Genomic DNA, 64,789 nt, shown 5'->3' with positions numbered 1-64,789 from the left:
AAAGAGGTTCAAAAGCCCATGTTGTAATAGAAGTGGGAAAATCAGTATATACTCATCTTTGATTTAATATAGATACAGATGAATGAATATATAAAATTTACATATATGTGTGTTTATATACCAATACATTATATGCACACATATATTTCTTGTATATTTCTGTCAGCAAAAACCAATACATTATATGCACACATATATTTCTTATATAATTCTGACAGCAAAGAAGGCCTAGAAGAAAGCATGCCCTGGTCTCACCAAAAACATTTAATACCCAGATCTTAGCTTCTGAAACCATTCTCCAATAAAAGGAACAAAGTTTCCTCAGAGGAATGGCTGATTCTAAGTCTAGGGCAGTAAATATACAAGATGAGCCTGGGACATCTTGTCGTGCCAGAAAGGAAGAATGCTCTCAAACAAAACTGCCATGATGGGGCGTGTCAAAGGGCAAGGGCACGGGATCCAACTGAAAGGCCTCCTAGTGGCCAAAGCTGGAATCATTTGAACAACAAAATAAAGAAGTAATGGGTTATAACCCAAAATCTGAAATAAACATCCATGAATTCATGTTGATGTAAGGAAATGGTTGAAGAAATAAATAAATAAGGGAGAAGAGATAAATCCTCTGAGCAAAAGCATTCCAGATGATGCACGTAGATACTAGACCTTCAAGGAAGTGGGGGAAACTCCCACTCCTTAAGTATGAGCTGTACATAGAGATTTTTTTTTTCCAGACTGTAGTATACAAGGGGGAAATGAGTAATTTTATACCACAGAAACACAACCAATCTTACCTTGACCATGTGATCAAGGTCAGTATCAACAATGGCAAGTCTTATTGATGAAATGACGAACATGGCACTTGTTTCTACAGTCCTCCTCCCCAAAACCCTTAACCACAGTCTGGTTATGAGAAAAACATCAGACAATTCCCAAAAGAGGACCAGCCTACAATGTAGCTGACCAGTACTTCTCAACATTGTTATAATCACCAAAAACAAAAAACATCCTGAGACACTGTCACAGGCACGAGAAATCTAAGACAACATAAAAATTAAATGTAATAGAGTGTCCTGGAACAAAAAAAGGGACAATAGGTAAAACTAATAAAATATGACATGAGGGCTGGCTCAATAGTCTAGCGATTAGGGGACCTGGATCCCACATGACTGACCACAGTTCCACCACATCTTGAAAAGCATGCTGGGTATGTGTGCATGTAAGCCCAAAAATCTCAACAGGATGAAGAACTGGAGGAGAAGGAATTGCAGTGTGACCACGCCCCATTGGTGGGTGCTTTCTCATTCTCTCTCTCCATCTCTATCTCTCCTCTCTCTCTCTCTCTCGCTCTCTCAAGCACACATACCCTCTAACAAGTAAAAAAAGAAAATATGATATGCATAAAGTATGAACTTTAGGTAACAACAATAAGTCAATATTATTTCAGTAATGGTAGCAAACACCATATTAATGTAGGATGTTAATAATGGAGGACACTGAGAACTCCCTGTACTCTCTTTATAATATTTTTGTAAATCTAAAACTGTACTAATCTAAAATTTATGGAAGAAATTAATAAGCAGATGTGCAGTAAGCCCTGTTCTCCCCGAGAGACCCAGCTCTTGTGCCTGTTTTTCTGCTGACAGTCACTTGACCTGATGCCTCATGGACACTCACACTTCGGAGCCCCCAGCAGAATTTAGCCTCTCTCTTCCAGCCTGCTCCTTCTGCGGACTAGCAAACAACGTTGGAACTATCTCCAGTCCCCAGCCTCACACCTAGAAGGACAGTCTTCTTTTTTTCATCTTTCATTTTTCTCCTCCTTCCATCTTTTCACAAATCTATGCTAGCCCAGGCCTCACTGCTCTGGACTGCCTACCCTCCTCTGTGTCATCTCATGTAATCTGCCTTCATCTGCATCCTCAAGATTCCTCCCTCTTGGCCTCATTTTCCATTGTTTCTTTTGCTCACCTGCCCTCCTCCCTATTTTCTGCTCTCTTTCTCTTACTCTGTGCACACACATACTTCTGTCTAAAATTCCACGAGACCACATTTACTCATTTTCCAAGACCTTTCCTGAAATCTCCCTTTTCCACTTAACTTCCCCTAACTCCTTATGTTGAAAATAGATGATCACCTTCTGAAGTCCCTAAGAGCTGCATATCTCTTTCCCTCTAGTAGCATGTTTCATTTTCTACCCAGCTGTGCACTGTATTATGCACACATCATATTTAAGCTGCTTTCTGGGCAGGACCATCCCTGAGTCCTGTGTGGTCCTGAAGCCACTCACTTTTCATGGTGGGCACTCAGGAAGAAATGTATGACAGACTGAGTGAGTAAATAAATGAACAGTGTCCTAAAGATACAAGTAATCTCAGAGCTCATCGAGTCCACCCTAAGTGGTTTCACTTATTGCAAAAGTGATGAGGACCCTAAGAAAAAGGAAATACCGGGACCAGTAGTTGGCGTAATGGCTATGTCACTGAACTCCCATGTAGTCAACTGTGGTTTGAGTCTCAGATCCGGTGACTTAAACTCAAGTCAGGCATGTGTGTGTGTGCATGCCCAAGATCCCAAGAGGAGAATGGAGGAGAAGGGATTGCAATGGCCATCCCCCCTGGGGGGTGATTTCTCACTTTCTGTCTCTCTGTCTCTCTGTCTTTCTGGCAAGCACACACGCTCTATAGCAAAAACCTCTCCAAAAAGGAAATGCCTTGCTTAAGGTCACACCCTGTATTTAGGCAATATTAGCATCAGAAGACAGCCGAGTTAATGCCAAAAAATGCTAACCCTGGAAGTGTAGAACCCGCGTGGGATCCCATCTCTGAGTCTTCACGGTTGATGCATAAACAATTGAAAAAAATGGGTAATATTGATTAAATTATCATCATGCACGAGTGCTCTACCAAAAATTCATCAGACCCTAAAAATGGTCCTGCAAGTTAGGGCTATTTTTGCCCCATTTTATATAAATGACTTCTAGTTTTAGAGATACTAGTCAATTTTTCCAAGTCATACATTAGGTCGTCGGGAGAGTCAAGATGCATCTTTGCATAGAAAAACAGAAAAATATGTCATGACTGTCCCGACAACCCAATACTTATTAAGTGTATGAGAAAGCTTAGAACCCAGTCAAACATGAGAAGCCACTTTGAAACCAACAGTTAAGTCACAAACCCTCTCAATCTTAATTTTACCATCTATAAAACAGATGTCATAATGGTATATTATCATGTTGGCGTACACCGTTTATGAAATAGCTATAGATCTGCAAGATTGTCTGCTGTTCAATTAAGACTCCAGAGACCTGAGTATTTGTTTCAGCTCTTGTGTCTAACAGCAGTTTGGCTTAAGGCACAAGCCTTCAACTCTCTGTACCCGTTTTCACACCTGTAAAGTGAGGCGGTTGACCAGTCGGTATCTAAGACTTCTCTCTACTGTGTCTCAGGCATCCTCATGCCAGGGCTTCTGGCCCAGATATGTTAATATCTGGTTCATCTTGCTTTGTCCCTGGTCTCACGCTCATCAACACATCATGCCATTAACATGATGTAAATGTTCACTGATATGCCAGACTTGCTTCAGGCTTTACACATAGGTCAAAGCTTCTCATGAAATTTCCTTTCAGTGTTTATTGTCATTTAGAGAAGGTACCATTCATGGCAAGAAATTTTTCTTTTAGTATTGAAAAATTATTTTACAAAATACTACCCAGCTATTAATATCATTAGAACTAAAAAAATAGATCTTTAAGATCTCTCCAGGAGTATATACATATATATATGTGTGTGTGTGTGTGCTTCTCTATTTTTAATAGCTACATAATACACTTAATATTAATTTGCCTAAAATTCACTTTGTTTCTGTTATTTCCAATTAAATATTGTTTGAAATACTTTTCTTAATTCAACATAGTTTTATAACTTTGGGGTTGCATAAAATTTTATTGCACTGAAGTGCTATAATGTATTAAAATCAGTGTTGGTTATTTAGATTATTTCCAATTTTCCTTGCATTTAAATGAAAATTTGTAAAATGTTGGGTTTCTGGGTTAGAATAGGGTTTCTAAAACTGGTAACAAAATGAATTCTAATTGTTTAGATTCTGAATGAAAAGATGCCTAGCACTCACCTAGCACTGAGTCCCAATATACAACTCTCTGCTGCGTCCAGAAGCTCAAGCCTCATGGGCAGTGTTAGTGAGTAATGATTTTTTAATTTAACTCATCATCCATTTATTTAATTTATCTAAGTATTTATTTCAAAGCAAGTAAAGATCCATGCCTTTAATTTTTAAACTACTTGAAACCCAAGCCAGTCCTAATTCCATTTAGTATATCTCACTCATATTTCTTTATTTTAGTCCAGAAGCATCTGCATTGTCCTGATAGATGCAGGGCAGTGCGACAGAAAAACCACAGCAACAGATTATAGGCGACTTCCGGATGCACTGGGCCAGGTCAGGCGGCACCCGGAAAACCCTCTCCAGTTCTCACAGCTGGCTTCACTGGTTTTCTAATAGACCTATTCTTGTCCATCATGTTAGTCTTTGTGTGAGAGATTTCTTACCAGCCCTTTAGTATTTTTTTTAAGTCATGTATTTGCAAAGTGCCACATTCTTCACATAAATTATCTTTAATCTTTATTTATACTCTGATAAATAAGCATTATTAGTTTTCATTGTAAATGAGAAGCCTGTCTCAGAGAAATCAAGGTACTTGCACAAATACATATAATGATAGAATTAAAGATTAGGACTGGGCAAGCTGACCACGGTAGCCTGTTCTCACAGTGCTGCCATTCTTTAGAGTTTTATTTCAGCCCCATGCAGCTATAGAGCCTGTGGTCATTTGGGTTACTCCCAGAAGTTCTAATTACTTTCCAGATATTTTCTAGAAGCCCTTTCTATTTCCATTGTTGTACACTGAAATGTCACACACACAAAGTACTGAGGCAGAAAATTCAGCATGATCAGTTGGGTCACCTGGTAGCATTGTGGAGAAGGTAGCTGGATCCCATGTGGTCGACTGTGCAGGTGAGTCCCAGACCCAGTTGCTTGAGAAACACACCAGGCACATGTGTGTGTATGTCCAAAATCCCAAAAGGAGGGAGAGATGGCGAAGAAACTGTGATGTGACCTCATGGGATGTGTTTTCTCATTTCCTCTCTCTCTGGTGAGCACACATGCCCTCTGGCAAGATTTAAGCAAACAATAACAAATAAGAATGTCCAGTTAAATTTTCACTTCAGATAAATAATAAATAATTTTTGTTAGTATACTGTGCAATATTTCCATTTCCTGGGATATACTTAAGCTACAAAGCAGTGTATTCTTTGTTTGAAATACAAATTTAACTAGGCACCCAATGACAACAGACTAGAGTGCAAGCAGCTCTCTTTCTCCGTGACAGCTCTGGAGATCTGTGCGGCTTTGAAGATTCTGGTTTCTTCACAAAATCACAGTGTGGATGAGGAGCCCCGATTATGGATGCTTCTAATATTGTTCTTCTACAGTAAAGGACAGAGCCATGTCCAAGGACCCTAGAGTATTTGATAACACTAAGACTAGTGCCTTTAGCTGTTCTTCTTCAAGTAAACTCAAGATAGTTAGATGTTTCCCCCTCAGCTCAGTCAGAGGTGGTTTGGGTATGGAGACTGAGTTCTGCATGGATTATCTCTAGCAAAGCCTTTACCACAAACTCACATTCTTTTGTCACCCATAAACTGTTAAAGGCCCTTACTGCCATCTGGTGTGTAATGACATAGAGTGGAAGCCATGGCTTGGATTACTCTACAACAACTCTAGATAAGGCAAGCAATAGAGAATTCAAGTTGGTTTTTGGACAAAGTTGGCTAAGTCAGATGGACACCAATGCTTCCCACAATGTGCCATGCCTGACCTCTCATCCCTTCCACGTGCCGTGGTAGCTGAAGAAGAGCATGTGTTTCTCCCAGACAGCCCCACAGAAACACAGGACATATACATGTTTCACCGAATATTCCTTAGGGTAAAGCGCAAACATCTAGCTGTGCACTGACTCCATGCCCTTGTGATCATCTCCTGCCTCCTACCACACTGAACTTTCAGATCCCCCAAAGACCCAGAATACATATGTGTGTATATATATACACGTACACATATATGTGTGTGTGTGTGTGTGTGTGTGTGTGTGTATCTTCCCCCCCACCCCCGAATGTGCTTCTCCTTTCTTCTGGAGAACACCTAGTGACATTTCAGGTAGCAGCTGAAATAAGATTTCTTACAGGAGGCTTTTATTAAGTTTTACCTACCTCCCTATCACTACTAGGTCAGCTTTGTCAATCATATTCTTGAATAACCTCTGCCTCAATGGTGACTAATTAGCTCCTAGTTTGATGATGATTTATTTAATCTTATGTATTTAATTCCTATCTTTCCTGGTAGATTTTTAGTTCACCAAGAATAGGTAACATGTCTCTTTATTCACTCCAACACCCCTCGTATCTAGAATATATAAATGTCAATGTGCATGATAGGTGTTACGGTTGCTTCAAAAGAACTCTCATGATTTGACTTTAGACTTTGTTAGCGCGTGGATAAATGGTAAGTGACTGTTCATCCTGTGATTGGAGTGGAGGAGGAAGTGAAATGGGGTTCATGAGTGGGGTGGTGCTCAGATTACTGACCTGGTCTCTGAGGAGGCTAAGGTGCTGACAACTTGGAAGCTCTGGGATGTCAGGACGAGAGGTGTGCACCTTCACTTTGTCTCTCTCTCTGTTTCTGTCTCTCTCCAGAGAACGCAAGCACCCTATGGCAAAAACTGGAAAAGAAAAAATGTGTTCTGTAATATCTTCTCTTCAATTTTACCTTAAGCTCCTTTTAGACAAACAGGAACTATTCTCTGATTATTAGGCATAAATTTGGAGTGGCTGCAACAAACCACTGGACCATGTGTCTAATTTCAATCTAAAAGAATGAGAAGATCAACCTCTCTAAACTCCAAATCAGTCACCTGCCAACATTTAATTGACTTGGATCTAACATTTGTGCTCCTAGGTCAACTCATTTGCTTACCTGAAAGTACATTTTTGCAATTAATTTATCTTGGACATTTCATTAGGAAATGACATTGCTTAAAATTAATCATTTTCTGGATGAATTATTGGAAGGTTTTATGGTCATGGTGCGTGACCGTAAATACTTACTCAAAACGTTTTCAGAATCACTGCAGCTACACTTTATGGTGCATAACTGTGAGGCCTCGGCCCCTATTTGTCCTATGGTTCAAGCATATCAAGACTGTTTTCTTAGTCCTGCTCAAATGTGTTTCTTGGTTAACCAAGGAGTGAAGACTGAGTAGCTTTCTTTTCAGAAACAAGTCTTTTCAGACACTATAATTTCCTCAAGTCAGCACACTATTTTTGTTTTTGCACATTTGCATCTAATCTTCTTTGGGACACACATCAACTTTAGGTCTTTCTATATTTTAACCTCAAACTATTCCTCAAAATTTGTCCAAAATACCATTGTGCAAATTAGACAAAGTAGTCCCTTTGGAAGGACACCGCTCCACTAAAAGCATGGCTTGGAAAAGAGATTGCAAATTTTAAAAAACTGTTGTAAAATATAGATATCATTTACTATATTAACCATTTTATGTGTACAGTATAGTAGTATTAAAAATAAGCACATTGTTGTGCAACAAATCTCCAAAATTTTTTGCCTCGAGAAGTTAAAATTGTACCATTTTTTAAAGAATTATTTTATTTAACTTTATTTATTATTATTATCATTATTATTTTCCAGTTTGATCAGAGAGAGACAGAGAGAGAGGAAGTGAGAAAGCAAGCCACCAGGTCCAAGATTTGAACCGCGGTTGGCCATGTGGGAGTTCCAACGCCCCTAACCACCATGCCACTTGCCGGCCCCAAAATTGTACCATTTTTAAAACTCCTCATTTTCCCCTCATTCAGCCCCTGGCAACTGGCATTCTGCTTTCTATAAATTTAACTACTTATCCATCTTATACTGTGGGATCATACAGTATTTGTCTTTTCGTGATTGGTTTATTTCACATAATGTCTTTATGGTTTACCCATGTTGAAGCATGTGTCAGAATTTTCTTCCTTTTCAAAGCTCAATAATATTCTGCTATATGTATATATCATGTTTCATTTTTCCTTTCATTTGCTGCTTAATTCCATTTCTTGGATATTGTTAATAATGTTGCTGCAGATGTGGGAATACAAGTATCTCTTTGAGACCTTTCTTTCAAATCTTTTGGCTATAAACCCAGAATTGGTATTGCTAAATCATATGGCAATTCTATTTTAATTTTTTGAGGAACTGCCTTAATATTTTGTACTGGGCGGTACCATTTTACATTCTCACCAATAATACACAGAAGTTTCAATTTCTCCAAGTCCTTACCAAAATTTTTTCTTTTCTTTTTTTTATTGTTGCTATTTTGTTTTCTTTTATATCATAACTACACTAATGAGTATGAGGTGATAAATAGTCCATTGTGGTTTTGATTTACATCTTTTCATATGCCTCTACTTCATTTTATATCTTCTTTGGAGAAATATCTATTCAACTTCTTTGCACATTTTTTTCAATTAGGTTATTTGCTTTTTTTGTTATGTAGTTGAAGAAGTTTTTTATATGTTCGGCATATTCACTTCTTATCAGATATGTAATTTGAAAATATTTTCTTCTATTCCATAGGTTGTTTTTTTTTTCATTTTTTGATTGTGTCCTCTGATGCACAGAGGTTTTTAATAAGTAATACAATTTATTTATTTTTATTTTTGTTGCCTATGCTTTTGGTGTCATACCAGGATATCATCCCCAAATTAAATGTCACAATGCTTTTGCTCTGTATTCCTCTAAGAATTTTATCATTTAAACTTACACTGAAGTCTTAATCTATTTTGAGTGAGTTTTCTGTCTGTGATGTAAGAGTTCAACTTCATTGTTTTGCACATGTATATGCATTTTTCCTGTAACATTTGTTGTAAAGACTGTCTTTTCCCCAGTTGAATAGGGTTGGCCCTTTGTCAAAAATCATTTAACTACATATGTAAGAACTTATTTCTAGGTTGTCTATTTTCATCCATTGGTCTATATGTGTGTCTTCATGCCAGCACTACACTGTTTTTATTTCTGTAACTTTGTAATAAGTTCGAAACATGAGGCCTTTGACTGTTCTTTTTCAAGATTGTTTTGGCTCCTTTGGTGAGACTGCACTTTTAGTGGAGGAGAAAAGATGCTCTGTTCTCCCGGGATGCAATCCTGTATCAGAGCAGCAGCATGCTGAGTAGAGCTGGCTCTTCACCTGAGGATCCATGTGAAAGGACCAGCCTGCACATCTAGATAGTGATGCCCTGACTTTCTGCAAATGCTGTCTATGGGCATAGGACTAATTTATTCTTCTACATTTGAACAGTTACTCCCTTTAATTAAATCAGATCCTTAGAGTTTTTGGCTATTCCTCAGCAATCAGAAATTGATATGTACAATGTTGCTCTGATATTATTTGGATGAGCTTGGATTTCCCTTTGCTTTTCTACAGCACCCACAGTTTATGCTGAGGGCACTATGAAAAGCCATTAGCAGCATTTGATTGCTCTTGCTGTCAGGAGTTAGGAAGAATGAGGTTGCCTCACCAAGGCCCTCAGGAGAAACATTTCTTCAACATGAGTTCTCTGAAGCAAATATTGTCCTCAAGCACTATTTGTATGACATAAACACTGTAATCTATCCTCTTTTGCTGTTTTTTCAAATAATGTTCTTCATCTGTTTTGATTGGCTTCTGAGAGATTTCAAGGTAAAAATACAACCCAGTTTCAGCAATTATGCAGGTATTTAACTAAATTGTTACTCAATCCTATGGTTCAAGCATATCAAGACTGTTTTCTTAGTCCTGCTCAAATGTGTTTCTTGGTTAACCAAGGAGTGAAGACTGAGTAGCTTTCTTTTCAGAAACAAGTCTTTTCAGACACTATAATTTCCTCAAGTCAGCACACTATTTTTGTTTTTGCACATTTGCATCTAATCTTCTTTGGGACACACATCAACTTTAGGTCTTTCTATATTTTAACCTCAAACTATTCCTCAAAATTTGTCCAAAATACCATTGTGCAAATTAGACAAAGTAGTCCCTTTGGAAGGACACCGCTCCACTAAAAGCATGGCTTGGAAAAGAGATTGCAAATTTTAAAAAACTGTTGTAAAATATAGATATCATTTACTATATTAACCATTTTATGTGTACAGTATAGTAGTATTAAAAATAAGCACATTGTTGTGCAACAAATCTCCAAAATTTTTTGCCTCGAGAAGTTAAAATTGTACCATTTTTTAAAGAATTATTTTATTTAACTTTATTTATTATTATTATCATTATTATTTTCCAGTTTGATCAGAGAGAGACAGAGAGAGAGGAAGTGAGAAAGCAAGCCACCAGGTCCAAGATTTGAACCGCGGCTGGCCATGTGGGAGTTCCAACGCCCCTAACCACCATGCCACTTGCCGGCCCCAAAATTGTACCATTTTTAAAACTCCTCATTTTCCCCTCATTCAGCCCCTGGCAACTGGCATTCTGCTTTCTATAAATTTAACTACTTATCCATCTTATACTGTGGGATCATACAGTATTTGTCTTTTCGTGATTGGTTTATTTCACATAATGTCTTTATGGTTTACCCATGTTGAAGCATGTGTCAGAATTTTCTTCCTTTTCAAAGCTCAATAATATTCTGCTATATGTATATATCATGTTTCATTTTTCCTTTCATTTGCTGCTTAATTCCATTTCTTGGATATTGTTAATAATGTTGCTGCAGATGTGGGAATACAAGTATCTCTTTGAGACCTTTCTTTCAAATCTTTTGGCTATAAACCCAGAATTGGTATTGCTAAATCATATGGCAATTCTATTTTAATTTTTTGAGGAACTGCCTTAATATTTTGTACTGGGCAGTACCATTTTACATTCTCACCAATAATACACAGAAGTTTCAATTTCTCCAAGTCCTTACCAAAATTTTTTCTTTTCTTTTTTTTATTGTTGCTATTTTGTTTTCTTTTATATCATAACTACACTAATGAGTATGAGGTGATAAATAGTCCATTGTGGTTTTGATTTACATCTTTTCATATGCCTCTACTTCATTTTATATCTTCTTTGGAGAAATATCTATTCAACTTCTTTGCACATTTTTTTCAATTAGGTTATTTGCTTTTTTTGTTATGTAGTTGAAGAAGTTTTTTATATGTTCGGCATATTCACTTCTTATCAGATATGTAATTTGAAAACATTTTCTTCTATTCCATAGGTTGTTTTTTTTTCATTTTTTGATTGTGTCCTCTGATGCACAGAGGTTTTTAATAAGTAATACAATTTATTTATTTTTATTTTTGTTGCCTATGCTTTTGGTGTCATACCAGGATATCATCCCCAAATTAAATGTCACAATGCTTTTGCTCTGTATTCCTCTAAGAATTTTATCATTTAAACTTACACTGAAGTCTTAATCTATTTTGAGTGAGTTTTCTGTCTGTGATGTAAGAGTTCAACTTCATTGTTTTGCACATGTATATGCATTTTTCCTGTAACATTTGTTGTAAAGACTGTCTTTTCCCCAGTTGAATAGGGTTGGCCCTTTGTCAAAAATCACTTAACTACATATGTAAGAACTTATTTCTAGGTTGTCTATTTTCATCCATTGGTCTATATGTGTGTCTTCATGCCAGCACTACACTGTTTTTATTTCTGTAACTTTGTAATAAGTTCGAAACATGAGGCCTTTGACTGTTCTTTTTCAAGATTGTTTTGGCTCCTTTGGTGAGACTGCACTTTTAGTGGAGGAGAAAAGATGCTCTGTTCTCCCAGGATGCAATCCTGTATCAGAGCAGCAGCATGCTGAGTAGAGCTGGCTCTTCACCTGAGGATCCATGTGAAAGGACCAGCCTGCACATCTAGATAGTGATGCCCTGACTTTCTGCAAATGCTGTCTATGGGCATAGGACTAATTTATTCTTCTACATTTGAACAGTTACTCCCTTTAATTAAATCAGATCCTTAGAGTTTTTGGCTATTCCTCAGCAATCAGAAATTGATATGTACAATGTTGCTCTGATATTATTTGGATGAGCTTGGATTTCCCTTTGCTTTTCTACAGCACCCACAGTTTATGCTGAGGGCACTATGAAAAGCCATTAGCAGCATTTGATTGCTCTTGCTGTCAGGAGTTAGGAAGAATGAGGTTGCCTCACCAAGGCCCTCAGGAGAAACATTTCTTCAACATGAGTTCTCTGAAGCAAATATTGTCCTCAAGCACTATTTGTATGACATAAACACTGTAATCTATCCTCTTTTGCTGTTTTTTCAAATAATGTTCTTCATCTGTTTTGATTGGCTTCTGAGAGATTTCAAGGTAAAAATACAACCCAGTTTCAGCAATTATGCAGGTATTTAACTAAATTGTTACTCAAAAAATATATACCAGCATACTTTTCTGGTATATATATTTTGAGTAACAATTTAGCTATTTTTATTTATGGGATGTATCCATACTCATTGGAATAAAAAGTCTACATGTTTATTTCATTTTTTAAAACAGCTGCAAGGAGAACTTCAAGAAGTTGGTGGAAAAAAGTAAAATTCAAACATGAGTTTATTTTTATGTATTTTCCGTGAACTTTTTGAAGGCCCATTGTATATCTACTTGACAACTAAGAGAATATATACATTTTAGGGCTCATTTGGTTCTATTTAACAGAAACCTCATTTAAAACATTTTAAGTAAAAAAAAAAAAAAATGGAGTTTTATTGGCTCATAAAATGGAGGAATGACTGGAGCCAGGCCTCAAAAGATGTTATCAGGGCAGTCCCTCTCATTTCCTGCTTCTGACTATTTTTGTTTCCTCCATGCTGACTTTATTTTCAGTGGGCTTGAGAAGGACCAACTTGCAGGCCACATCCTTAGCAATCTCAGTGGCCTGGAGCATTTCCCTCCCCAGTGGCTCCAGCCTAAACCCCAGGGAGAGATCTCCATAGCCTATTTGTCCATCTGGACCAATTATTGTAGCAGGAGGAGTTAGTGCTCTGTGCAGCAGAGTCTGAGTCAAATGGCTACCCCTCGGGAAGGGTCATAGCACTACCTTTCACAGAATGGATGTGGGGGTTCAAAAACAGGGATGCTATTGACAAAAAGGGTAAAAAGGGATGCCAAGCAGACAAAAGTCACTGATTTGCTCTACAATATATAATACATGAAAAGATTCCTCCAGAATGGCACCTCATTTCACCTAATAAAAGAGTCTCTTCTCTGATGTTTGTGCCAGATATTTCATCTAGTTTCCCTTTGGACACATCCCAAAATGGAGAGCTCACTATTTCCAATTGTCCTCCATCCCAATCTTGGGCAGATATAGTTACCATAAAAATGTTCTTTATTTTAGCCAGTCTGAATTATCCTTTAATTTCCAAAGAACTGTCTTAACCCTTTCCATCAGAACATTATAAAATAAAATTATCATCTCATCTTCCCAAAAGGATGCTTCAAATGTTTGAGTCAAATTTCAACAAGTATTTTATATTTCATGTTCTATCTTCCCTGTGCCTTTTGAAAATTCCTAGTGCAATCTCCAACCAAGACCAAAGGTATTCGTTACAGCTCCAATGGGATCCAGTGATCTTTTGGACTTTGCCAGCCACCAGAACTTTCAATTGTTAAATAATTTAATGACTCATTTGATAACTTTGAAAACTTTCCTAATTAATTTCAAGAGTTATTGCAAGGATTACAGATAAATTATGTAAAGGATATCGCCCTCAATATATGGCAGCTACTACTTAATATGTTAAGCACATTCTTACTATGTTAAGCTGAATATAAATCAAAATTGTAATGTGACTGGTAAAATCTAACTCAGTTTTGGGATCTCTATGGGATCAGATTTTAATCAACAATTGAAACCACTTTCATCACTCAAGTCATTAAATTCTTTTGTCAATAGCATCCCTATTTTCCAATCCCCACAGTATCTCCTCCTGCAATCACCATTTACTCACTACAAATGATAATTAATAATTCATTTAATTATGTGAAAAATTTGAGGGATTGTATCAAAGACAGTATTTACATCTAATAATTTTTAGAGTATGTTCATTGTTTCCACCTAAATAATCATCTCATTTCTTATCTTCTGCATTCTTTTTAGGAATTGGTACATTTTACCTAAGTTTGCAAGAATGTAGGCATAGTTTTGTTCATAAAATTCTTTATTATCCTTTCTATGTCTAATGAATCAGTAGCAGTTGCCCTCTCTCACATCTCATACTAGCATTTTATGGATCGCACAATTTTTTCCTTGGTTATCTTGACTACAACTTATCAAGGTGATTGATTTTTTCCCCCAAAGAATCAGCTTAAGGTTTTATTTTCTCTGACATTCTGTTTCAATTTAATTTACTTCTGCTTTTTTATTTTTCATCTTCTGTTTGTTTTAGGCTTAGAGTGCTCTTGTTTCTTTAATTTCCTATGGTGGAAGCATAGATTACTGATTTTTAGATATTTCTTTCCTCTAACATATGCGTTCAATGCTATAAATTTCCTTCTACGCCCTCTTTTCTCTGTATCTCACAAATTTTGATGAGTTGTATCTTTATATTCACTTAGTGCAAAATATTTTTAATTTCTCTTGAGATTCTTTTTCTAACTCATGTGTTATTTAAACATATGTTCTTTAATCTCTAAATATTTGGGGATTGTCCAGCTATCTTTCTGTTACTGATTTCTAGTTAATTCCACTGTGGTCTAACAGCATACTTTGTCTGAATTCTATTCTTTTAAGTTTGTTCAATGTGTTTTGGGGCTCAGAATGTGGTCTGTCTTGGTGAATGTTCTTCATGAGCTTGGAAAGAATATGTATCTTGCTGCTGTTAGATGAAATATTTTATAAACGTCAGTTAGATCCAGTTGATTGATGGTGCTATTTAGTGAAACTATGTCTTCCTGGTTTTCTGTGTGCTGGATCTGTCAATACTGATAGAGGGTATGGACATCTGCAATTGTAATAGTGGATTCATCAACTTCTCCTTGTACTACTGGCAGTCTTTGCCTCATAAAGTCTGACACTCAGTGCATGCATTGTAAATATTATGTCTTCCTGGAGAATTGACACTTCATCATTATGTAATGTGTCTCTTTATTACTAATGACATTCCTTGTTCTGAAGTCATTCGCCTAAAATTAATAATGTTACTTTAGCTTACTTTTGATTTGTGTTAACATGATATAGCTTTCTCTATCCCTTTATTTTTAAATCTATGTCCATATCAAAAGTGAGTTTATTATAAAAAATACAGTTTGAGAGGTTTTTTTTCATCTATTTAGTCAATTTCTGTCTTCTAATTGATATGTTTAGATTATTCATGTTTAAAAGTGATTGTTGATATAGGTGGAATAAGATCTACCATGTTTGTTATTGTTTTCTATTTGTTGCCATTATTCTTTGTCTCTTTTCTTATTTTCCATGTCTTTTCTGCCTTCTCTGGTTTTAACTGAACATTTTACGTAATTCCCTTAGATCTCTTCAGATGGGATTGTTGCCATTATTCTTTGTCTCTTTTCTTATCCTCCATGTCTTTTCTGCCTTCTCTGGTTTTTACTGAACATTTTGCTTAATTCCCTTAGATCTCTTCAGATAGGGTACCAATTACACCTTTTTTCTAACTTTTCTCAGTGGCCACCCCTGAGCTTGCAGTACGTATTTATATCTAACCCAAGTTCACTTCCCAACTACCCTGTACCACTTTACAGATAGCACAGGCCCCTATAACAGCGTTCTCAATTCCTCCCTCCCCTGCCTTCTAACACTGCTGCCATTCAGTTCACTGTCTACAAGCTATAATCATCTAAATGCATCACTGCTGCTATTGTTTAGGATAAAAAGCTATTAGAATAACTAAGAGCAAGGAGATTTAAATATTTTTAATTTTATCTTTGTTTATTCCTTTCTAACACTCCTCTTTTTAAATGTAGATTCAAATTTCTGACCTGTGTCATTTTTCTGGTCTCTGAACAATTACTTCTTTTTTTTTCTTTCTAAAAATTATTTTATTTTAATTTACATTTAATCATGTTCATCTTTACAGAGTACAACATTGCTTTTTCCAGCATCAATATGATGTATATCAGTCAAGATGAAGACATTACTATATATATATATATATTATCAGCAGCAAACAGCTTTTTATTTTTTGTCAATTCAACATACTTTTTTTCCTTTCCCTGTTCCCCTCCCTCCCTCCCTTCATTACCCTCCTCCCTTAATACCCCTATCTTCACTTTCTCTAATATCTACGAACAATTGCTTTTAATATTTCATGTGAGGGAGTCTACTGGGGACAAGTTCCCTCAGTTTTTGTTTGTCTGAAAAGGTCTTTATTTCTCCTTCCTTTTTGAAGGATAATTTTGCTAAACACAGAATTCTAGGTAGATTGGATTTTCTCCTTTCAACATTTAAAGTATTTCACTCCACTCTTTTCCTGCATGTATTGTTTCAGAGGAAAAGTCCGATGTAATTCTTATTCTTGCTTTTCTATTAATATTAAAAAGGTGTTTATGCTTTGACTTCTTTCAAGATTTTCTTAGGGACAGAAAGTGTTCTGATAGTTGAGGACACTGAACTCCCACATGGCCAGCCATGGTGTGAGTCTTGGACCTGGCGGCTTGCTTTCTCACTTTCCTTCCTTTCTCTCTCTCTCTCTCTCTCTCTCTCGTTCTTGCTCTCACTCTGTCCTTCACTGATCAAATTTAAATAAATAAATAAATAAATCTAAATAAGATCATTTTTAAAAAAGAAAAACATTAAAGGAAAAGACTTTTGTCTTTGGTTTTCTGCAGTTTGAATTTGATGTGTGGATGTGTATTTATTAGTTTATTTTATATTTTATGTTCTCTACTTGATGTTCCCTAAGTTTATTGGATCTATGGTTTGGAGTATGTAATTAATTTTGGAAAATTTTTAGCCATTATTACTTCAAATATTTCTACTGTTCATTTCCCTCTTTCACAAATTCTGGTTCTCATTATGCATGTATTATGCTTTTGTAATTGCTCTACCATTCCTGGATATCCTGTTCCTTTTAAAAAATTAGTCATTTTTCCCTTCATAGTTTAGAAACTTTCAATTGACACATCTTCGAGCTCACTGATTCTCCTGTTATGCCGTTGTACTGGTGAACCCTTGAAAGGAATTCTCCCTGCTACAGTGTTTTTGATTTATAAAACTTCCTGTACAGTCTTTCTTAGGGTTTCCATTCCTCTGCTTACATTACCCATCTACTCTTGCATATTGTTTCCTTTTTCCATTAGAGCCCTTGGTGTAGTAATCATTGCTATTTTAAATTCCTGCTCTGATAGTTCCAAAGTCTGCATCATATTTAAGGCTGGCTCTGTTCCCCACTTTGTCTCTTCATATGGTATTCTTTCTTAACTTTTAGCTTGCCTTTTAATTTTTTCACTGAAAAACATTCATTGTGTATTGCATAACAAAACCTGAGATTAATAGAATGTTAGTATGAGGACTTATTTTTATCTTATTAGGAGTTGCATCAGTGTTTACTCTTTGCTTTAGCGATAGATGTCTGAATCTCTGATTTCTTCTAGTCTGCTTATTTTGTTTCTTCTCTTATCTTTGAGTGTCTCTAGACCCTGTTTCTTAAATAGAGCTTAAGCATTGCAACTTTTAAACTGTAGTGCTTCTGTTATTAAACAAAATCCTCACTCTGGCTCCAGTAGCTTCTGCTCCCAGATGTAATTCTATGTATTCTGCTATTTTTCAACTTTGGGGGGCATGATTTTTCCCTGCAACCTCAATTCTCTGATGCATCTAAAAAAATTTGTTGGTTCTATTTTTCAAGATTTTGATTGTTGTGAGGATGGAAGTGATGCCTTGTTTATATGCCAGAGCAGAAACCAGAACCTGTCGCATTCTTTATCATTCTTCAAGTCATAGTAGGTAAAATTTTGCTCCAAGATTATGCTTCCAGTTTCCCCCTACACTTTCAATACAAATTTTCTTGCACCTTAAGATAGAAATTTATGTAAAATGGCTATACATTCTCTATGTTTTGCCATAGATTGAAAGATCCTCTGTATGCCACCTGCTCTACCAGTTCCAGGTTTTGCTATAGCCTGTAGTTGCTACTCAATGGTAGGAATTTGGAGAACAAATTATATATATATTTTAAAAAGTTATAGGAGGAAAAATATGAATGAAGTGATGGGTTTTGGCAGGTCGTTTATTTAGTGCCTTTTATTATCTACAGAGTTGACCATCAAACTCAAGTCCCCACTCCTAGCTTTAGTAGCTATGCCTTAAACAATCTTTATAAAATTGGAAGCCAATTAAGAAGTATGGACCAGCCAGGTGGTGGAATGGTTAAGGTGGCTGGATCCCATATGGAAAATTGCACCATTAAGTCTGGGACTCAGTGGTTTGAAAAACACACAAGGCAAGTGTGTGTGTATGCCCCAAATCCTGAGCAGTGAGGAAAGGAGAGAAGAGAAGAGAAGGAATTGTTGTGCCCAAGATGGGAGATGATTTCTAACCTTCCCTTTCTCTGTTTCTCTCTCTGGTGAACACATACACCTTATATATATTTTTAAAGAGTCACTAACTTTAGTGAGCAATAATTCTTATTTCATTAGTAAGAATGTAAGTGTATAGAAATTTGTTTCCTATAAAGATGTTTAGATTTGCATTTTGTATGCTGTAATGATGTTCAGTGAATGGATATAAAATGAATATTTTTTTTAAAAAAAAGATGTTTAGATTATCTGATATCTACCAGCAGCCCACAGAGAACCCCTGAAGACAGTGACTTGACTCAACATGATGGAAGCACAGTGATGCCTGGGCATGTTTTATTCATTCTAACTCCTTTCCCAGACTGTGGGAGGCACAAAGGTTGGATGTGAGTTTTAGCAGAGATGGAACCTAAGCCTGTGCTCAATTCATTGAAAGAAGCTGCTGTCTATGGGATAATCAGCTCATAAAGCAATCAATTAGCACATTTGGTTATTAGCTCAAAGTCTGGAGTCCACCCAGAGATGAGAATTTGGCTCTTCCTTCTCTAGTATTTTCATTGGCTTCTTTCTGCCTCTGTCATTTGGCCTGCACTACTTTCTCTGCTTGAAATGCTCAGACCTCATTCCTCCCCCAGGTTTTCGATGTCAGGACTCTGCTCAGCACTCACTTTCCTGTGCGGCTCTTCCTGACCATTCAAGCCTGATTCTCATCTTCTCTTGGGGACGAGTAGCCATCTTTCTCAGTATTATTTCCCCTGTTTAGATAATGCTTGAGCCAGCCGATAGCCTAGTGGATAAGGAAGCTGGGTCCTACACAGTTATCGAAATGGTTTAATTCCTGGACCCACAGGCTTGATAAACATGCCAGGCAGATGTACATGCATGTTCAAATTATTGAAAGGATAGAGAAATGGAGAAAAAGAATAGTGGCATGACCACACTTCATGAGAGGTGCTTTCTTCCTTTCCCTCTCTGTTTCTCTGTCTCTCTGCTTCTCTTTGGTGAGCATACACATCCTCTGGCAAATTAACAAATAAAATAATGCTGGGCCCAGCAAATGGCATGGTGGTTAGGGTGTTAAGCTCCCACATGGCCGACTGAAGTCCAAGTCCTAGACCTGACTGCTTGCTTCCTCACGTTCTCTCTCCTCTCTCTCTCTCTCTCTGTCTCTCTCTGGTGAGCACACATGACCCAGAGCAAATTTTAAAATAGTAATAATAATAATAGGGGCTAGCAGGTGGCATAGTGGTTGTGGTGCTGAACTCCCACATAGCCAACTGTGGTTCAAGTCCCAGACATAACAGCTTGAAATATTCCAGGCACATGTGTCTGTGTGCCCAAAATCCCAAGAGAAAAATGGAGGAGAAGAACTGCAATGTGACTATCCCCTGGGGGGTAATTTCTCACTTTTTCTCTCTCTGTGTCTCCAGTGAGTATACTTGCCCTATAGGAAAAAAAAAATCTCTTACAAATAAAAATAATAATAAAATTAAGTAAATAATTATTTTTTAAAAATGAGATAATAACCTCTCAGAAATACTCAGCCATCTTCTTTTTTTTTTTTTCTGAGAGGTTTTTACTACAGGGCGTGCGTGCTCACCAGACAGACAGAGAGAGACAGAGAGACAGAAAGCGAGAAATCACCTCCCAGGGGGGATGGCCACACCGCAATCCCTTCTCCTCCATTCTCCTCTCGGGATCTTGGGCACACATGCACATGCGCCCGGAGTGAGTTTTAAGCCACTGGGTCCGGGACACGAACCACAGTCAACTACGTGGGAGTCCAGCGGCGACATAGCCATTACGCTAACTGCTGGTCCCCTCAGCCGTCTTCTTTAGATGAGCCAATAGAGTCCACATCTATGAACTCACACTCTGGATAAGAAATGGACTGTATATTTTCCTTCTGCCCCACTAGACCATGAACTCTGTGAGAACAGGGATTGTGTTGTTCATCTTAGCCCTCCCAGAGCCTAGCCCAGAACCTAGCATGAAATGAGACTCGATAAATGTTGGTGGAACAAATACAAAATGAATGAATGAGATGGTTCTGAATGCTTTGAGGGAGAACATCATAGTGTAGACCAGCCCTGCGAGTGTTCCACTGCTGCCCTGTTATGCCTGCTTCTTCATCAAGATCACGAAGCAGGTATCTTCAGCTGCCATATTTGTTTGTCAGTAAAGGACTGATGGCCAAGATCAGATTCCCATTAGTTGAGAACAAGAAGTCATCACAGATGATGTAGCCTCTTAATTAGGCTAGCTCAAAAGGACAGAGGGTTTCTCTGTTTCAACTAAGCACACAGAAGTAAGAGTGGCCAAGCTTCAAGCAGTCTACAAACCACACATAGCATTTCTCTTGATTGGAGGCCATCTCAGCTGCAACTGGTACTATGTGACTACCCTGAGAGAGCACTGTCCCTCAGAATGCTCCCTGAGAAACTTGAATGTGAGAGTCTAAGAGTCTAGACAAGAGCACTATATTCCAGAACCCCAAGTAGACATGCACAAGGGGCTCAGGCCCGAGATCCCTCTTAATGCCTGAGTACTTGTCGACACCACCCATGTTGCTCTCAGTTGGATAATAAGTTACGTGGCCACCTTATACATCTGCCGCACAGTTTTTTACAGTTGACTTCTATGATTTAGGATCCAAGTAAGGTCTACACATTGGATTTGGTCAATATGTCCATGAAGTCCTTCTTTCTCTCCTTTTTTTTTTTTTTTTACTTTATCTTTTTTTTTTTTTTATCTTACTGTTTATTAAAGAAAGATGGTCACTTGTCCTCTAAAATTTCCCACATTCTATATTTGACTTCCTTGTGGTATTGTTTAATACACTATTCTGCCCTCTGATTTTCTATAAATGGTAACTGGATTTAATAGGCTTACCATATACAGGTATAGGTTTTTAGTAAGAGTATCTTAAAATGTCACAGAAGGAGACATTGAATGGCTGATTGCCTTACTTTTTGTGATATTGGGATTGATCAGTAGGCCCAGGTGTTATCTTTATTCCTCTATCATAACATTCTCCACTCAAAATTTCATTTAAAGGTTTTAGCAGTTACAAATGATCATTCTCTAAAACCATGATTTCATTAGGGGTTACAAATTTGTGATCTTCTGTTTCTCTCATTTCTTCCATTCATTTTAGCCAGCATCTTGTTTAAAGAAGCAATTATTTGGTTATAACTGATACAGAAAATGCCAGATAAATATTTGATTTTTATTATTTTCCTTTAATTACACATTTTCAGGATAATGAATTGGTGATTTAGCAATACTGAAAAACAACCCATGATGGTTTTTCTTCTTTCTTCTTTTGAGTTCTAATACAATTAGAACTCAAAAAACTTTAAACTGAAGTATTAGATTCCTACCCATTGCAGTGTTATTACTTTGGGTGCTCAAATTGTCCCATCTTTGGCCAATAGAAGTTCTTAAATTTGACTGTATATAAAATTTATCTTTCACATTTTCTGTTCCAAACTCAGAATTAACCAAATGTTCCAAAATGCCCTTAAATTTTTTAGTGGAAAATTATATTTGAAGTTCCCAAACTATGTCCTAAGGAAACTAATTATGATAGTGTTGTCATTCTTTATAAGAGTTTTCAGTGGACAGAGCTAGAAATGTGTCTTCTTTTTAGAAAAAGCAAAATCCTAAGTCCCAACTGGTATCGCTTACAAATTTTAAATCACAGGGATTTTTATAACTTCTTTTTGGTTTTCATATACACTTCAAAAGTAAAAAATTCAAGACCATAAAATGTATTCTACATAATATTCTAATATACAAATTACCTCTTAACACCAGAATGGTTACCACAAGGAGCCAGCCTACTTTCCTGGACCACAGGCTAACATAAACGAAATCCTTCAAACTTGGTTGCTATATTTTGGTTTAGATACTGTAAAACATTATAGTGAAGTATTTTATAAAATCCCAGTGATATCATTATTAAATAAATAAAAATTAGGGTTAAAGACATGGGCTAAATACTAAATCATGCAATGGACAGTTTAATATCTGACATCCAAATTCCAAATGTAGCTGCACAGTGTGGCCAATGTTCAGGGTTATGCAAAATAATAAAATCTTGGGGTTTTTTCAGACTCGGTTGACATCAGTGACGAATTACAGTCTTAATTAGAGGCAAATCTGGATGAATGAGATCAACATCCACTGATTAAAAAAATCTCTCAACAAACTCATAATAAAAAGGAACTCTTTCAATTAGAAAAAGGATATCTATAATAAACCTATGCCCTAACATCATATTTTATGACAAAAAATTAAACACATTCTCCCTAGTATCAAAAACAAGATGAGTATACTCAATTGTCTCTTTAATTCAGCATTATTTCACTGGAATGCCTAGCCAGGTCACTAAGACAAGAAAAATGAATGAAAGACACAAGAATAAAAGAGAAGAAATAAAGCTGTCACTATTGAGCCAGCCCTTGGCATGGGGGTGAAGGCAACTGGATCCCCCAGAAAACTGACTCTGCAATTCAAGTCCCAGATCCAGCAGCATGAGAAATATGCTGATTACGTGTATGTGGCCAAAATCCCCAAAGGAAGAAGTGGAGAAGGGACTGCATGAAGATTGCTTTCTCACTTTCCCCTCTTGCTCTCTTTGTCTCTCTCTCTTGCAAGTATATGCGCCCTCTGGCAAATTAAAAAAATAATAATAAGCTATCATTACTTATAGATGACAGTTATATATATAGAAAACTCTATGGGATCTATAAAAGAAAAAGAAAACAAATAGAATTCATACCACTAAAAAATGTAGAACTCTTTATTTTATTAACTGTAAATTATAATTTATTAACCATCACCACCACAAAAAAAGGGGGGGCAAAAAAGAGCCACCTATTATATATCTAGTCATTTTGTAATATCATGGCAAGCAAATGTGTCAGGGGTTTGAAAGTTTGATTTTGGAAATGATTTTTTGTAAAATAAATTGAGAAATAAAACATTGTGGAGAAATTGTTTAATGACTTATAATGCAGTTCTTAGTCACTGAGAGGGATAATGTTGATACACAATTTTCATATGAATTCACTCTTAAGTAAGTCAAACTAATGTTATTATTAAATTGAATTCCCTATGGTATAATACTTGTAAATACTAACAAATTTAACTTCTAAGGCAAATAATAATTTAATTCCTGATAACAGTTTTCCAAAGCTGTGTCTGTGTGTGTATGTATGTGTGTGTAAGAGAGAGATGGAAGTGTCGAGAAAAATTCAGAGAGCAAGAGATAGGTGGAGAAGATGAGATGAAGGGAGAGAGGGAGAAAGAGAGGAAGAAAAGGAAGGGAAAAGAGAAACAGAGACATACGAGGTGTCTTGGCAAATTGAAACAACTTTAAAACCTGTCTACTATATCCCCATCCATGTAACCACACACCCATGCTGATTGTGTGTTTTTAAACATATGCAAGTATGTATATGAACATGTGTCAACCTCCCTTGTTAATACAGTGGTTTTTTACTTTTCTAATTGTTTTTATGTAAATACCTTCATTCTGTTTGATAGATAAAAATATTAAAACACGTACCCAGAATCAGATACAGCCTTTCTATCAGAGCTAAAATTTACACCCAGGTCTTCACCCTCGTAGCCTGTTCTCCCTTGAGCCCTCGGTGCCAATGTCAGGAGGAGAAATGACTTGACTTAAGGAAGCCAGAGGCGGCTGCTGCTGCTTTGAGCAGTACCAGATTACAAAACAGATGGTAACTAAAATTCTCACAAGAAGAAAAGGCAGATTAGACTTTTGATTTGTATTATTTGTGAACAAGCTTTAGTCCTTGTTGATGAAAACATAAGGGAATATAGAGAAACATTTAATTACAAAAAATAAAGTGCCAAAGCATTTCCTCGAATCTTTTATTGAAGCCACAAGGGGGGGAAAAAAGTGAAATTCTAATCATCAGGTGAAAATTCCAAATCTAAACTCCAGGAGGTATCTCTCCTCTACATTTGGGATCACTTAAACCAGTAAACATACCCAGAGACATTTGCACTTTGCAGAATATTCTGCCAACAACAGCAGAGAAGGCGAAGAACACCAAGGGATTAATCAGAGACAGACGTAATTAAAACCAGAAGGGATAAATGGCCCAGAGGTCAAAAGGAATTAAAATCTAAGCACAATTCTTGCATAAAGGGGAAAAAACACAATGCACTCAGTTGGGACACTTAACTGCAAATATATTACAATTACCAGACAGGTTTCAGTTAACCTCTTGGGTCCACAAACCTCAGCAAAAAGGTTTGCAAAAGAAGGTGACACAGGGCCATGAGCCCTGCCTGTCAGACTGTCCATTGTCCAGAAGTCTTCACTAAGATTCTTCTTAGTCCACAAAAACAGCAAACTTCCTGGACAAAAAACATGCATTTCTGTCTTTATTTCTGTATGTGTTCTACCTAGCACTTTATGAGCTTGACTGAATGCCTCGTGATATTTCAATTCAGTATGCTTTGCCACATTCCAATGAGATAAGCAGTTCCTGTGCCCACTGAACACATGATAAGGATGAGATTGCAAGAGTCACTTCTCTGGATTGCATGGCGTGAGAACAGCCCGGCTTGGAATGGTGCTTGCAGTCTGGGAATGCAGAGTGTGCCAGCATGCCACCCTGTCTCGCTCCTTGGCTTGTTGTCACTCTCTGAGAATCTTGCTTTTCTCTCCCTCCAGGTCCCTAAGCCGTGCGTACTGTCAAGAACCTGGCAAGCAACCACCCTTTGTAAGTGTCAGAAAGATTTTTGAGAAGACAATAAAACATCTATTTGACGTACACACTTTCCTCATAGGTCCACAGGTCACAGCACCAGAATATAGGCAAGTCTGCCAAGGAGAGCCCAGGCACCTCTTGACTGGTGGGAACCTGGGGCAGACCCCTTGCTTAACAGTTGGCTAGTTTCTCTCTTAATTGCCTTGACGTTCAGTTTTCCCCACCATAATATTTGGGGTAATGCTTCCCCTTCCAATTGCTCTGAGGATTGTGTAAAAAACAACGGTCAAGTGGGAGGGGAATGCAATTGTGAAGTCATGTGAATTTTTGGTTTCCCAGTGCATATAAAAATTATTTTAAAGCTATATTGAAAAAAAAAACTATATTGTAGTCTATTAACTGTGCAATGGAATATGTCTAAAAGGTATTTGTATCTTAATTAAAAAATAATTTATTTCTAAAAATGCTAATGATCATCTGAGGCTTCAGAAGGCATCTGTCATTCCAACCCTGCCACCGCTTTACCAATTCAGTTTGTGTAATACTCTGATCACATTTTGGAAGGTACATCTCAAGAGACTCTGGATCCTTCTCTGATACTTGTGAGATCAGCCAACTTTCTGTTACCAGGAGAGACAACCTCACAGGGCCTCTCTCAGGCCTCACCTCTTCCTAAGAACAGGTCCTCCTCCACCTCTTACCCACCTCCCAACACACATGCACACACATGGCTACCACAGGTTACTAAAAATGCAAGGCAATCTCTACTCTAAACCATTTTTCATTTTTAAAAACTTCAGATATTTTATTTCAGTGACCTAGAAAGGTGACCAATTGCCTCCAACTTCACATCACTCCCATTTCCCACATCTCCTTAGAATCTGTAGCCGATCTGTGGTCAGGCACCTGCTCATCCTGAAGAAAGTGCCCATTATTCTAGAACTCCTGTAGGCCATGTCTTGCTGCATAACTTGCACATAGTGTCCAAGAAGGGACTTTGATGGAGGCTGGATGGGGGCTTCGGTGAGGGGAAATAAAACACAAAGCATCAGGGTTCAGCTTCCCCTCACCCTTGAAGGAGAATTGATCCTTTCCCCCAAGAATGGGGACCTTTCCTTGGGTGCCTATGGATTGACCTCCCATCTGAGCCTTTCACAGGGGAGGGAGGGAGGCTGTCCCTCCAGGAAAGGCTACCCAACAGCCAGAGGGAGCTGCAGGCTGCCTTAGTTCCATTCTGCCAAGGGGATTACCAAGCCCACTGATGAATCAGAAGTCAGCACAGTCAACAGCAGCTGGACAGCCCCGAAAGAGCGCATGCCCCTCTTTCCCCCACCCCCTGACACCTAAGACACGCAGGTTCAAGGATAAAAAGGTGGCCAGTAGGTGGCGTGTTGGTTAAAGGCACTGGACTCCCACATGACTGACCATGGTTCAAGTCCTGGACCTGGCAGCTTGCCTTCTCACTTTCCCTCTCTTTCTCTGTCTCTCTCTCTCTCTTTGTCTCTCACGCCATCCCTCCCTGGTCAAATAAATAAATAAAGTTAAATAAAATAATTCCTAAATAAATAAATAAAACTTTTTAAAAAAAATAAAGAATACAGCCAAAGCCTTTCACTGGGTGAGTGCTAGGCATGGGGCCAGCAAAAAAAAAAAAGAGGATGTAAATTTTACTTGGGTCACAGTATGGGAACTCTCAGTCACCCAAAAATGCTGTATGTCTTCTAGGAGCCCTCATCACATCTAAAGCAGCTGTCAGGAAAGCTGGTTCTATTTGTTCCACTGCTTATCTTGAAGGCTCTGGGAGAAAATTCATGGTGTGTTGACTTTTTTTTTCCATCTGAGACTTTGTGTGATCTTGGTACATGCTCAATGTCTTTAATATGAAGGTTGCTTTTCAAAACATGAAAATTTCCAAGTAGAATCAGACTGAGTTGTCCTCTGTTAAACAGAACTTGTGATCCTCTTATTTGAACCAGAGAAGGCAGCAGTGAGGTGAACAAGTATGCAAGAAAATCAGTGAAAAAGGAGTTTCCTTTGAGTGTGTGAGCAACGCCTGAGGAGTTTCTGGATTGCTCTGCATCTTTCATCGGGGTTTCTGGGATGTAGCCCTGCACCATGAGAGCCACACCAGGACCAGTGAGGCAACCTCACGGCATAATTTGCTGACCTGGGGTGGGCAGGAGCTTGGGCAGAGGACACACATTTGCCAGGGGTGGGAGGGTTACAAGAGTCACATACCAAGACAAAGGGTTCTGTTCTTAGGAAAAGGTGAGGCTCAAAAGAGGTCCTGCAAGGTTGTCTCCCTTGGTAACAGAAAGTGTGCGGATCTCACAAGTATCAGGGAAGGATCCACAGTCTCTTGAGATGTACCTTCCAAAATGTGATTACAGTATGACCAAACTTAATTGATAAAGCAGTGGCAGGGTTTGAAATGACAGGTGCCTTTTTTTTTAATTGTTGGGGGTTGTACTTGCCAGAGAGATAGAGCCATAGAGAGAGAGGGAGGGAGGGTGAAAGCACCCTACAATGGAATTTGGCTATGCAACAATCCTTTCTCCATTTCTTCATCCTGTTAGAGTGTGGGACCACACACACACACACACACACACACACACACACACACACACGTGCCCAGTTGATTCTCAAACACCCAAGGCCAAAATTCAAGCTACAGTCAGCCATGTGGGATCCAGCTTCCTTAACCACTTGGCTATAATACCAGCCCAAGAGGACTGACTCTAATTTTGAAAGAAGTTCTACTTTAAATAGAACGCTATTAAATAGCATTGCATGCCAGAGAGAAACCCTTTGTAAAATAGTCAATCCATGCAGCTAACTTCATTGTTACCTTATTTTAGACGTTGCCACAGTTACTCCACCCTTCAAAACCCACCAGCCCAATCTGTCAGTCATCAATATCAAGGCAAGACCTTACATCAGCAAAAAGAGTCCAACTCACTGAAGGCTCAGATGATCATTAGCATTTCCAGAAATAGTTCTTAATTAAGACGCATATACCATTTAGACATAGTCCATTGTGTAGTTAATAGACTACAATATAGTGCTAAAATAAATTTTATATGCACCGGGAAACCAAAAATTCATATGACTCATTTCATTGTGATATTCACTTTATTGCAAGGGTCTGAAGCCAAACCTGAAATATCTTGGAAGTATGCTTATATAGAAAACTCATGAAATATTTTTCTATGCAAAAATATATCATGACTTTTCTGACAACCCAGTATAAAGAGACTTTTTGCCACAACCAAGTACAGTTTGTTGTAAGGATTCAAGGCTAAATATTGGAAAAGCAATCTGTATAATCCACTATATTAATGCAATAGAAATCAAAAAATCATATCAATGGGTGCAAATAAAGCATTTGACAGAGTCTATGACCCATTTATGATACAATTGTCAGAAAACTAGGGGTAGAGGGGATAAAGTTTAACTTGATAAAGTTTTATCTACAAAAAAAATGCACAGCTATCATTGTACTTAATGGTGAAGACTTAATGTTTTCCCTTGAAATTGTGAATGAGGCAGATTTCACCACTGCTGTTCAACACAATACTGAAAAGTTTTAGCTAACACAGTAAGTCAGAAAAGAAAATAAGGCATGAGATTAGAAGAATAGAAACAAAACTGTCCCTGTTTGTACATGACACAATTGCCAATGCAGAATTCTTTTAAAACTACAAAAAATGTCCTAGAGTAAAAAAATTAGGCAACTTCACAGATACAAGGTAAATACTAAAAGTTCAATTTCATTTCTATATGATACCAATGAATATATGAAAATCAAATTTTTAGATGCAGTATTATTTAGCCTCAAGAAATAAGTACTTAGGTGTAAATCTAACAATACATGTATAAGATTTTACTTGATGAAAGAACAAGGAAGATCTAAATAAATAAAGGTTATACTATGCTCATGGATTGAAAGACTCAACATGGTAAAAATTTAATTCTCTGCTCAATTGACATACAAACTTATTAAAATTTCAACAATATGGCTAGGTAAATATAGGCAATATATATTGATGTTAATATAGATAAGATTGTTCTGAAGTTTATATGGAACTCTGTATAGAATAGCTAAAGCAAATCCAGAAAAGAAAAATAAAGCAGGAAGAATCATCTACCTGATTTCAAGACTTATTATAAAGCTCAGTAATCAAGACTGTATAGTATGTTCATTCTACTCACTGAGGTTTATGCCTAAAGTCAGACTTGTGTTCATGCATATGTATGTATCAGCCACGCTTGCTACTGGAAATATTTACATTAATTAAGTTCATTAGTGAATCAATAAAATGGGAGGAAAAGGCATAGAAAACAACCATGGATACCAGAGACAGGGTGGGAGGAGGGTAGGACACAGCAGAGGGTGAGAAATACGGAGTCAAAGGTGGCAAAAAAAAAGCAAAATATACAGGAAACAAGAAATGTAAAATTATTTGTTGACGATAACGTGCACGTTGATGCACTTGATTGAGCCAATATACAGTGTCTTCTGGATGAGAAATTTCATCTTGTATGCTGTCATGATGCATAGTGAATTCATATAAATAAATAAATTTAAATAAAGAAAAAAAAAAAAGACTGTCCACTACTGGTCAAAGGACATACACACAGATCAGTGGAACAGAAGAGAGCACTGAGAAATAGATCCACACAATTTTGTTCCATTGTTTTGTTTGCTTATTTTCTTTTAAAGTTGTTTTATGTATTTCGTCCATGAGAGAGGGAGGTAGAGTGAGGAGAGACAGAGAGAAGAACTGAGAAAAAGAGCAAAAGAAAGAGAAAGTCACCCTCATCAGGGTCTTTACATACTATTACATACTATTACACTTTACATACTATTACATACTATTCCACTTCCAGCTTCGGCCACCCAGGTCCACAGGCATGTATGTGGGCCCGACATGCACAGAGACATCTCAAGATGTGAGCCCAGGACCTCCTCATGTTGTCTCATCATTAGGGAAAGTTATGTTACCTTTGCACCACCATGGCTGGTCTATTCCCTTGCATTTGATAAAGATACAAAAACAACTCACTGGAGGAAATATAGACTACTCATTGAATGATGCTGGAGAAATTAGAAAGGCAAAAAAAATAAACATTAGCCTATATCTCACACCTTACACAAAAATTACCTCAAAATGCATTATATTTTATATGAAAGCATAAAACTTTTTACTTAGTTTAGAGGGTGCATGTATGCACACGAGAGAGATACAGGGAGGTAGAAGAGGAGAGAGAGAAGGTACCCTCCAATAGAGTCTTGTCACACTATAATCCTTTTTCTTCCAATCCCCCATTCTGTCAGGATCCTGGGCACATGTGCACACACCCAACAGGAAACTGAGGTCTGGGACTTACACTTCGGTTGATCATGTGGAATCCAGCTTCCTCTGCATGGCACCTAACTGCTGCACCAGAGGACCAGCCCTAAAACATAAAAATTTTAGTGAATGACATAGGAAATACTTAGGATTTAGTAAAATATTCTTACACGTGACACCAAAAACATATTCCACAAAACAATATAAATTGGACCTCATCAAAATCTAAAATTTTTGCTCTCAATGTCTCTGTTAAAAGAATAAAAAGACAAGTTACAGACTGAAAAATTATTTACAAATCACATATCTGAAAAAAGACTCATTTCTACAATATGAATCTTAAAATTTAACACTAAAAATAATTCTAATTATGAAATGGGTAAAAGACATTTCACCAAAGGATATATGTAGAAGGCAAATGGGTACATGAATAGCTGAAAACACAAAATAAAATCACAATGATGTATCACTACATATGTATTAGAACAGCTAAAATGGTAATTATAATAAATCCACATGTATGTGGCCCAATGATCTTTGTTAAGGGTCCCAAGAATACAGTATGGGAAAAGAATAGTCTCTTCAACAAAAATTTAATATCTATATGCAAAGACCCTTGTCTTTTTTTTTTTTTTTGGAGAAGTTTTTGTTATAGGGTACATGCACTCACCAAAAAGACACACAGAAAGTGAAAAATTACCCCCTAGGGGGATGGCCATGCTGCAATCTCTTCTCCTCCATTCTCCCCTTGGGATCTTGGGCACACATGCACACGTGCCCAATGTGAGTTTAAACCACCGGGTCCGTGACTCCAACCACGGACCACTACATGGGAGTCCAGTAACGTAGCCATTACGCCATCTGCTGGTCCCAGGCAAGACTCTTGTCTTGTAACATACACAAAAAATCAACACAAAATAGATTAAAGTCTTAAAAATAAAAACTGAAACTCCTAGAAGAAATCATAGAACAAAAACCTTATGACATTGATCTTGGCAGTGAGTTCTTGGATATGGCACCAAAAGTACAGGCAGTAAAAGCAAAACTGGAAGAGTGGGAATACTTCAAACTAAAGCTTTTCTATAGCAACAACAACAACAACAAAATCAGAATGAAGGCAGCCTATGGTATGGGAGATAATACCTTCAAGTCATATATCTGATCAGAAGTTAAAATCTAAAATATATAAGGAAATCTTACAACTCACTCATAAAAAGATAATAACCTGATTTAAAAATGGGCAAGCAGCTTGTATAGATATTTCTCCAAAGAAAACGGAAAAATGATTAACAGGTCTATAAAAATATATTTAGTATCACAAATCATCAGGGAAATTCAAATCGAAACCATAATAAGATATCATCTCATGCCTGTCAGGATGGCTATTGTCAAAATAAGTAAATAAATAAATGGTGAGAAACTGGAACTTTTGTGCATTGATGGTAGAAATGTACAAAGGTGCAGCTGTTATGAAAAACAGTATGGAGATTTCTCAAAAATTAAAAATATAAATATCATATGATCTAGCAAGCATGCTTCCAGGTATTCATTAAAGAAATTTAAATCAGGATATCAAGGAGATATTGTCACTCCCATATTCATTGCGGTATTATTCACAAGAGCCAAACATGTAGAAATAACCTTAATATCCACCCATCAAGAAAGAAAGAAGATGTGGTATACACATACAATAATACACTAAAAAAAAGGGAAGGAAATCTGCTATATTTGACAATGTGGATGAGCATCAAAGACATTATGCTTAGTGATGTTATCCAGTTGCGAAACACTGTGTACTGTTCCACTTATATGAAGTATCTAAAATAGACAAATTCAAAGAAACAGAGAATGTAGTAGTTATAGGCAGGAGCTGGGAACAGGTGGAAAAAGGAGCTGCTGTTCAACACATATAAAGTTTCAGCTATGCAAGATGAATATGTTCTCAAATCCTGCTACACAACTTTGTGCCTATAGTTAACAATACTGTACACATAAGAATTTGTTAAGAGGATAGATCTCATGCTAAATATTCTCACCAGTATAAAAGAAAAACTGACAATACAAAATACAAGCGAGGATATAGATAAATTATGTCTTTCATACATCACTAATGAGAATGCAAAATATTAGTCATTCTGGAAAATATTCAATAGGTTGGCAATTTCTTTAAAAACAAAGCTCTCACTTGCCATGTGGGTCAAGGTTGCAGTCCTGGGCATTTGTCCCAGAGAAATGAAAATGCATACATATGTACAAACCTGTGCATAAATGTTAATGGCAGCTCTTTATAGCAGTAGCCGAAACCTTATCCCCATTGCTCCTCAATGAATGAATGTGGTAAAGAGACTGTGGGACCAGGGCTGTTATTCTGCATTAAAAGCAATTACTGACATATGTGACCTAGATGGACATTATGAGTAGAAAAAATTGAAAAGCACATCTCAAAAAGGTCACGTACTATTGGGTTGTCAGAAAAGCCATGATGTATTTCGCTGTTTTTCTATACAAAAATGCATCATGACTTTTCTGATGACCCAGAATTAATATATGATTCATTTATCCAACGTTCTCAGAATGACAAAATCTTGGGAATGGAAACCAGATTAGTGGTTGCTAGCGGTGGAGTTTGTGGAGAGGGACGGGTTTAAGTGCAAAGGGGTAGCAGGAGGGAGAGCTTCGTGATGGAACAGTCTACATATTAGTGGCAGTGGTGCTTACACAGACTACTCGTGTGGTTAAATGACACAGGACTACACACGCGCTTTGCCCCAATAGCAAAGCCTTCGTTTTGACATCACACTGTATTACACAAGGTATAAGCATTAAGGGAAAAGGGGCAACCGATATGGAGGACCTCTCTGTACAATCTCTGCGAATGTCTGTGAATTTATAATTATTTTGTTAAAGGTAAAATTGTTGTCATTTTTTACATTTAATCACTGTTCATCTATACAGTATACAAAATGAATTTTCCCACCCTAAATACACTGCATATTAGTCTAGTCAGATATTAATATGCACATTATCATCGCTAAAACTATCATCAGATAATTTCCCGTGTTTGTGTCCTTTAAATGTTTAGATTCTCTTTTTCCACCTGATTCCTTCCCTTGCTTTCCCCCCAGCCCGCTATCCCCCCTCCTCCCACATTATCTTTAGTATCCACAGTTGTTCTCCATGCTGTTAAACCTTCCAATCTCTCCATTTCTGCCATAGAGTGCAGACATTCAGTATTTTTTTAAGTATGTAGAAAAGTTTTGAATTTTGTCTGACAATGCTATGAAAAATAATAAAAGGATTAGACTATTTAATTATGAACTTTGGGTGCATCCTATTTGAAGAAAGTTTGAACATATCAAAAAATGAAAGCAAAAATAAATAGGATCTGGTCATGCAGAAGAAAAAGGCAGCTCATCCGCCCAGGACCATCCCTTAAAGCCAGCTTCACAAGGACACCCATAGTGTACACAGTATGCAGGACTGTGATGCGGGTGTGGAGCCCCTGCTCTGAGAGTCAGGAGACTTGGACTGGGGTCTTGTTCTGACCAAACCTCACTGTGCCTGTGTAGACTTCTTACAGGCAATGAGCCTCAGCTCACTCCTCCATATACGAAGGGAATGGAGCTACAATGTCCCACTATGTCTTCATCTGCCTTCTCTCTTCTTGGACTCACCTCAGTAGCACCAGGGAGGTGCCTCTGACATGAGCTGTGCAGAGATGTCCTATCCCGAGGACACCCAACCTATTGAAGACATGACTGTGGTTGGTATTGTATGGCCGGGCTGGAAAGCAGTGTGTGTGATAACCCGAAGCTTGTCTTGCTCCAGGGATAAATTGCCTCATCCTAGCTCATTCCTCTCACTCATGTGGGAGTGAGAGCAATCCCCAGTGTCTACCAGCACAGGGACTGGGATGGTGCCTTGAAGGCAGGGAGAGGGCAGGCTTCATCGGCAGACTCAGGTACAGCTGGAATGAAGTATCTGTGAAGGATTCCCCAGAGGCCAGAGGCATAAGCAGCCCATTATAAACACACAATTGATAATGCAAATTAAGGCCAGTGGCAGGGGCCTCCAGGAAAAAGAGCACAGGACTATGAAGAAAGGGTGGCATAGAAAGGCCCTTAAAAACAAAATGGTATCCTGTGGAATGAGCATCCAGGACATTCCCTTTATTTTAAATTTTGGTTAAAAATACATAACATTTATTACTTTAATCATTTTAATGCACACGGTTCTGTAGTAGTGAGTACATTCACGCCATTGTGCAGCCATTGCCACCATCCATCTCCAGAATGTTTTCATCATCCTTAAATCATAACTCTCCATCCCTCCTTCTCTAGTCTCTGGAAACGTCTGTTCTACTTTCTACCTCTATGAACTTGGCCACGCTAGATATTTCCTGTAAGAGGGGGCATGTAATATTTCTCCCTTTGAGTCTGACTTACATCATTGAATATAATGTCCAAGTTTCATCCATGTTGTAGCAGGTGTCAGAGTTTCCTTCCTTTCAGTTTTTTAAAATGGAATAATCTACTGTATGTGTATATCTCACTTGGCGTGTCCCTTCATCCATCAGTGGACTTTTGGGCTGTTTCCACCCCTTGGCTATCATGAATGAGAAAGCTATGAGCACATGTATGCAAACAATAGTGAAAGTCACTGTTTTCAATAGACAGGACATTCTAAAAAGTCCTCCTGCAGAGAAAGGTCAAGGTAGATCTGGCTTCCCAACCTGAAGCTACTTCTAAGGGGCTGTGGAGATGTGCTTCCTTTCTGAGCCTTGTGATCGAACCCCTAATGAGAAACCAGGCTTAAATAGTAGGTGTAAATAGTAGGGAGAAGAATATGGCCATATTTTAGTTTGTTGGGGCTCCTCCCCTTTCAAACCAATGAAAGCTCATTTAATTTACTGCCCTATCACCCACAGGGAGGTGTGCTTTCCAAAGGGCAGCAAGTGTCTGCAAGTGGGTCTGCCCAGTGAAAACTTTAAAAAATCACTTAGAGTGAAATCCAGAAGCTTGTAGGAGGTCACATGACACCAAAGACAAAGGGCAAGCACCAACCAGCAGGTCACACACAGTCCAGTCTGTGAATGGAGGTCACTATGGGCCATGAGGATTTCACAGTGGGGATCAAGGGTCATACAATTGGTCATTGGAGATCAGAGCAAAACAGCAGTGGGGACTTTTGGAAGAGGAGAGACGGGGATGGGCTGAAAGTTTGCATCCACTGTAGTAGGGAATGAGGTCTGGCAAGAAGAATCCAGAACTCTGATTCTAGAGAATATTAGAAGGTCAATCTTGTGTCTCAATTTGCTCAGAATAATCCTAGTTTAGGCCTTGTGTTGTGGCATAATGACTTTCAAAAGTACAATATTGTTGGTGTGGAAGATAAATCATAGGATATGGTCAACCTAGCTACTAATTGGAGAGGTTAGCAACGCAGAGGACAGCATGAGGAATTAGGCCAAAAGTATACAACTAGGCCCATGTGGGCCAGAAAGGCAGGAAGCAGGCTTAAATAGAAGAGGATGGAGGGCCTGACTGAACAATGACCCCTGACCAGGGCATCCAGGGCCTTCTTCCCTAGGGTCAGAGTCAGCCCCAAAACCTGGGGCACACTTGGCCCTCACAATGGTGGCCATGGTAGGGTTGACAGGACTGGGAGAAAATACTGCTATCTGAAAGGACTGCATTCCTGTAAAGTGTTTTCTTCTGTTCAATGACATTACTAGAAACTTTTATCTCAGTACTGAAAGGATAGGAAGGTCAACTCATTTGGCCTCTCTGGGTGTCCAGCATGGGACTCAGGCCCAGCCCCTTCTGACACCATCCCCCTTAGAACCACACAAAGCCTGAGACTTGTTTATTTGTTTGTTTTTGCAAGAACAAAATGTTCCACACGAGAACACCTAGGTTTCTAAATCTGTGGGGTTTTTTTCACCGTGCAGTTCAGCCCTGTTGGCAGAGTAACAAGGCCCAGACAGGTGAAAATCTTGCCTACCACTCAGGTGAAAGCCTCTTTTCCCCTTCAATGGCAAAAATCCTTAACAAACTAGTAACAAATACAATTCAACAATGCAAATAAAATTAAATCACAAGTTTATTATGGTGCATATAATTTGAAATCTGTGCATTTCTTTTATAATATGCATTTTCTATATTTTTTGAAGACACCTCATATATAGAAAAAATATACACCATGACCAAGTGTCATTTATTATTCCAGGATACAAGGCTAATTTAATATTGAAAACTCAATCCATGAAATCCACCGTATTAATGGAAAAAAAATTACATGATCTGATCACTGGATGCAGAAAAAGAATTGGACAGGATAGGACCACCATTTATAATACAAACTCGCAGAAAACTAGTAGTAGTGGGGAACTTCCTTAACTTGATAAAGAGTGAAGGAAAAAAAAAAAAAAAACTTTTACAGCTAACCTCATACTTCATGACAAAAGGCTGAACACTTTTCTTCTAACATTGTGAATGAGGCAAGGATTGCTGCTCAACATCATCTGGAAGTTCTGGCCAGTGTAATAAGACAAGAAAAAGAAATACAAAGCATACATTCTTCCACCTCAGAATTGGTCACAATGTGTTTTTCTAGCCCCAATAATTGCACTGGCCCAGTATCCAGGGACTTGCCAACACCTTTATCTGGGAACTACCAAACAAGGATATAAGACAGTGGAAAGTTCATGAAGATAAAGCCAGGTTGTTGGGTCCAGGCTGTGCTCTGCCACCTAACAACTACATGACTGTGCAAGACATTGACCTCAGCATTCCTCAATAATTTCCTCTGCAAAGTGGTCTAAAACTGTACCTGCATTATAGGGTCTTTATGAGGTTTTAAAGAATTAACATCCACAGAGCATCTAGAGCACTGCTCTGTCATATGCTAAGGACCATGCAAGGATTAGCTATTACTATAAACTTTAGTTGTTATTCAGGGTTTCTTTTACAGTAAGAAAGATTAGAAGTCCATGGTCTCAAGTTAAGCCATGGAAAGTCGAGAGTTATTCCTCATATCCCAGATTGGCCTTTTTTTTTTTTTTTTTTTTTTTTTTTTTTAAGAGAGAGAGGTTTTTTGCTATAGAGCATGTGGGTTTGCCAGAGAGAAAGAAAGCAAGAATCACCCCCCACCCCCACCCCCCAGTGAGGATGGTCATGCCTCAATCCCTTCTCTCATTCCTCTTGGGATTTGAGGCATTCATGCATACAAGACCAGCATGAGTTTTAAACCACCAGGTCCAGGACTCAAACCACAGTCAACTATGTGGGAGTTCAGTGACATAACCATTACGCCAACTGCTGATCCTTCCAGGCTGTGGCTTCTTATAGAGATTGTGCCTTAATGCCATATAGTCATTGTGGTGGACAGTCTTGTTCAATCACACAGTTTCCAGAAAAGTGAAACTAGAAGGTGACCTCCTCTTACTTTGGTCCATCTTTGTAGCTTGGGCCCTAATCTGGGGTAATATTCCCAGTCCTTGGTCCACTTTCCTACTACCCACCAAACAGGGTTTTCCTTCTGGTCTCAGATGCCTTTATCTTCCTCCTGGCCCTCTCCTACCGCTTCTTCCCACATGCCTGTCATCTTGACTTTTCCACATTGCCCCCTCCCCCCTAACTGACGTGGACCCCTGTGAAACTCCAGGCAATTAATCTAACTCAGCAGAGCTTTTGGAAACCTCTATGAAACAGGCCAGGAGCTCATGTTTCTCTCACATACCATTTAAGTGGAACCTACAGAGATCCATGTTGGGCCAAGTAGCAAAAAAAACCTCCTTTTATTATTTTATTTAAGGAAGAAATTAAAAAATTCAGCTCACATGGATTGGAATAAAAACACTTTCTACCCTTAAACTTTTCTCCATGTTTATGGCCCACTATAAATTTTTTTCAAAAAGGCAACCAATGTAGTAAAAAACCCCACAACAAAGCTGGAACAGATATGCAAGCCTAGGCAGAGGCCAGATTTATGGTCAGAAATATGGAGTGTGTCTCAGCAGGGGCAGGTCATGAAATAGCATGAGCTAATATCAGGGGTGTGAAAACAGGCATTGTTGTTTGGTTAACTAAAGTCACACAATTAAGCGATTCTCAAAAATCAATTAGCCGAATGTTATAACCAAGATGACATGTTTTTATAACTTCTCCCTGGATGTTTTATTGCCAGAGGATGCTCATGTGGGCACTCGAACAAGAAAATAAAACACCAGCCCAAGAGTAAAAGTGTAAAACTCCGGCCATGATTAATTAAAAGAGCCCAATCTGGAAATGATGGAGTCTCTGAGCAGGCAGCACGTGTTGAAATGATTCCTTCCCGGTGCCCCCAGTCTGTTACACAAATGCCAGAGGTCATTTTTTTCTTTCTCTTTGTTTTCTCGTTCTTTTTAATTTAGCACAGATACAGCTGTGAAAACTGGATATTCCATTTGAACTCCGTCTTTATGCTTCTAGCTGACGGTTCCAAGGCAACGTCATTTTAAAAGCTTTCTGTAGAAAATGAAAAACTTATTTCTCAGAGGGAAGCCTGGTGGCGTGCTTTTGTGAATAGGAAGCTGTGTCCTGACTTCCACCAAGGGAGCGGAAAGCAAGGAGCTGAACTGTGCTCCGCTGGCATTGCTTGTAAGCCGGGTAAGGAACAGAAAAGCGAAGAAGACTTCCAGAGCCTGAAATCTAGACAAGGCAGTAGGGCCCAGCTTTTAAATAGCTATAAATTCTTCCCCTTCCTGTACTTACCATCAAGAGGTGGAACTTCTGTTCCCAACCCTTGGACCTTGGCTGGTCTCACGTTTAGCCAACGGAACAGGGCACAGGTGAAATTCGTGCCAGACCTGTTCCAGGCCCTGGGCACGCTACCAAAGGTTCCACTCTCGTGTCTGGAATTCTGCTGCAGCTGCTGTGTGCACCAGGCCAGGTCTCCTGCTGGGTTATGAGAAGCTGTGGCCCAGTCTCTCTAATTCCTCATCCAACCTGCAGACAAATAAAACCTAACAATTAAACATGCACACGTGTCCACTTATCCAGGTGGAACTCATTCAGCTTCCTGCGGTACATAAAATGTAGAGCTGATAAAGAGCCATCAGTCACTTCCTGCTTTCTGGGAGCACATAGGTCATCTCTCACCACCACAGGATTCTCCAGGGTCTCTGCTGACATGTGCGGACACAGGACCATTTGGAGACCTGGCTACTACTGAGAGTGTTCTGACTTCAGAGCACTCTAACACCACCCGGCTGGAGGGGCGCTCGCTCCAGGAATCTGGAGTCTGACTGTGCTTGTCATGAAATATCTACCAGGAGCTGTTGGGGAGCAGGGGCAGGAGAAGGCAGGTCAGAACCTTCCTGGTTCACCCCGGAGTGAGGAGCAGGAAAGAGATACCGACTGTCCGTGCACTGGTGCCTTGAATTATCCTGACTATCCCCTCAAACCTGGGTTTTCTTGTGATGGTGCCATGGTAGCCCCTGGGAATTCTGCAAGCATGACTGCTGCGTGTTCATTGCAGACACACACGTGCTGCCACATCCACGGCACTTGGGTGCTCCAGACTGCGTTGGGGTTCTTCTGTGAGAAACTGTCAACCAGGAAATGAAAGAGAAAACCCTAGATCGTGGCACCGAGGAAAGCAGCATAATGTGTCCCCGAGGGTGCAGAGCAGAGAGAGGGCTGCTTGGGCGAGAATGAGAAGAGCCGAGCAGGGTTCCCAGCAGCCCTCCCTGCCTGAGTTCCTGGCTCTGTGCATTTCTGCTAGTGATGAGATCTCCAGAAAGGCTGATGGCCCTGCCCTGTTCAGCCCTTGGACACTGCTGAAGTCCCCCAAGAAGAGATCAAAATGTGGAAGCACCAGGACCAAAGGGTGAGCCAAAGGCATGTGGTCTTTTCAAGGAATTGCTGCCTCTAACCACAGGGTCCTGGTGGCTAGTTAGGGAGCAGGGAGGTTAATAATGGCAGCTGAGCTCCCCCAGCTACAGAGCAGGGCAGTGCTGCAGGGGTAGCTACTCCTGGGCCTTCTCTGGCTGAGCAATGGAAGGAGACCCCCTCAAAACTCGGGCTCACATAGTCTCCAGACTCCCTTTTATACCCTTAGTCCTTTCTACTAAGGAGCCAAGGGGTCAGGAAACAAACTTTCACCTGCACCCATCCGGGCCTACTTCTCCCATGTATGCAATGGGACCTGCCATCCATCTCCTCACTTACTTTAAGAACCCCAAAGTCACATTTTATTTTCTGCTTTGCAGTGAAGGAAACAGGTCGGGATCCCCGGAGCCCCCACACCTCTCCATAAGGGCTCCCTGTGGTAACCACTGTTCCGCCCCCATAGAGGAAGTGTGCTTGTTTCTCAGGTCGACGCTACTTCCGCACCTTACACATGTCATACACGGTCTGTCAGTGAGAGCCGGCTGTGAGGACGCAGGGATACCGTACTCTGCTCCATTGCAGAGGTCCACTTCAGTGCATGGACACACCATTTGCTTATCCACTCTCTTGCTCTTGGACATTTGATTTCCTCCAATCTTTGGCCACAGTAGCTGCCCCTTATTCCAATTTTTGCTCTTTATGGTTTCAGTTATCCACAGACAACTGCTGTCCAAACATAAGTAAAATATAGTAGACATGCTGAGAGGGAGAGAGAGAAATGAGACAACTTTCTCATGACATCAGTATGCATATTATTGTAATTGTCCTATTTTGATACTGTTGCACAGTGATCTCTTATTATGCCTAACTGATAAATTAAATTTTATCATAGGTAGGTATGTATAGGTAAAAACCGTATATACAGGCTTCGATGCTATCCAAGGTTTCAGGCATCTACCGGGGGTTTTGACAGGTATCCCTGGCAGATCAGGAGAATCACAGTACTATCAGTGAAGTTGCCAGGAACCTATCTGGTGGACACATTCTCCTCTCTGTTGGGGACACAACCAGGAGTGGAGCTTCTGGGCCGTGATGAATATGCATGTTCAACTCTAGGAGATAATTGCACTTCCCACATGGACATCCCAGCCCACATTCTCGACTACAGTGGGTGAGTTTGAGTCACTTGCATCCTCTCCAGCACTTACTACCATCAGTTCTTTCGATTTCATTCCCCTGGCAGGGGTGTAGCGGTATCTCCCCTTATGTTTTTCATTTTTATTTCCCTACTGAACTATATAAAGCCAGCTTTTTATTTGGGGCCTATTGTATTTCAAACTCAGTTCTTCTCACTGTTTCATTTTGTTCCTGGACAAATGTACGGGCTAAGCCTGACTGCTCTCCACACAGTAAGCCAATTTCTGAGACAACGAGCGGGGCTTTATTGATGAAGATGTCAATCAGGAGAGCAGTCGGGAGTACCGTCTCCCCAACCGAGGGACAAGTGGGGCTTTTACAGGCAGGGCAGAAATATGACAAAGTGAGGGTCTTGGGGTAGGAATCCAGGACTCTCCAGAAAAGTTTCTATGATGTCATTTTTGATGGATGGTGCTGTTTTCTTGGTGCCGGGCCGTCTCAAGGAGGGTCTAGAGTGAGATGCTGTTGGGTTTGTACTGGGTAAAGAACTCGAAACAAAGAACTTTTAGGACAGCTGGATCTCTTCAATCTTCAACTACATGCTACTTGTGACTGTATCTTGCAGAGGTTAAACACTTAAGGTATCACCGTGTGTTCCCCCAGGGGACCATAATCACATTACACAGGAAGTTTCAATTAGTGGGGAGACAGAGCATGAGTTTATTTATTGTTTTAAGTAAATTACCTGGGACTCTAGGACATTTTTTTAGCCTAGTAAATAATGTATCTAAGACTAAAAAAGACAACTTATTTTCACTTTGCAGAACCAATATCAGTATCAATTTCATAAGATTACAGCAATGATTTGGCCACCTGCCCTCAGGGTGAACCTCCTCAGCACAGCTCACCTTAGGCAGCCTCATAGGCCGGCCACTGAAACCGCGGCTACTGGGATTGGGCCCTTAGTTTCCCTTTCTGTTGAGGAAAAAAAAAAGGGGGGAATTTCCCAGATTGAACATTAATAAGAGCTGATGTAAAAGTACCTTTCTTAGCTGTTTAGAATGCAAAGTTCTTTCACATTCTACTGGCCCAGGTACGATGTGGACACCACGCCTTCTCCTGCAATGCTCCCAAAACTCCTAATATAAAGTTGTCTGTTTTATTTTAGTAAACCAACATGAATTCCTCCCAAAGACTGTGTAGTCACCTCTTTTCTTACCTGCCCTCCCTTTGTTAGAGAAATTAATTTCTTAGTTGTAGGAATTAGGAATAGTTGAGATGATGGTAAAACCAAAACCTCCCACTTAAAGGAAAAGATAAGGTTATAATTCAAATTTTAGTAAGTTTTGAAGGATGGAGATTGCTGAATATGAGCATATAGACTCCCTCACACACACAATGAATGGCCATAGACCATATAGAAATTACAATTACCAGGACCAGCAGATGGCAAAATGGTTATGTCACTGGACTCCTATGTAATCAACTGCAGTTCAAGTTATGGCCCGGTGGCTTGACACTCACACTGGGAGTGTGAACATATATGCCCAGGATCCCAAAAGGAGACTGGAGGAGAAGGGATTGTGATGTGGCCTTCTCCCCTGGGAGGTGATTTCTCGCTTTCTGTCTCTGTCTCTTCAACTAGTGAACCAGCTCTATAGCGAAAATCTCTCTTAAAAAAAAAGAAAGAAAGAAAGAAAAAGAAATTGCAATCACCTCCTCCTAGAATGGAAATTAAGGTTAACTATGGCCCCACCAATCAAAAACACTCATTAGAAGATCATGGCACCTTGAACCAAACACCAAGCTGATTGTGCCCCTGACACCCTTACCTTTAATTTTACCCTTAGAAATGCATGCATGGAACTCTAGGGGGAGGCCAGGCCTCTTTAGCATTAGCTGTCAGCTCTAGTGACTAGTGCCAACCTACAAAGATGGCTGAGGCACAATACGTGAAATAAAAATGGTTTATTGAAGCCGGGGCATAGGAAAAACCACCTGGATAAGCATATTTCTATTTAGTTTCCCAGACATGTGCTTGTCAAAATAGCAACTGAGAAAGCTAGTTCATATGTAAGAAAAGGGCAAGAAAAGGGGAGGTTAGGAGTTGCTAGTCATGAACTTACACTGACTCATTTAGAACAATGCAGGCCACTGATTGCCTGTACCTCATTCCAAACATTGCGCACTCCAGAGCACTAGGAAGAAGAAGGGTGGCGGTCACATGGGAAAATCTATAATCCTCTCGCAGCATCGCAGCTTGTTTACTGTAAATTGAAACATGCCTTTTTGGGCAATAACCCTGAGGGTTGTTGGGCGTAACTAAAGTCTCAGACGTGTGCTTTATTGAAGCTTTTAAAAATAAACAGGCCTATATTCCATAGACTGCTCTGGACTGCTTTTAATTGAACAATGGTTAATTGCCAATCACAGTACCAGGAGCAAAGGAGCCCAACCCAAGCAAGGTGTGTGACAGCATTCCAAAAGCAGGCTGCCTGGAGAGGGTTGGAGCCTGTGGGCCAGCATGGATGAGGAAGGCTAGAAAGGCTCTCCTCAAGAAAGAGCCCCAGGACAGGAATGAGTATCATGAGTAAGAGAGGGAGTGGGGGTTGGCTTTGGTGAACCAAACACTTCCCATTGCTTTCCTCATCTGCCATTAAAATAGCCTTGGTTTCTAAAGAGAAATAAATTCCTCTTCCTCCTGGCTAAAATAGAAGCCATGAAATTTGCCCTTAGGTCTCTGTAAGAGTGTGCTTGGGGACTTTTCAATACAGTGAGATAGGTGAGCAGTAGGTCGGGCTGTGGGCAAGACCACCAGAAGGAAGACTCAGAGGTAGAGGGGCTGGGTGGCTGCACTTCCACCTGCCAGGATGGAAATTTCGCTGGGACTCACAGTCTATCACAGATGTCTTCCGACAAGGTGGGGGACGTGGTGGGGTGGGGTTCAGAGCAGGATCAAATTCTCTGTCCAGAATGTTCCAGAGGAGAAACTGTCCCAGACAGACTGACAGCCTGGATGCATGTATTTTTTTTATCCTTTGAAAAATGTGAGTTTGGGTCAGCAGGTGGCGTGGTGGTTAGGGTGTTAGACTCCCACATGGCCAACATCATTCAAGTCCTAGACTTGGTGGCTTGCTTTTTCACTTTCCTTCTCTCTTTCTCTCTAGTGAGTACACATATCCTATAACACAATTTAATATAATCGCAATACTAATAATAAATAAATAAATGTTTTAATGTTTAGTAAATTGGTAGAGAACTTAACTGCTTTGTTGTTTTTCTCAGTTTCCTGAGTTTCTATAACGAAGCCCACTGCAGCCCACATCACTGTGTCCAGGAGAGTAAGGGTGGGACAAACTCAAAACGTGAGATTTGTGGAGAAAAAAATCTGAACTCTAAGCTCTCCAGAAGAAATGTGGAATATAAGTCATTCTGTAGCCTTTCCTCCTTACACCATACCTGGCACATACCTGTAAAAACACAGTAAGAAGTGTTTTGAAAAAGAGAGAGAGAGAAAGAACATGAATAAATAAGGGTTAAAGAATCCTCTAAGGAACTCCAAGATCTTGAATGGGCACTGCCTCTCATTAGCTATGTGCCCATTAGCCATGTGCCCATTAGCCAAGTGCCCATTAGCGTGTGCCCATTAGCCGTGTGCCCTTTAGCCGCATACCCATTAGCCATGTGCCCATTAGCCACATGCCCATTAGCGTGTGCCCATTAGCCACGTGCCCATTAGCCACGTGCCCATTAGCCACATGCCCATTAGCCACATGCCCATTAGCCATATGCCCATTAGCTGTGTGCCTCTCAGCAGTGTACCTTCTGTTCTGCCCCAATCCTGCACTCGCCCCAGTACACACATCTTTACAATGACACATGCACCTCTCTCAACGGCAATCTCATTTCAATAACCCTGCTTTAGAATGTCCCATGGCTCCCAGTGGCAAATTTAAATCTTTATCGTGGCAGACAAGCCCTCCAAATTCTAGGCCCAGCCTACCTGTCCCATCCCTGCCCACTACTCCATCCTCTCAGCAGCCTCATACCCTATACCTCTGCCTTTCCAGGAGTGGAAAGGTTTTTTCTTTCATGCCTCAATGCAGTTGTGCCTCCTGTTCTCTGCTGAGAACATTTCCCCCTCCTTTCCAGTCTGGCGAAGTCCTCCGGAGGTCCCTGCCCTCATCAACGGTCCAACACAGCGGCCGGCCGTGGGTGGCTCTCCCCACCTCCTGGCAGGATTACTTCCTTACTGGCCTTTCCCACTGAACTCTAAGCTCTCTAGAAGAAATGTGGAATATGAGTCATTCTGAAGCCTTTCCTCTTTACACCATTGGTGTCTGGCACTTAATAAGGGCGTAGAAAGCTCATTGAAGATGCTAAGTATTTTCCTTTCAAAAGAATCAGAAAAACAAAAACAAACAAAAAAAGGGATATATTCTGTCCTCTCCATCCCCCATGCCCATCTCCCTTTGCTTTTCTGGGCAGTCAGGGATGCTGGGCCAGCACATCTGAGGAAACAGCCTTGAGCACATTCCATCAATTCATCCATTTATCCCTAACTGCATCTGGGTGGGGCTTGGCAGGGCTTTAATTGGATGCATGCGCTCCCCACAGAATGCATCTGGGACCTCTTTTTCTGCAGCCTTGCTGTTACCCTGGATCTCACTGCTCCTCATTCTGAAGACACGTGAGCCCCGTGTGCACACAGGCACATGGAGTCATTAATCACTCCCACCACCTGATTAAAGGAAGTCTCCAGACCAAGGGAGAAAAGAAAAAGAGAAAAAAAAACCCTATGCTATAAAAAAGACTTTGAATTATAGAGTCCCTCTGCACCAATACTTCCAAATAGGCAATTTATTGCAAACAACCAAAATCTCATTCTCAGGCCATTAACTAAAATAGGAAAATATCATCTTAAATTCTAAAAATAACAAAGGACATATTGTAATAAGTTGTTGGTTCTGGACAAGTAGATAGGCGCTTAGCATGATGGAAACCTCAAGAACGTGGATACAACTTTCCCCCCTAAAAATCCTCAGACTGGGAGGCCCCTATCTCCAGTAGGACTGTAGTGTTCTTAACCATCGCTTCAATCCTTAATCTTTCAGATTTCACAACTGCAATACCACCCAGTAATCAGAGGATCAAGCGTGAGTCTGGGGCGTGGGGTAGGGATCAACAAGTTTTTATTTCTTCCATGACCAAGAGAAAAGGAGGAAGAGAGAGCCCAGGAAGGTCTGGATGCCACTATCCACCCCAGCTTCAGCCAGCCTGGGATCACATGCACCCGTGGGCCCCATGTCCTTGGAGAGGCCTGCAGAAGAGAACCTGGAGCCCTACCATGTGAGTCAGGCTATAACCATGCAGCTCCCCAGCTGCACCACCAAGCCAGCCCCACAAAACCTTTTTTTATTTAAATTCAAGAAGTAAGTGGACTTTCTATTCAGAAGGGGTGCTTGTGGCTCCTTTGATGGTGGTCACTGTTGCCTACCTGATTTGTTCTGGAGAAGACTGGAGTCACAGAGGGGCTGCAGAGTCTTAACCCCTATTAGGCTGGCTAGAGAGGTTCTGTCCCCATTCCTGAAACTCTCTCTTCAAGACCAATGACCAGTCTTCAGTGTGATTCAGAAGCTTCTCAGCTCCTCATCAACTTTAGTCTATCCCCTGCTGGGCCCTAGAGCTCTCAGCCCAGAGAGACATGGGGCATGTGGGTATGGATAGTGGCACCCAGGGGCCACCACATCAGGAGAGCATAGTGACCTGGCCTAGAGTTGACAGGAACCAGCACCCTGCAGCACAGGCTCAGAATGCACCTGAGAGTCCCAGAGTCCCAGGAAGGCCTGAGTGTCTCTACCCATCCTCGTGTGAGGAGCCTCCCTGGGGATTAGGGGACCCAGTGCCAGCCACCATGGGCTCAGGGGGCTGAGGACCACCCTAAGCAAGACCTCTGATAGCTGCAACCTGATTCCCTTGACCTCCCCACTCCAACCCACTTCACAAATGTTCCGTCCACTCTTTTGAGGACTCGCCAGGGACATAGCCTATACTGTGAGGGCCTCAGTCACCTTCTCAGGGTGCCTCACTATTAGACTCCCAGGCCTCCTTCCCATCTATAACCCCTACCTTCAGCCCAGGAGGGCGGGGGGGTTAACAAACTTGGGAAATGTGTTCAGGAAAGAAATGACCAAATGTATTGGCCCTGAGGAAGAAGAGGAGAGTGTTCTATATGGAACCCTTGGGACAGTTCTTCTCACTAGACGTGGCTATAGGCACATAGCGGGATCAGTATGTGGCTGTAGTTTTTGGAGACATTGGTTCAGAAGTTTTCCTCTCATGGTCATGGGGAAAACCTTCTCTGGAAAGAAAATAATTTGAAAGCGAAGATTATTTTATGACTCTTCTCCCTTGCCCAAGGTGCAGAAGATGGAGTGAATCCCTGGTTCTCCCTTTTCCCTCCAGGTTCAACTAAATCCTGAGCTTCTTGGTCAGACCTGTTCCTTCACCCAGTTAGCACACTCAGAGTTGAGCTGACACAGGGCCGAGGCTGGACTGCGGGCTCAGAACGGCGGATCTACAGATCTGCTCTCCTTTCTGAAAAGGACACAGAGGTGGAGGGACAGCAGAATTTCCGGAACACACTGTGCTTCCCAACTTGGATTCTACTGGGACCCCTCTCTGGTTCATTTCTACCCAGAGTCCCCTATGACATACATTTCCATCAGAGTTCTTTCTGAACCTAAACCCAGTCACACCAGGCCCAGTTTAATGACAATTCATCATCTTCACAATCCAACCTAAACGCCATGTCCTTTCAGGACTGGAGATACAGCTCCGAGGACCTCTCTGACCTCACCTCCCCAAGATCCTTGCCTGTAGTGCACACCAGCCACACCAGACACTGCAGGCTCTGCCTCCTGGCAGTCTTGTGAAGAAGCCTCCCGGTACCCCATGGGCCAGGCTCAGTGCTAAGGAAAGCCAGGCTGAAAGATGAGGAGCCCTGCATTTGTGAGCATGGGTAGCCAGAACGAAGCACCATAGACAGGACCTCGAACAGCAGAAATGCATTGCCTCATGGTCCTGGAGGCCGGAAGGCTGAGATCAAGGTGTCGACTGGGTTGGTTCCCCCAGGCCCATCTCCATAGTGTGCAAATGGCCATGTTCTCTCTTGTCCTCACACAATCTTCCCTCTGTGTGCAGTCTGACCTAATCTGGTCAAACTGGATTAGCACCCACTCTAGTGGCCTCATTTTAACACAATCAGCTCTTTACAGATCAAATATCATCACATTCTGAGGTCCTATGGACTGGGACTTCAACAGAGGAATTGTTGAGGGCATGATTCAGCCAAAAACCACTCCCTAACATGATGGCAGTCAACAAGTCTGATTTGGGGGAAACCAAAACTAATAACCTGGTCAGTTTGCTCAACAAAACCATAAACCATAAACCTTGGAGTGCAAGCAACAGTTTCTTCCTTCATATCTGTATCCTTCAGGCATAAAGTAGAATGTGAACTTAGAGGGAAACTTCTGGAAGGAGTGTGCAATGTCACATGAGACAGTGTGCAAATCCTCTATCGTCTTCCAGATTAACTGATTTTAGTGTATGCACATTGCCTTCAACTCCAAAGACAGGAGTGTGTTACTTTCTAAAAAAGGTGCTGCCTGCACTGTTTATTTCGTTGATTGCAATCACACCCTGAGAAATACGCCCCAGAGCTAACTGATACGGAAGCTGAGTGCAGAGAGGAGCACTTACCCAAAGTGCACCCAACAGAAGTGGCCGGGGTCCCTGGCTGGGCCTGGGCCCACAAGCCTCTTATCTGGCTGAGCTCTGAGCACTGCTAAGCACCTTTGGCACAGGCCCTAGGTGCCATGTTCTGTGCCAGACCTCTAGTCCCAGAGCTGTCTAACCAGGACCCACAGAGAAACCGGGATGGGGGACAAAGCCCTCAAGGTTTAACACTCCCAGGCAGCTACCTTGGCAAGGTTCCTACAGCTTACAGGAGGACTGTGGCTTCTCAAAGCACCGAACATTACACCATCATGGGCAGTCACCCGTACAAATGCCCACGTACATGCCGTCAATGAAAACCTGGTCACGGGTACATCAATATCCTCAAACCCAGCTGTGCCACACACACATCACTCAGATACTCTCAAACCATTCCCAGCCCATAGCCCTCACCCAAGAGTCTCGGCTTGACCCACCTCTGGGCTCCCAGCAGTATTCTCAGCCTCCCCTTTCAGACGCTTGCCTCAGTCAGTCTGAGCCCTGTGTCTCAGGCACGATGTGGGCATCAACCTCCTATCCCAAACACGGCAGCAGAGGGGCCAGAACACAAAAACAGTCACTGACACAAAGATGGCCTTATCACCCATACCTTCCAGTGAAATAGCAAACATGGACAAGGGGTTGAACTTTAATTCAGCCCTTCTGCCAGAAGAGACAGAGTGATAAATGGTCAAAGATAGGTGATAAGATTTACACTCTTCACAGTGAAATGGAACATGGTCAGATCTTAGAGAAATGTTTCAACCATCACCGGATCTTTTTACCAAGTAGATTATCTTTGGGTTGATCTACTGATTGTTTGTGTGTCTATTTGTCTGCCTGCCTGTCTGTCCAGGGGGACTGGATGAGTCATAACAACCTGTCAGTTTCGTTCTAAGGCAGGACCTAAAGAAGCTACATGTTTGAGAACATGGACCAGGACGTATTTTCTCTCCTGTGTTTTCTGTGTCTAAGAGAAGATGCTGAGTGAAGGCAGTGAGGGACTGAGTCAGCTTCAGTCAAGGCGAGGGGCTTAGGTATCACTGTAATCAAAGTCAGCAAATGTGGAGAGAAGAGGTGCTGTAATTTGAATTTTACAACCCTGTGATGCTCTGATTTCCTGCCCTCTGACGTCCCTTTGCTGAACTCACAGTCACTCTCGTCGGTGGTCCCGGGACACTGGGCATCACTTAGACTAGGCGGCCTCTTTCCCACACCATGGGGGAGGGCTCACGATGATGAGAGTCTCTGAGCAGCTTGCTCCATGGCCCCCTGGCTTGTGAGGGGTCAAGTGGGCAAGCCGGACTTTGAAAATGCAGGGGGCTGTCTGCCCTTGGAAGGTGGGCTCCGCCACCAAGGGGACATGCCAGCTGAAAGGAACCCCCAGAATCCACAGCAGCGAGTGTTCTCCAGGGTCCCCTTACATCTCAGACTACAAAAAGATGGTGGTGGGCTGACTTCTGCCGCACATTCGGGACAAGCATTTATCACACTGAAGGCAGTGAGGCCGTTGTTTTGATCTCTTGTTTACACAGTCCTTCTCTCTGCAGCCTTCCAGGAATCCCTGTCCCAGGCAGTCTCGGGACCCCCTGGGGTCCACATTGCCTTCTCGTGCCTGTTCCCGCCACATGTGTTTTTGCAGCTTTCGCCGCCTCCGCTCACGTGACTCAGGGACCTGGCTCTCACCGGGTAGCAAGTGCACTTGCCGGAGCGTTCAGGTCCTTCACATCTGCGCCCAGCGGGGAGCTCGTGCTGCTTCCACTATTCTAAACAGTCCTCTGGGGTGGGGGTTTTGTTCCTCCTCCTTCATTTTTTTTTCTCCTTTTTTTTAAAAGAAAGCATTGAGCATCATTTTGTCTCTCCAGATGGAGCAAGCCAGACTGAAATCATAAAACAACAGCCAAATATGATGGAATGGTGAGTCCTCAGCACAGCGCTAGTGCTTTGCATGCAGTATCTCAACAAACCCCCTCTGCATGAGTGAGGAACCAGGACTTCCATGGCGGACCAGTGAGTGGTGTTAACCAGGATTATAACATGGGTCTAAATCTGACTCCACCACGTTCCCTCTGCTACCAAGGGATCCCACATTTAAGCAGTCATCCCTCACCCTCATTGGGCCCAGTTCCCTCAGTTCGCATCCCACCCACTTCGATCATCTATTCTGACCAAAGCCCAAGAGGGCTGCAGAGTGCACCACGTGTGGGGCCTCTGAGTGTGCCTGAGCTCAGACACAGCTCCAGGGTCTCTCCTGTGGCCACAAGGCTTAGCTGGGCTCCCGCTGTGGGAGCACCAGACCTGCGGACGGACTTACCATTTCCTCCTTCAGATGGCGTCCTGCCCTGAGCCCTGGGCTCAGAACCCACCACAATCAAAAACAGATGTGCTATCGCAGAATCCGAAGCGCTGGGGTTAGATATGACCTTTACGATCACATCAGCTTCATCCCCAAGGACCCTGCTCCAAGCTATTCTGTGAAACCTCCCCCTACCTATTCACCCAGACGAGTTTTAAATATCTGGATTTAGACATTTCTGCTCTGGTCCAAAACTGAGGAAATGCTCTTATTCCCTTAAGAGTCTGATCACTTACCGTCTTCAACCTGATTCCTATGTCTCTTTGAACTGTAATATCCCCTCTGCGCCATGGAGTCCATGTGTTGAGGAACGCCATTAAAAGCCGAATGCCAGCAGAGTTTGGAAGGATTTGGTATTTCTTTGAAGTATGTGAGTCTTTTTGGTAAGTAGGTATGGGGACTTCAAGAAGTTTGTGGAAAATAAAATCAAAGTCTGAACTTATTTGGGTGCAGAAAATTTTGAAATCTATGCATAGTTTTTTATAATATGCATTTTCCATGCACTTTTTGAAGACCCCCCCCCATACTTGTTCCTGAATACTACAATAAAACTTCTGTACTCCTTATCCGCTCCATCAACAGCAAACATTAATTTTGCATCTGCTACATACTCGTTAAAGTTACGACTGAGTGGGGAGGATACTACAAATATGCAAAAGTATCTTCAAAATAGCCTGCAAGTCCTCAAGCAGCACATGAGAAGGCGAGAACAAGAGAGAGAATGAAGGAGAGCTGACGCAATGCCAAGCCCCAGTGTGATGAGCTACTAAAGGACCATACACTTCATGGACGAGGTGGCCTTTGACATTCCGGAAGATGAGTGAGATTTTGACAGGTAGAAGAGTCACCAGTGGAGGAAGACAGTTTCCAAACCAGGAAACACCATAAGAAAGCCACTTGCTGGTGGGCGCCTGAGCTGAGGACTTTCTGCATAAACAGGAATCAGAAAGGCAGCTGCAATTAGGGAAGAAGATGGGACAGCTGTGTTGTGTCCAGACCATGGACAGACTTGTGGTTCAGGGAACTGGACATTTACCTAGCAGTTTCATATGCCCGGTCATGGGCTTGTTGAGAATTTTAAAACCATGGGGAGAGTCTACGCAGCTGCCTGGGGAGTGACACAGATGCCTCAACATCTATGCTTGGCTAAAGGTACCTTTGGGTGAAGAAAGAATCCCTTCTAGCATATCATTCCATCCACGCACCAGCTGTGCTCCCTTTAAAGCAAGTAGAAGCATAGCCCTCCCCAATACTCCACTCCCTCCCTCCCCACCAGGCATAGGCACAATCTTCCACTTATATAGACCTTCTTCACAGAGGTGCTGGCGAAGCCTCGTGCTGCTTTGCGCACATCGTTGATCTGCTCTATCCAGCCTCCCAAATGAGAGATTAAATCTAACATTTAATCCACCTCCCATGGACCCACCTGGCCCCATCACATAAGTAAGGGATGGATGCTCGCTCATCCCACCACAAGGGGTCTCTTAGGACAGCATTGGAGACACCCACACACTCACAGCTACTTACTGGGTGCACAGGAAGCACACCACAAGCATTTGATTGCACACAGGGAACAAGAGGGTGGTGGGCGGAAAGCATACGTGCCTGGTGCTCACTGCACAGAAGCAACACCCATTCAGAGGTGAGCTGTCTTCGATGCCTCCCACATTGATTCTAGCTGTTTCACCTATGAAAGAAATGAGTTCCAGGTCTCAACATCTCTCCTATAAAACAGCAATGAAAAAGATCTTGTTAAACACATGTCAGAATATTTCCTGGCTTTTAAAGCTGGAAGAGAAAAAAGAAGCCAAATGTGTTGTCCACAAATCAGATTGTCCCCTGCAATGATTGCTCTGAGTGCTGGGCTCCCTGGCAAGAGGAGTTCTGGGCAGTCCTTCCATCGAGGGAGGAGACTTTAAACTCAGTCTGTTATTGCCGTGCACCCGAGGATTCTAGGGTCTTCTAGATGCTTAGATTTATAAACCACGCTGGTTTGCATGCTCACCTCTAAAGGCCATAGTAGATGGACATCCATATTTTCACAGAGGTGCTGGTGAAGCTTCAAGCTGGTTTGCACACATCATTGATTTGCCCTCTCCAGCCTCCCAAATGAGAGAAGGTATGCCTTCCTGCCATACTTTTGACATTTCAATGGGGCATGGAGACTAAAAAGCTCTCAGTGTGTTTGCCGAGGACAGAGATTTATTTCCCAGATCTTAAGGGGCCATGAAGAGAACACTCAATAACCCCGAACACTGTGAGATGCAGTCCACGTGTGCATGAGAACTGAATCACTAGTGCTTGCTCAGCACCGTGAGTGCCAGAAACAACAAAGAGCATGTCGTCTTTCAAAAATCCCACTTTCCTCCATTCCTCCAGGTGGGCAGCTACTAGAAGCCACAGACCCCCAAAGCTGAAGCTGCTGCTTCTGAAAGCCTCGTGTCTTAACTTGGCTGCCATCAAGGTAAAGGTGCCACACACACTGGGAAAGAGATGATTCGGGGCATGCTGGGTGTTAGAGGGGTCCTGGCCTGATGCACAGGGCATCGGGAGTGCTGGACAGCAACAGTCACAGGTGACTCTGTGAGCAAATGGAGCTGCCTGGATGCCAAGCCAGATCCAAGTTCCCTATTGAAAATGCAACTTAGCAACTCTTCAAACTTCTGTAACAACATCTGGGAAGCGGGGATCCTGCTGCAATAAACAACATGGGCTGGTCTCAGTGGTGCGGCAGAACACACTGCTCCAGAGAGGCTGGAGCCATCGCAGGCTCAGCTTTCCAGTTGGCCTGTGGGGGCCAAGTGCACATATCCATGGTCCTGGCTGGCTGGGAAGGCTGAGGGAGATTGCAAGGTGAGACCCTGTTGAGGGCGTTTGTCTTTCTCTCTCTCTCTCTCTCTCTCTCACACACACACACACACACACAAAATTAAAAAATAGAACAAAAAAAATAGAATGAAAGTTCCTACATCACATAGTTGTTCGATGACTGAGACACTGCAGGTGTTTACGATTACAAGTATCAGTGTTCATGTGCTTAATGAAAGCATAATGTTTTGAGATGGATGACGCCCATAAACTTCCCAACGTAGTTCATGTTCTTACTGAGGACTAAGACAAGGGCTTTCCAAGCAGGAAGAACAGATCAGAGAAACTGCCACCAGCATCAGGCACTCATGCTCCTCCCAGGCCCAAGGTCTTACCCCAGCTGCAGCTGGGTGTTCAGACACACAAAAGCAAACTCACCAACTGCCTTCATCAGAATAAAGAAGCGCTTTCTCCTCTCCTCTTGCTCTTGGTTTGGGTCATTCTTAAATGACAACAAAATAGAAACCGTCACCACTTTTGCAATTGAAGATTGGGAGTGGCTGACTCAGTTCATTACCCTCACTCTGGAGGAGTAGGTAGAGGTGCCCCTTCGTAGGTAACTGCCCACCTTGCAGTGTACCACTTTCTAGAACGTTTTACCAAGGGGGAAGACAGCTCCATTAGGTACAGTGCTTTTGTGAAAACAAGATCTTCCTGGGACGGGTTGATGGATGTGTGTTTGACTGGCCAGTCGTGCTGTCTGCCATGCAGCCCTGTCCCTGCCGCTCCAGCAGGAGGAGGAAGAAAAACACATCCCTTCATGCCACACTGCAGATCAAGACAAGGTTCACTCATAATTGCAGAGCCCCGACCTGGAGCAGGGTGGGCCAGGGAATTAAGGAAAACAAGCCAAGGAGAGAATCTGGCAGACGCTGATGAAGAAACCGAGAGGAAATGAAGTCAGCGAGGGTTCCTGCGTGTTTATTTCAGAGCTGACAGAGCATGGGCCTAACCGGACGGAGCTTCTGATTTATAAAGTATCTTTATTATATTACCTATCTTATACTATATTGGAGGCTCTGCTCTTTGAGACAGAAAAATAAACAGCAGCCCCGCAAGAGCCTTTGGTCTAGAAAGAAGAATATAAACACACAACCTTCCTTCTCTGAATGGAGGTTTCAGCCAGAAATTGTTTGGGGGTGTTTAGACTTCAGGAGATGGTCTTTGCCCATCAGGAAGATGAGGTTCACGCAGAGTTATAAATGTCTCTATTCTACACATATTGAAGGTAAAGGGTTTAAGGTTTTTTGGATGAAACCAGTTTGCTCCACGAATGGACAAAAGCTTATCAGCCAGCGTACTCCCGAGATTCCCTGCCCATCTGTCCCAGGCGCGGAGGAGCTGCAGCATGTCAGAGGTGCTGGGGCCAGGTCTGCCTTCGGTAATTCACGTGTGTTTTCCTTCTTCAAAGAAGTAATTCTTCCCTTAAGCAGATGCCAGTTTCAACTGAGAGCTCGCCAGAGGCTTTTTTGGCTCCTGCTGGCTGAACTGAGTCATTGTCCACAGCGAACGAGTAGGCTTTATGCTGAACATGTGTTACCCACTGGGGCACGCCCCTCCTCACGTGTCCCTGGAGGCAGTTCTGCACATGCTTCCTGAGGTGACTCTACTAAGGAGAGGTGGCCCAGCAGGCTGCTCAGAGAACCAGGGGGTACACTGAGAAGCACCAAATTCATCCGCAGGCTTCCCTCAGGAACACAGAAGCTCAGGGGCACCTGCTTTCTGGTCTTCTACCTCACAAAGCGAGTCCTGCTTACCACCCATGAACAGATTAAAAGCACCGAGTCAGAACACATGCAGCGCTGTGTGAGAGGGATGTGTCTCTGACTCCATACCTGTCCACATGGCATTTCACTGTTTGCCTTGCACAGAGCTGGTACGCACATTTCTGTAAAGCGCAGGGGCTGAGGCCGGCAGTATCGGACAGGTGAACGAGCATGAACGAACAATGGCACAGCTAACGCAGCTGGGTAATGACCAGCTGCTGAGACTGAGGCCAGGTCGCCGGGCACACGCACCAAGCTCTGGCTCCAGCTCCCAACCCTGGGGAAGGGTCACAGTGGTGCTCGCCCTTGATTAGATGCCAAAATCATCAATTAATCCTCCAGACCAGTGAAGACTTAACACTTGCCACCGGGAAGAAGTGGAAAGCGCTGAACTCCGCAAGTCTGCCGAGCTACAGAGCCAGAAAGCCCAAGGGCGTTTTCCATGCCTCTCAGTAAAACAGGTCCATCTGGGCCAAATCCCCTCTACTTGCAGTTTTAAAAAATGTGTGTGTGTGTGTGTGTGTAGTTGTCCGAAAAGTCATGACACATTTTTGCATAGAAAAACTAGAAAAAATACATCATGACTTTTTGGACAACTCAGTATATATACACAACGTAAAACTGATCATCTTAACCACCGTAAGTGTCCAGTGCTCTAGTACTGCACTCCAGTGGGATTAGCCAGTACGTGTCCTTGTGTGACCAGCTTCTTCCACTGAGCATAACATCCTCAAGGTTCATCCACCTCGTATGCCTCCGCCTCCCTTCCCACGAGGGGGGGAATAGAGCCTCACACAATCCCAAAGAGCCACCTCCCTGCCCTGCACCTCCACCTCCTCGCAGCATTCTCATCCTCATGGAAGGAAACGTCACTGGCTTTTCTTGGAAGACTCGACGGGGCCTCATTATGCTGTAAGCCAAACTATGCTTATAAAAATGGGATTTTGCTATATAACTTTGAAAAATACAAGCTGGAACAAATAGGCATTTTCCCATTCATGTTCAAGGTCAAGTTGGTTAAAAGGGGAAAGGTCAAGATGGATCAGCTGGTGGCCCAATTAGAAGGCTCAGGAAGGTTCCAAGCCTGTGTTTTCATTCTCCCAAATGAGGAGAGGTGGCAGCTGCAGTCATGTGGAGGCCCGGAGTCTGGGGACAACCCGCAGGCCATCTGGGCTGCCTCTGAACAGAGGCTTCCACCGCTGAAACCTCAGGGTCAAGGCAGTTCTCAGAGGAAATGAGCATTTCTGTGCATTTCTGTGGTCCTGGCCCCACCAACGGCCGGCCAGCCACTGGGGACCCAGATGGGAGTGACCGTAGGTGATAGAAAAGACTCCCACGTCCATTCTTGAGCATGTCTTCTCTTCCCCTCTCTACTCTGGAGGAGTCCTTTGAATTCTACTAGTGAGGTACTGAAAACCCTTCCCACCATTCCTCTGCTGTCGTCTGAGCTGCCAACCAAGTGCAGCATCATCGCGGCTGAGTGCAGAGGGACAAGCGGTAGAGGAGCCTTTCCCACTCCAGCCCCCTCTGGGCTTCGAGCACCTGTCCAGCCACCTCCTGGGCTTTGACTGTCATGGTGCTCAGACACCAGGGCGAACAGAAAAACCATTTCTACCCGTGAGTCCGCAGAATCAACAAGCCCTGGTGCAATAGCCCAGTGCCCCACCCAGCTGAGTCCCTGGGTTCACCTGGCCTTCTGTGAGTCCCTGGGGAAGGTGCACCTGATGCCAAGGCCCCTAAGACCCAGGGCCTTGCTGTCCACCTCGATGTTAGCTGAGAGCAAGAGGATGGAAGGAGCACACACCAGGGGCAGAGGTGAGGCAGGGAGATACCAGGCATAGACTGAACATCTGTACGTGGGGGGAAACAGGCGGGTCTGTGATCGGCAGGGGCAGGGGCCGGGGCCCAGGGAGGGCCTTTGGGGAAGGATGCAGTCCAGGCCTCGCAGCCCAGGCCTCACAGCCCGGCTCTCTTCACTACATCAAGCTGGGCCTCCCCTACTCCCTTTCATCAAACCCAGAAATTAAATCATGTTGAATTAATATCCCCTAATAGCCAAAGATCCATCAACAAAACTTGGGTTGTTGCTTGAAAAATCTTTCCCCCACAGGAGTAGGTGTGTTTAAAAGTACTTTGTGCATTATCTAAAAGGAAATATGAATCTTTCCAGTGCTCCAAAGTCCCGCCAAGACAACAGGACGCGTGCACGTCGCATGGTGTGTTGTGCCAGCGTGGGTGGCAATGTCACCCCTGCCCTTGCTGTTGGTCAGCATTTCATGGAAATCCGACTGCCCCCACTGCCTTCTCACTTCCTCCTCCCCACCCTGAAATTCTCGTGGAGCAAATTTGTAGGATCTCTTTTCTGTGGTTGTTTTTTTGATAAATAGTCTGTGCACAGTGTTTGAACAATTTGGAGTTTCCTTGCTTGAGAGTCCCTGGGCAAACAATGCCATCGGGGGTGCCCGCAAAATGAAGTTCGAAGTAGTTGGGAGTGAATAGGGAGTCGGTTCTATTCCTGCCCCTTGAATTCCAAGAAGGGGGAACCATGGCCGAACCCTGTGTGGGGAGGATGCCCTGCAGCCGGCCAGCAAGCACACAGGGCCCGCCCTCGAGTCCTGCTCCCAGCAGCACGGCCACCCAGCCCTGCCGCCCTTAAGGCGAGCGCAAGGTCCTACCTCACGAATAATGCCTCAAAGTAAGATCTGAGCAGGAGAGCCAAAGCGAAGGCCGAGTTTTTGTCAGATGCTTTGCCAAATGAGCCCCAAGGAGTGTTTTGCTGCGCCCCCCCAGAGAGGAGCCTGGAGAGGGGAAGCCCAGGGGCTGTAGGACACTCACTCAGAAGGGGTAGACCCCGGGAGTCAAGAAGCCGGGCTCGGTCCCCACCTGTCTCTTCATCAGAAGCGTCATTCGTCCCCTTGGTCCTCACGCTGGGCCGAGTTCCCTCATCTGATGAACGTGATGAAGGATTTCCCCCTCCAAGCCCACAGGAAGCCAGGTAAGGAAGGCGTCAACAGTGAGCATCTGAGGACTGCCACTGGGTGACCTCCAGTCCAGTGAGGGCGGAGCAACTGCCCACTGGCCGGCCCTGCCTTGAAGCAGACACACGCTGACTCGTCACACAGCTCCAAACATCCTTCCCTTGGCCACACGGAAGTCCCCAGCGTAAGCCCATCTCGTCGCGGCGTGTTTTGTTTTACATATATTTCCTTCGTTTATGTCTGTGAAGACAACCAGGGCTTCAGGAGGAGCGGGGATGCTCCAAGCTGAGTGTGCACCGTGCGGTGAACAGAGGGTAGCAGAGGAGCAGGAACTGCCAGGATGCAGCCTGAGCTCCCTGACAGGAGGGACAGCCTGAGCTCCCTGCCAGGAGGGGCAATCTAGTCGTGCCTCTATCCCCACGGGCGGCATCAGGAGCAGTAGCGCAGAGTACCCACATGGCTGAGCACTGCACGGACCAAAGAGCATTGTCTGTGCAGCTTCCGAACGTGGTCTTCCACTCCCCAAAGCTCTGCCAACGGAGACCTCACGGTACCCACAGCTGAGTCTCAGTATCTGAGCTTTTCCCCCTCATTGTCATGGTTATTGAAAAACTGGGTTTGCTGAACAGGTCTGGAATTCCTGACCCTGCACCCAGATCATTCCAGGGGTTACCAGTCCCAGCGTCTGTGACTGAGGACAAGAACTGAGTCGGGCTCTCCGCTGCTGTTCTTCCCAGGCCCAGAGCAGTGCCCACCGCAGCACGGGTGCTCAGTGGATATTTACTGACCGAACGCACAGGCACACACAGTCACTCGCCTCCTCGGGTCTTAGAACAGGCTGCAGACGTTGCTGTGGCAACCCTGCCCAGGCCTTTCCAGGTGAATCTGGAATCTGAGAGGGAGTGCCTTTCCACCTTCACATATTACCACTCATTAGGGAAGCTGGGAGAGTTCAGCTCTCCCCCTGGTTTCTGCTGACACTCAGCTGGCATCCTGCTTCTGCACTGTTGTGGGGTGAGGACGCTTCCTGTGGGATCTGGAAACCTCCGCTCCGATAACATTGCGGATTGGCACACGTTTCTGTGCCCAAGGGTCCTGAGGCCCAGAACTGCTGTGAAACTATTTTACCCACATTCATTCAGCTCCTGGGTAGTGCTACTGGACTTGTTTTCACAGGATAAACAAAGGATAAGAACAGCTGTCCTTGTGTTTCAGAAGCTTGGTGTGTGGTGAGTAATAGTTCCACATCTTTGATCCAGAGTGTTAAAAGACATGTCCAATAGAGGTTGGCCACCCCTAGTGATTCGACCGATAGTCATCGAATTCCACGCATCCCCACACGAGATGCCTATTTTACACACACACAATCTGAAGTTCAGAAAACTTGGTGCCTTGACCTACCTGAAACTGTTGCAAGACTAGGGCTCTTGGCATTGCCCAGCAGTTGGGATGTCATGACTTTTCAAATCCTATTTCTGGAAGAAATACTAAATGATTATTACATAAACACGTCAATCCGAATGCAGCCCAAAAATGGTTCCCCCAGGAAAAAAAAAAAAAAAGCATCAGCATGCTTATCGCCTTGGCCTTTTCTGTAGGAAGAGGTACTAGACTGTGGGATCTGGAAACCTCCGCTCCGATAACATTGCGGATTGGCACACGTTTCTGTGCCCAAGGGTCCTGAGGCCCAGAACTGCTGTGAAACTATTTTACCCACATTCATTCAGCTCCTGGGTAGTGCTACTGGACTTGTTTTCACAGGATAAACAAAGGATAAGAACAGCTGTCCTTGTGTTTCAGAAGCTTGGTGTGTGGTGAGTAATAGTTCCACATCTTTGATCCAGAGTGTTAAAAGACATGTCCAATAGAGGTTGGCCACCCCTAGTGATTCGACCGATAGTCATCGAATTCCACGCATCCCCACACGAGATGCCTATTTTACACACACACAATCTGAAGTTCAGAAAACTTGGTGCCTTGACCTACCTGAAACTGTTGCAAGACTAGGGCTCTTGGCATTGCCCAGCAGTTGGGATGTCATGACTTTTCAAATCCTATTTCTGGAAGAAATACTAAATGATTATTACATAAACACGTCAATCCGAATGCAGCCCAAAAATGGTTCCCCCAGGAAAAAAAAAAAAAAAAGCATCAGCATGCTTATCGCCTTGGCCTTTTCTGTAGGAAGAGGTACTAGACTGAGAATTGGAGGATAAATGTTTGGTTTCTCTCTCTGACTGTTACTGTTTCTGTGATCTTATGATGCTCTCTTTATCTCTCTATATCCTTTACATCACTTTTTGTGCAATACGTACCTTCTTCCCCTCAATATTTTCACTTAAAAATGAGGTTATATGGCCCAGACTCATAGTCTAGTGGTTAAGGTGGCTGGATCCCACATGGCCAACTGCATGGTTCAAATACCAGTTTTAGCAACTTGAAAAAATAGAGTCGGTGTGTGTGCATGCATGCCCAGAATCCCAACAAGAGGGAGAAATGCAGAGAAGGGATTGCAGCATGACCACGCCCATTGAGTGTGGTCCATGCCCCCATTGCCTCTATCTCTCTAGTGAGCGCACATATACGCCCTCTGAATATTCAATTTAAAAATCAGATCATGAAACTTAAATTATTTATCAAGGCATAAATAGTGGCACATTTCAATATCAAGCCTGACTACCTCCAACTCTTCACTACACCAATGTTCATCTATTCCTTAAAAAGTTCTTCACTCTAAGTTATTCTTTTTGTGCTTCAGTTTGGATAGTTTGGATAGCTGTTTTTCCATTCATGAATGTTTTTCTTTTACACTATACACAGCCTTGTCTTAAGCACATCTACTTAGCTTTTCACTTTAGATAAAAACAATGATTAGTTTTAGAATATATATTTGGTTCACTTTCTAGTTTCCATGTCTTTGAAAAGATTCCCCCTCTACCCAAACATTCTGCCTACCTTTCTTTGAAATCTTTTTTTTTTTTTTTGAGAGGTTTTTGCTATAGGGCGCGTGCGCTCGCCAGACAGACAGAGAGAGACAGAGAGATAGAAAGCAGGAAATCACCCCCCAGGGGGGATGGCCACGCCGCAATCCCTTCTCCTCCATTCTCCTCTCGGGATCTTGGGCACGCACGCACACGCGCCCGGCGTGAGTTTAAGCCACCAAGTCCGGGACTCGAACCGCGGTCGACTACGTGGGAGTCCAGCGACATAGCCATTATGCTAACTGCTGGTCCCTCTTTGAAATCTTTTAATACACTTATATTTGCTGTTTCTAATCCTTGCTTGTTAGTTGAAACATCTCTCTTATCTGTGGGTATGTTTATACTGACTTTTGTATTACACAACACATTTTCCTGCTTCTTCTCAGGCCTACCAACTTTCAATCATACATTTCATAAATGGTCAATAAAACTGATTTTGCTTTCTGTCTCAAAAAAGTGATAATTTTGTTATTGCAGGTAGTTTGTTTACTGGTGGCTAGACATCCTTCTGTCAAGGATAGATCTCAAGATCTGTTAAGGCATGTCTAGGATAACCCTTACTCTGGGGCCAGCATAGGCTACTTTTAAGGGACTATCTGTCTAGGATGTCACTTGGTGAGATCTTCTTAATCTTGCTGGCTTTAATGCCAACACCTCCTAGGTTAGTGTGACTTCTGACATCTCCTTTAACTCAGTCCTCAGTAACGCCAGTTCTCTCAGACTTGCCTTGCGTACATGAAGTTTAGCGCTGTGGCAAAGACTCAAAGGAATCCCTATGAAAATGTTTGGTTCCATTTATTTACTTAGTTATTTTATTGTTTCTCACATAGTTTTTATTTTTTATTTATCTACTTTTAAATTGACAAATAAAAATTGTACACATTTATGGTATGCAACATGATGCTCTGAAATATGTCTGCACTGTGGAATGGCTACTGATGCCCCTTTCTAAGTATTGTATCCCCTCCAGTATTATATTCTACAAATTCTAGCCACCCTCATGGCGTGACCATCACAGTGTTCTACCTGACCTGTGAGACCACAACTCGATTTGGCTCTATGTCCTTATGTCATAGTTTGGAAAGTGCCTTCACTCAGAAACCAGAGGAAACATGAAATTCACCTCATGTTTCCTTATCTCAAAAACCATAGCCAGCCACCTGTTGTCACCTTTACTACTAAAGTAACCAATAGTGCTTCTTTTCTCCCTGAATCCTTTAGATCTTCTTAGTGGCTCTTTAGAATCATTATGATCATTTCCTTGAGAAGGTCATGAGATGACATGGAAGCAAAATACCCAAGGAAGTGCCTTATTTGCTACCTAGCAGGTAGGCAGACAGCCTCTGAAGAGACTGGATCAGACAGAAACTGCTATCTGTTCCATCACCTGGAAGCCATTCAGTGACTTACAACTGCCACTGAAATTAGATACACTCCCAATGACAAGAGTTTCCATAATGAAACTGCACCCGGGGATTGCAACGTATATGAAGTACATTCTTGAACCTTTATCTGTATTTAAGCCTCATAGAGGGACCAAATATAAAGTAATCTCAGGGCAATACATTCTTATTTGAAATATTTTTGCTTCTGGCTTATTGCCTCTCTGAGGTTTTGCTTTTCTTTAGGAAGAACAAGAGAATGTTATTCTAATATCTCTCAGGACAGTACAATCACACATCAGCTCTAGACCCTGCTGGTTACCTTGGCAAGCCTCTGATATTTCCTTTGGCATTTTCATGACTGAATTGGGAATGCACAAATTGAGAGCTACATTTGGATCAATGAATAACTCAATTAAAGCATGAGAGGACTAAAAATGGAACCAACTTGGGGGCAGGATAAGTAAGAGTCTTGAATAAGCATACAATTGTATTTAGTAAAATTCTGCCTTGCCTTACTGTAATTAATAAGCAGGTCGAACTAACTTTTATTTCCTCTAATGTGCATTTATCATTTGTACTTCAAGTAAATTTCTTGTGATGTTTCACAATCTTTTGTCCATTTCTGACCTCATAGAATTTTTAGTCTTAGATAAGATTCTAACAGAATTCTGTCTACTATGGTGTTCGCAATGCTTTCTTTTAATTTTAGCTCTGTTAGTGCTTGTGGAACAGAATTTTTGAAAGTTTTTTGTATCTTAAAATTTTTAAACTTCATTATAATGTTTTCTATTGCTAATCTTAGGAAAACTGTCATACCAGCACTAGTAATAACACTAGTTATTTTTATTATTTGATCTATATCGACTTAATTTTGGTGTAATATGAGGTATTAATCTAAATTATTTTTTCTTTATATTGTTACAAATTATTCCCAATTCTTTTTTTTTTTTTTTTTAGAGGGTTTTTCTATAAGGCATTTG

General features: G+C 41.8%; 1 long non-coding RNA gene across 3 annotated transcripts; it reads right to left on the bottom strand.

Moving 5' to 3' along the window:
- Window positions 1–32,951: 32,951 nt before the first annotated feature.
- LOC114007704 (uncharacterized) lies at window positions 32,952–59,451 on the bottom strand. Of its 3 annotated transcripts, none has more exons than XR_003549292.1 (5): window positions 59,301–59,451; window positions 44,962–45,166; window positions 41,064–41,282; window positions 39,441–40,275; window positions 32,952–33,087 (listed from the first exon to the last, which is right to left on the bottom strand). It is a non-coding gene; the product is annotated as an uncharacterized LOC114007704 (long non-coding RNA). The 3 variants fall into 3 exon arrangements; XR_003549291.1 differs by lacking the exon at window positions 32,952–33,087 and having other exon boundaries at window positions 38,920–39,674; window positions 40,133–40,275; XR_003549290.1 differs by lacking the exon at window positions 32,952–33,087 and having other exon boundaries at window positions 38,920–40,275.
- Between the last annotated feature and the right edge of the window lie 5,338 nt (window positions 59,452–64,789).

This window comes from Tupaia chinensis, unplaced genomic scaffold (genome assembly GCF_000334495.1).
Source record: "Tupaia chinensis unplaced genomic scaffold, TupChi_1.0 Scaffold000217_1, whole genome shotgun sequence".
In the NCBI taxonomy this organism is placed as follows: Eukaryota; Metazoa; Chordata; class Mammalia; order Scandentia; family Tupaiidae; genus Tupaia; species Tupaia belangeri.
This window is presented reverse-complemented; position numbering and strand designations above follow the sequence as displayed.